The sequence below is a fragment of the Chionomys nivalis genome, chromosome 19 (genome assembly GCF_950005125.1).
Source record: "Chionomys nivalis chromosome 19, mChiNiv1.1, whole genome shotgun sequence".
NCBI lineage: Eukaryota > Metazoa > Chordata > Mammalia > Rodentia > Cricetidae > Chionomys > Chionomys nivalis.
Window position 1 is genome coordinate 21,428,156 of NC_080104.1, and position 72,089 is coordinate 21,500,244.

A 72,089-nucleotide genomic window follows, 5' to 3' on the forward strand; every position below is an offset into this window, starting at 1 on the left:
TGAAGATGTGAGGTTATCACAGTTTTCTAGATCAACAAGACAGCTTTCCCTCAGCGTGGCTGACCACCACAGGGTTCTTCTGAAATTCTAGTCTACCCCTAGGAGGCAGGTATTATCAAATGCTAGAAGACAGTCGGTGTCTTAGCGCAAGCACATTCCAGCTTTCCAGGTCAAGACTTCAGCTCTCATCTAGCCTGGCACACAAATGTCCCTTCTTCTTGTCGAAGCCTCCATTTCCTGAAAGACTGAGGCAGGGACAACCCCCTCCTTTTCCAGAGAACTATATTATCTACCTCTTGTAGTTCAAAAGAATCACACAAGAGTTGTGCCTATGCACTTAGCGGGGAAGGAAGGAAGGGGTGGGGTCCTTCCCTTCCTTTTTAGCCCTTTGGCATCTTAAATCAGTTTATGTTAAAGGCCTTCTCTTTACAGACACATATTAGCTAAAGGGCTCAGACTTTGAGAGAAAAAGTCACCAGCTTTTACATTTTAACCCCTTACTAGTTGAGTGAACTTAATTAAGAATTTATTTATCTCTGTTAGCCTCCAATCTTCATACTAAGGTCAGGGATGATAATAGACCCAATATCACAGTGTCTTTGTAGGGGTTAAGCGGAACAACATACATAATGTTCATCCCAGTGACTAATAGTGAATTCTCAGTGTACCTTACATACTACTGTTATTGTTACCACTGTCCTCCGCATCAAATATCAACACCTGAGTTCTTAATGAAAACAAAATGCGCTGCAGGTTTTCAAACCTTTTATACTATCAACTTAGAAATAAAACACTATTTCAAACTTCTGGGGATTATGTGTAAGCAATCATCATCATTGTAGAAATATATTCCTCTTTTATATGCTAAAAATCAAAATGAAACCCATGATTGCTGAAGCAAAGCGTCTTAAACCACTTAGCATCAACCACTTTGTTCCCTCACATGGGATTTCCAGGCGCCTCTCCTAGCACTGTGACAGCCTGACTGCGGTGGAGAGTTGCCCTTTCCACAACCGCCCCATGCCATCTCAAGAGAGAATCCCTCTATCGCGCATTCAGCAGAGCCCTCGTTGTTTGCAAATTGTTCTTCCCAACAGAGCAGTTCCGTTCGGTACCTAAGATTCATGAACTAATTTGTTACAGAGAGGTAGAGGATGAACCATGGAGCCCCGTCATTAGGGAACCAGACATCTCTAGCAAAACTGCGGTCTGTGTTCTATTCTCAACCAGAAACCTTTAGAGACTGCTGGGTGAAGAGGTTGTTGACACAAGTTCCTTCTTGTGTGTGCATGTGTGCACGCCTGTGTGGAGGCCACAAGGTGACATCGGGTATCATTCTTCTGTCACCCCTTCACTTAAGTTTAAAAACTATTTAACGTAGTATTATTATGCATGTACAAGCATGAGTACATGAGATCACTAACACATGGAAGTCAGAGGACAACTTTCAACAGACAGTTCCTGCCTTCCACCCTGGATTCCAGGCACAAAACACAGCTCGTCAAGCTTCTGTGACAAGCTGTTTGAACAACTGACTCATCAGTTGGCTTCTCCACCTGAGTTTTGGTGACAGTGTTTTTCACTGAACCTGGAACTCAGTGATTCAGCAATGGGCTACCTGGTGATGTATTTGGAGCCTCCTGTTTCTCCCTCCCAGCACTGGGATTACAGCTGCACACAGCTGCACACAGCTGTATTCAGCTTTCATGTGGGGGCTAAGGATGAAACTCAGGGCTTCATGCTTGTAGCAAGTTTGGTAGAATGAGCCATCTCCCCAGTGCGCATGAGCAAGCACACACCCACCAACACACACACACACACACAAACACACACTTTCTATTAGGTTAAATATATAAATAAAAATAACATCAAATAGTAGAGACCACTTGTGTAAAAATAGCCACTTCAGATAAGAAAGAGCCCAGTTGAGTGTTTAAGAAGGTCCTTGATATGTTTAGTCTTTCAAAAGCTCACTCGGCTTTATTCTTTTTTTTTTTTCTCCTTTAAAAGACAAAACAAAACAAAGGAGAAAAAAGAGGAAGCAAGTTATATAATCCACACACTGGATGTCTAATCATTTTTATTTCTTATTGCAGTTTGAATTAGAAAAGAACACTCAGTCCCAGAACATGGTAATTCATCTCCTGTTTCTTTGTCTGCACCAAGAGCTAGGAGATAGTTCGGAGCCTTTGCCAATCAGAGGATACAACAAAGCTGCACTCCGTTCTCGTTTGTTTACTGGCAGATCACAGGCCACTTCCCTCGGATCTCAGACATCCTGTTAGGTCTGAGAGGCTCCATCCAAGGATACCGCGAGAACTTCAGAAAAGAAAGGGCATCTTTTGTCCTGCCAACATGTCCAAGTTGAGTAAAGCTTTTCAAATACTCCCCACTCTTGTTGATTTCTTAACACAGCACCAAAATGCAGTTTGTGTGGAAGCCAGAAGCAGAGACATGCTGAATACGTGAATGCCGAGGAAGTGGTTTCCTTAGCAATAACAGGCATGTGAAAGTCAAAACTTCCTTTCCTGTTCATGTGACCTTTTTTTTTTCCAAAGCAATTCAGATAGAGGACAATGGAATTGCATTCCAGGCACCCACAGTGTTCATGAATTGCTAAGCAATGATTCACCAAGTACCCAAATTACTCCAGACTACTTGAGCATTTTATTAGTGAAATTGCTTTGTCTTAAATTTTCCTTCCTCGCTTCGTACATCAGTTTTCCTCATTTCTGTAGGCCACTTGTCTGTCACTCTGAGAAATCAGACATACAATGCAATCCCCAGTAGGGGAAGATACAGGGTGGAACACGGCAAATGATATTCATTTTCTCCCTTTAGCATAACTGAAACATATTCTTTACTTAGAGTAAACAAAATGAGTTAAACTGGCAGGAATTCTTTCACTTTCAATCCAGTGTAGACACTCGTAAAAATTTTATTTATCATAATCACAGATTTTTCTGGACCCATTCATTCTTCAAGGAAAAAAAAGGAGAGGCATAGGGGTTGCATGGGTCTTACTATAAATAGTATGCTCTGTTTGAGCAACCAACTCCCATGCCTTCTATTAAGTTGCAGTGTTCTTGAGATAGACAAGGCTGATTTACGAAATTTATCTTTGTAGTTGGCAAATTATAAACCAAAAAAATCACTAACATCACTCAACTGCTTACCATTGAAATCCGTTGTAAGTTTAATTTTAAAAATATGTGCATGGGTGTGTGTGTGTGTGTGTGTGTGTGTTGGGGGGGTTGTACGTGATTGTGAATGGCCTACAGAGCCTAGAGGCTTGGGTCACCTTGGAGCTGAAGTTACAGGTGTTTATGAGTTGCCCAGTGATGCTAGGAAGGAAGCTCAGCTGTTCTAGAAAAGCAATATCTGCTTTCAACTCCAAACCCCACCATTGAAATACTATGATGTGCTTGTAGCCTAAGTTGGCGGACAGCACGGGGACCTTGATAGGTTTGGTATGTGACCCTGTTGTCAGTATCTTTATGCTGTAGGATAATGTTCTTGTACATTGTAAAGGTTTGTCCCTCGTATTAGTTTAATAAAACACTGATTGGGCAGTAGCCAGGCATGAAGTATAGGCGGGGCAACCAGTCTAAGAATTCTGTGAAGAAAAAAGGTTAAGACACAGTTACCAGCCAGATGCAGAGGAAGCAAAATAAAAATGCCCCACTGAGAAAAAGTACCAAGCCACTTGGCTAAACATAGACAAGAATTATGGGTTAATTTAAGTTGTAAGAGCTAATTAGTAATAAACCTGAGCTAAGAGGCCAAACAGTTTATAATTAATAGAAGCCTCTTTGTGTTTCTTTGGGACTGATGACTCGGGGACAGGGAGGAATGAAACTTCTGTCAACATCTTTGGACTTTAGTAGTATTTTTTATAGTGGGATTTTTATAAGTCATAAAGGATATGAAGGCAAGGGTTAATACAGTCGCAACTCAATAAACTTTCTTCAGCCAGCCTCTTCTGATAACTTAGAATCAATATATTGTGTCTGCTCTAGTTTAATGGCTCTTCTGAACTCAGAAATGTTCCAACACACAGCTTTAATTTCTAAGTGGATTCCAACTATTATCTTTCCTGTTAGTAACTAAGGAGAAAATCCTGATTAAAAGGGGACCTCTGGTGAGTTGAGTCTCTGATCATTTTCTTCAGGGCTGGTGAGACTTTTCAACAGAGACATTCTGAGCTGCTCAAACAATCAGGGTAATTTTCCATACCCTCAGACAAAGGCATTGAAAATAGAACATTTGCAATGTTCTCATTTGCCCAGCACAGTCTGCACTCTGGCATAGAGGGGCTGGGTTCCAAGGAGGTGTTTCTCAGCAGGCACATGTGTCCCACCCTAAGTGTGCACTGTGTATCCTACATGAAAACCGGCTGCCATTTGGTGCCACCTGCCTCATGAGCATTCCGTCCTCTTTCTAACCAAGGCTGGTTCTAGGAAGTGGACACTGGCCTATGCTGCTGGGTTGGCTGGTTTTGCTACCACTAAAGTCCCTGAGAAAGTACTTGATTTTTCTTGGTGATGCAGTGGGAAAATGTTTCAGAGTGACAAGCAATTGCTTACCAGGATATTTTTAGCACTTGTTTCTGGTTGACTCAGCTGGTCAGACAAGTGTGACTCAGAGAGTTGGGAATGACCTTGGCTAAGTCACTTCCATAGCTCTAGGCACTGGAACCTTGGATGAAATCATGTGCCATTAAATTCTGTACTGTGTTCCATAGACCTCTAGAGCTCATTTATGCTCAAGGAGGATAGCGGGAGGCCAAAGAAGGAGCCTCTGTGCAGGTAGGACTAGAAGCTTCGCTTTTCTCTACTGATGTAAGTATCCTTTGACAGAGGTGGGGGGCTGGGTAAATACGTTGTCTCAATGTTTTTAATCTCCTTTGAATCTTGACATTCTAGAACTACACCTAAAAAGATTTGTAGATTGCAATTCCTATAAGAAGTAGTGAGAAATATAAAACAGCAGAAAACACAGACAGCAAACTGTTTCACTGCCTAAGACTGTTTTCTTCATCTTAGACTCTTTTTGGTGTTCATATATATATATTTTTCCTAGGAGGGCCTTGAGAAAGATGTAAAAGCTTCAGGTAAATGTGCTTATTGAGTGTAGGGAGAAGACAACAATGACAACCAGGCAGCAGAAGTGTGAGGCTAGGATGCTTGTCGGTCAGCCTAGTTCTCACTCTGGAATTAGAGGAGAGACCCACACCAGTAGCCATGTCCCCTGTCTCTCTGGTATTTGCTGACCTTTTCAGGCATCTTAAGCACTGCAGAGTTTCTGTGTACCTCATTAGGCAACCTCAGCGAGAACAAGAGCTGTGAAGGGGTGGAGGCAATTCTCTCTCCAGCCACATAGTGGTCCTAATGGTGACAGCTATAGATACACTCTGTGTAGTGCTTTTTGTGTTTTTTTTTTTCGAAGATTAATTATTTGATACCTGTTCCCCATTTTCCAGAGTTTTCAGAAAGGTTGGGAGTAAATCAAGCAAGCTTCCTGGCACCGCTTTCCCCGTATTAAAAGGGCTATTGTTGAACTGTTCAAACTGGGATGCTTTGATTGTTAGCATGTTCAGCAAGCTGTGATTACAGTAATTACAGACCTGTGAAGGTCAAATTGACAAAACTGAATATAAACTGGAACTGAATATAAGTGTGACAACCCACTGCATGAGTTTTTTTCCTGCATTCATTGTCCCCTCCCCTTGTGGTTGTAAGGGTGGCCAAATGGCAAATCGGTAATAAAAAGTAAAAGCAAAAGTTATCGATTTCACAACTTGGCTTTTACTACTTCAAATCTCTATTTAAGGAGCTGAATTGCATGGCTCATTGTACTTCCTCGGCTCTTAACTTCTTTCCTAGTCATTCTTGTAACTTTGTAGAATATGTCTAAGTATCTTCTTTAAATCTCTTTAAAGAATGTCATAAGAATTTAAGGTTTGGAGGGTTTTTTTCCCTGTTACTGTTTCTCTTCCAGATGTGTGACACTGAGTTCAAAACAGAAAAATACATTATTTTTGTCTGTAGCTTTCACATAAAAAATCCACAGAAGTAAATGAAAATAAATAAATGATATATCAATTATTGCCAAATACTAGGATATGATTGGTACTCAGATGTATTAAATACAAGTTGCTCTTTCTTTTCCTTTGTCCTTAATGATGGCTCTAAATAATAGCTTAAGTAAGTATTAAGTAAAAACAAAATTGCAATCATGTATATCATATAAATGAATGAAGAAAAGTCATAAATAAATAAATAAATATAAATCTGCTTTACATAGTACATAAAATTATTTCGTGCCAAGAAAGATTTTAGGGTCAGGGAAAGAGCTGCGTCTGAATGAAGCCTAAATAGTAGAGACAGATGGAAATTAATCAATTCTCAAAGTTCAGATGTTTTGTCTGCTGAGAGTCAACTGTCTGAGTTTTGTTTGCTTGGAGTTTTCATGTTTCATCCAGATGTGTCTTTCTGATAGATATGGTCATGATCTCACATATGTGGCTCCACGGTAGTTTATCATAATGTCCAAAGTGTCTTCTCAGTTACAACAAGAATAAGCACAAGGAATCTCAAGGTCTTTTACCTGTTTTAATAGAAATGAAATTGATGAAAGATACATTTCAAAGGGAAAATGATGACTCATACATTTATAATGAATCCACATCACATTTTATTTTACTCATTAATTAATGAGAAAAAGAGTAAAACATTGCAACTGATTGAAAGGATGAGTCAAGAATGAGTCCTCTATTATCTGATTATCCAATACACGGGGTCAGCTCTGAAATCATGTACACACAAGCAATAAAACTAGACTCAATAGGTTTTATGTATTTTATGTATATATTTACATATGTATAACAATCACCTTTGATAAAAAAAATGTTTGACAGGGAATGGGGCTATGTGGGGGTTAAAGGGAGAAAAGGGGAGGAGAAATAGCATAATTATATGTTAATTAGAAATTGTAAAAGAATAAACACAAAGTATGTCTATCCATAGAAAATGGTCAATAGCCTTTTTAACAAACACAGCTTTTATTTCTATGGAAAGAGTGATTTTCATTATCACTTTCCCGCAACTTCTGTCATTGTATAATGGCTCAAAGACAATGGAAGAAACACAACACAACCCAGGGAAGCACAAGAGGCAGGGCGCTCTCAGATCTCTCTTTATTCCTTGTCAGCTACAACAGCTAATTACAATATCTCAAAAAGAAAGGAATGGAGAGAGAGAGAGAGAGAGAGAGAGAGAGAGAGAGAGGGAGGGAGGGAGGGAGGGAGGGAGGGAGGGAGGGAGGGAGAGAGAAAGAGAGAGAAGGAAAGAAGGAAGGACGGAAAAAGAAAGAAAGGGAAAGAAAAGCAGATGGAGAGCAACTGAGAAAGACAGTGGACATCATATCAACCCCGGCTTCTACAAGTCAAACACATAAGTACTCTCAATCATATCTATATATGTACATACACAGTTTCCCCATACCATAAAAGCCTCTCTTTTTAACTATAGTTAAGTCTTATAGCAATATTCATTTCTCTGCTGATCAAAGCTGGGCCTCCAAGATGGAAAATGTGATAGGGGTAGAGGAAAAAAATAACATTTATGTCTAGTGGAGATGTACAGTCTTTCTCAATCCATTCACATTCTACAATCTCCTGTGACCATCTGCCATAAGAAAGGAATGTTTAAACTTTAATGTATTGATATATTCAACTAGAATTTTTCTATCTCATATATTCTTGTATTTTTCAAGCATACTTCAATCTGTATAGCATCTATAAATTTATACTGGATTGATTCAACTTTGTTCCTTTTGTGAACTTGTATAAAAGTTTTATACAGCTCATCAAATAGTACATTGCATGAGTTCTGAGATCAGAAACTTAATTATCATTTGTGCCATTTGACAAGCAGTATGACCATGTCTTTCTTGAGCAAATATAGATTTATCGCTGACATAGTTAACAGACTTAAAATTTTGGCCAGCTTCATTAAAGATTTGATGTTCAAGTCATTAACATTTACAAATACTGAACATCCATCTAAATGGAATTAATATTTGAACATGGAAGGTGAATGTGCTGGTACATGCCTGAGATTCCAGCAGTTGGGTTGCTTAGATAGGATGGAGTTCATTTTAGACAGACGTGCTAAGATCTCATCTCAAAAGAGAGAGGAGTGAGGGAGAAAAAGAGGAGGCAGGGAGAAGAGGTAGAGGTAGGAGAATGAGAAGGAGGGGAGAGAATGAAGGAAGGAATGAAAGAGAAGAAAAAGAAAAAAAAGCTTTGGTCTTTATTGTCGCTCCATCACCTAGTTTTATATGGCTTTGAAAATACTAAGGTAAAGTGGTAACTTCCAACAACACAAGAGCTAAGTCGAGAAAGGGTTCTCGCTGGGTGGTGGTGGTGCACACCTTTAATCCCAGCACTCAGGAGGCAGAGACAGGCAGATCTCTGTGAGTTCAAGGCCAGCCTGGTCTACAAGAGCTAGTTCCAGGACAGGAATCAAAAATAACTACGGAGAAACCCTGTCTCAAAAAATGCCCCCCCCCGCAAAAAAAAAGAAAGGGTTCTCATGGGTGTTTTGTCACAGCATCCATCCAGATACATCTTGAAAGGGCACTACCAATTCATCCCTAATGCCACTAATTTTATCTGCCTGGGTGTTATCAACATTCATGTGAAACATGACCTTCTTGTGGACAATTGTCTTCTTTCCTTAGCTCACTTCTGCCAGGATTCATTGTACCTTACATGCATTTTTATTACTGACACTTGGTACTATGAATCTGGGAGCACTCAAGGATGATGAGCCTACTTTCATCATCTACTTATCTGAAACATTCAGCCCAATGCTTGATACATTAGGACATACTGGAATGTTAGGACATATAGGAACATGGGAATGTTGCTGGTTACTCAGCCTTATACTCATCAAATTCAGCATGATACCACATGAGCACATTGCAATGATGACTTCTGGTTGTCTACTTGGAAAGCTCTGGGATCACCTAGCCTCCAGGCACACCTGTGAGGGAATCATCTCAATTAGGTTGAGATAGGGATAAATACTCTAAAATGGAACAGCACCATTCTTTGGGCTTGGGCCCTGAACTGCATAAAAAGAGAAAGACAGCTGAGCTCAAGCATTCATTGTCTTTGTCCTAGACTGCTGAGACATGACCACCTGTCTCATGTTCCTACTGCAGTGACCTCCCTGACACAAAGACCATGTACCCTTGAACTAAGTGTCAAAACAAACCCTTTGTCTCATGAGTTGCTTTCGTTGTGGTATTTTTGTTGTACAGGACATTCTCCTTTTTGTAAAGACAGCATTGTTATGTAACTGAGCCATTTCTACTGTAGCAGAATGGTATATGAAGAGAAGGGATCAACTGCCTTTTGCTAATGTATGCATGTGAGAGTATATATGCACCTGTGTGAGTTTGTGTGCAGAGAAAAATCTTACTGTCATACTCAGGGACACTACCCATTTCCTTTGAGAAAGGGTCTCCCATTAGTTTAAAGCTCACAAACTTGTCTAAACTGATAGACCAGTGAGCCCCAAAGATCTTTCTGTCTTTGCTTCCCCAGAATTGAAAGTGTACATGTATGTTACCAACCTAGGCATTGTCACATAAGTTCTGGATATCAAAATCAGATCTTCAATCTTACAGAGAAGCATTTTATTGACTGGGCCAACCCTCTAAGTTCCATGCAGCCCTTGATTAATGTTCTATTTCAGCATCATGTTGCAAAATATTTATTTAGCAGAGATCTTATCTCAGTATTTGTTTAACCACTGTCCTGTACTAACTCCTTCAACCAGTAGCCTTTAAGATACCAGTGCATGTGGCATGGCCTCTTATACTATAAATGTAATGTAAATGTATGAATGATCAAAAAGAAATTAAGCAAGCAATAGACAACAAAATGCCAAATGTTTTAATTATGGTAGAATAGGACATCTGAGAAGGGATTGTAGACAAGGCATTCCTAGAAATAATGTCTTCTCTGGGAATGAGAAAAATAGAAGATATCAACCTTCTGGATTATGTATAATGTGTGGCAAAGGCCAACATTGGATCAATGAATGTAGATCAACAAAAGACAGACAAGGCAACCCAATACCATAAGGAAACTCCCTGTGGGGGCCTCTTGCAGGCTTTCAAGTCAAACATGGTCCAATCATTTCCAGTAACTGTGGAGGACATGTTTTACCAGGAAAATTTAAAAAATCTATTGCCGGATGCAAAAAAAAATCATACTGATCTGGAAGATGGAATAAACATGGAGGAAAACTCAAAAATTCCAGTAGGAGATAGGAAGCACATATTTTGGCAAACTTCTATAAATGATCAAAGACCAAGGCTAAGAGTGCATATAAATAACATTGTAATTGAGGGATTACTAGACATGTGTGCAGAGGTGAGTATCATTACTCCAAAATCTTGGCATCCAAATTGGTCTCTTCAAGAGGCAGATGTTCAATACTTAGGAATTGGAACCCTATCTCAAGTGAAACAAAGTACAAGATGGGTTGAATGTATAGGGCTATAAGGTAAGAGAGAAAAGCAGAGGCCATATGTGGCTAATACTGCACAGAATTTATGGGGTCATGGACTGGTGCAGCAACAGAATACCCAGATTAACCTTCCTACAATCCCAGAAACTCATGTTCCTGGGAAGGATATTATAAGGTACTATAAACAAAGGTCACTAGTCATTCAGGCAGTACAAGAACATGAAGCAACTAGCAAACCTTTAGAGGTACCAATGGCCCTACCTTTAAAATGGTTGACTAAGAAACCAATTAAATATGGCCTTTAACAGAAGACAAACTGCAGACTTTAAAATAGCTGGTACAGGAGCAACTAGATGCTTACCATATTAAAGAATCAACCAACCCTTGGAATTCTCCTATATTTGTTGTTTAAAAGAAATCTGCAAAATGGAGAATGGTGATAGATCTAAGAACTGTTAACAAAGTAATTCAACTATGGTGACTCTATAATCTGGAATACCTCTGCCTTCTTTATTAACAAAAGGAGGGCCTCTTATTGTTTAAAAGATTGTTCTTCACTATACCTTTACAAGGAAAGGTCAAAAAGTGCCTTCACAGTGCCTACTCATAATAATTATCAGTCTACTAGGAGATACCAGTGGACCGTCCTCGCAAAGAGGATGCTCAATCACTCCCACCCTGTGCCAGTACTTTATAAGTCAGCCATTGGGAATAATATGTAAACAATTTCCTAAATCTATAAATCTATAATTTACATGGATAACATTTTATTGTCTCATTCAAACATAGAAACATTAGAAATAATGCTTGAAGAAGTCAGAAAGTTTTGTCTAAATGGGGATAATAAATTGCTCCTGAAAAAAGTAAAACAAGAAGATTCTGTCAATTACCTAGGTTGTAAAATAGGTTTACAGAAAATTAGAACACAAAAGACACAAAGCAGAAGAGACTGATTGCAGATTCTTAATGACTTTCAAAGACTGTTAGGAGACATTTCCAGTCTATGACTGGCTTTTAGGATAACACCTGATCTAATAATTTATTTAAACCAAAACTTTGGATGGTGACAAAATCACCAGGGAATTAAGAGCTGAAGCTTGGAAAGAAATGACTGTCATTGAAGAGAAATTACAGGAGGCACATGTGGATAGGATAGGGTAAATTCAAATTTTAATTGCATTCTAGTCATACTGACTTTCAGAATTTCCCCTACAGGAATTTTAATGCAAATGGAAGATATTATCTTAAAATAAATCTTTTTGACCACATAAACCAGGTAAAAAAATTAAAAAAAAAACTTATGTGGAAAAGTTCTCTGAATTAATTATAAAAGGAAAATTGTGACTTTGTCAACTAGCAGGAATAGACCCAGCAGAGATTATAGTGCATTTTACTACTGATAAAATTTTAAAAAAATATGGGAAGACAATGAACCCTGGCAAAGATTTTGTGCTAATATTTTAGGAGAGATTAATAGCAATTATTCCAAAAAGGATAAAATTAACCTTATAAAAAGAACTACTTGAATCTTTCCCTGCATTGTATATGATACACCAATCATTGGAGCCTGTATATTCTGTACTGATACAAATAAAATAAGAAAGGTAGATTACAAATCAGAAGATTTAAGTAAGATAGAACAAAGTCCTTATAATTCTGTCCAAAAGGCAGAATTACATTCTATTCTCATGGTACTAAGGAACTTTAAAGAACCTCTCAATATAGTTACTGATTTGCAATCTGGAGACAGGGTTATCTTGCATATTGAAACCAATAAATTTAAACCAGATGATACAGAATTGACTTCATTATTCATTCAAGTTCAAGATATAATCAGGAAAAAACTTTGTTCCATATCCATAACACACATCTGATCCTATATGGGTCTTCCAGGTCCTCTAGTAAAAGGTAATGCAAAAATTGACCAATTGTTGATTGGAAGTATGCAGAAGGCCTCAGAATTTCATAAGAAATATCATGTCAATAGCAAAGTTTTAAAGAAAGAATTTTCTATTACATGGTAACAAGTTAAGGAGATTATAAAGAGATGTCCTACTTGCTCTTTCTATAACCAAACACTGCTACCTGCAGGGAGTAACACAAAGGGTACTCAAAGGAATGAAATCTGGCATATGGATGTGTTCCACTTTGCAGGTTTTGGAAAATGAAAATATGTATACCACACCATTGACCTATATTCAGGCTTTCAATGGGAAACTGCTTTGAGCTCAGAAAAGGCTGATTCAGTAACTATGCATTTATTAAATGTTATGGCCTTCATGGGTATAACTGTACAAATAAAGACAGATAATGGTCCAGCATATGTCTCCAAGAAAATGAAATAGTTTTTGCTTATTATAATATAAAGCATATTACAGGTATACCAAACAATCAGACAGGTCAGGCAGTTATAGAAAGATCAAATCATATGTTAGAGGAACAGACAGGTATGGAAAATGCCCCCAGAAATAGATTGCATAATGCCTTGTTTACCTTGAATTTTCTTAACACTAATAAGAAAGGAACATCAGCAGCTGAGAGACATTGGATAATAGAAAACCTTGAATTGAATCAGCCAGTGTATTTTAAGGATGTGTTGACCTCACAAGGAAAACCAGGAGATGTGCTGCATTGGGGAAGTGGTTTTGCTCTTCTTTCCACAGGAGAAGAAAAGCTGTGGATACCATCAATATTAATAAAGATTCGGTTTGAAAAAGAGAAACCTCTTGAGAAAAAGAAATGACAGCTCATCCACAGAGATGATAACCATACAGGGAGTAAGGAAACTTTGTAAAGGCTGGGGAAGGGTTTTGTTTTTGTTTTTGCAGGAAAATGCTTGTCTTCAAAAAGTCAAGAGACCCTGGACATCTAAATGTCTAAAGAGGAAAAGATAATTATCCAGATAGAATCACCAATCAAAGAGAATTATGACTTATGAGGACAGGTCATCTGAGGGTAAAAATCACTGTACATCTAGACAAAGTTATCTTGTCATTGTATGCATGCATGCTTCTACCTTTGCTTAAGACATTTTGTATATTGATACAATTTTAGGATATATTTATCATATTGCACTATACATTTATGCCTCTGATCAAATACTTATACATTGTACATATATATGCTACTGGGCATATATATATATATATATATATATATATATATATATATATATATGCTGCCCAGTAGAATAAGAGTCCCAACTCACTTAAAAATCAAAGCTGGCTTTGGACTTGGATGATGGCGCTATCCTTCTCTAAATCCAAGCATGTTGTTAAAAGAACAATTTAGTTTCCATCTCATGACAGGAACCATCTGGTATGGGACAGAAAGAAAAAAGAACTTAGAAAAAATTTCACTTTTCTCCATACTTATTTTTGTCTTTATTATAGCTTTTGCTGAAAATATGTCTATAAAAATAATGTTTAAGTTTTTGTTTCCAGGAAGAAGGTTGGGCCGCACAACAATGACTCCACCTGGTTGATTTGATGACATGATGCTGATAGTGCTACTATATGACCAGTTTTGGGTACCATCTGCTCAAAATGGTTCCAACTTGGTTAGCTTAAATGGTACACCTTCTTCCAATGTTCTGGCCACAACTTGAAATAGGAACCTCAGGAAAAATCCTATAAAATACTCAGAGATTATTTACAATTATTCCAGGCAGTAATCTTGTAACTTAACCATCATTTTATTTTTACAGGATCCTATAGAAAGTACATTGTCTCCATGACAGTTAGAAGTAATTCTAGAAGTTGATTTCCCATCTCCCAACAAAGTTTGTCCTCAGGGTTAGGGATATCAATTAGGAGTTGATTATAACTGGTGTAGGGTTGGGGTGGAATTTATGCAAGCTCAGGGATCTCTTTGAAAAAAAGAAAAAAGAGGGGAATTGGATGGAATAATAGGTAGATTAGTGTGAGCTTATTCACACTAACAATAATAGTGAGTAATTGAGTGAATACTTGTGAGCTATTATTTATAGGCAATTTACATTGGTATAGATTCTTATATATTAATACAAATTCAAATTATACATGCTATATTAATATTCTCCTATTTTTGTTTACAATATTTGTACATCTAGACAAAGTTATCTTGCCATTGTATGCATGCATGCTTCTACCTTTGCTTAAGACATTTTGTATATTTTAGGATATATTTATCATATTGCACTATACATTTATGCCTCTGATCAAATACTTATACATTGTTTACATCGTGAGGTCATTGTCCTCATTTGTTGCACAATTGTTTGATTTTTTGATATTCTAATATGAAGTCTTAATCTGCAAGTTATATAGGTATTAAGAATTATACCGTGTTTTCTAATTTGTGCTTTTCTAGAAAAGCATTTTAGCCTTTGTTTTTCTCTCCCCCCAACAAATGAAACACAAAATTGCATTACAGATGCAAACCCAATGATAATTGTTTTAGCTTTTTATTTATAACGCCCAAGTTATTCCTAATATCGAGTTAAACACAATTGGTTTTGATGATAAGCTATTTGACATTGTTTTTAAATTCTTTCTTATATGGTAAATGTATATCCAGATTAATGTATCAAAATTTATTGCATAAACTATAAAATCATTTTCAAAATCTCAATTCCACAAATAAAGTTCTATTCTAATTTAAAAAAAAAGAATTATACCGTGTTTATCATACTTATAGTTAGACTTAGGTTCTTTAGATACATAGAGATTGTATTCTGTATAGATAGGTAATCTTCAACCACTTCAAAGAACTGCAGGGTATGCCATTTAAATAACTTGAGTTTCTGTTGACATGAGACACAATGCACCTGGTAGCACTGACCTATTCCCAAGAGAATGTTGAATACCAAAAACACTCCACTTGGAGCTTATTTTTTTCTTGGTACAACTGGCCCATGCCTCAACCACTGACAAAATGCATAGTGTCTAGACAGGACAAGCAGGATACAAAATAAAAGACTGCCAAATCTTGCCAAGACAGGGTAAGACAGTTTTGAAAATTTTCCTGCCTCTGTAAATGGTCTGTCAGTTTTTCTAGGCTCTAGCCAAAGTTGGTTTGCAAATGAGACTTTGGGTGATTGCCCAGGTAGCCAGTTGTCTCTGACATTTATTGAACATTTTCGAAGTTGCTTGATTACACTTCCTATTTGCTCAAGTAATATTATTTCCCTTTTCAGGTCTTCAATTGGATTGAAGACTAGATGGTCATAGTTACTTCCCTTTCATGACTTGGCTAAGCTATTTCTAATACAAGACTTAGACTCCTTAGGATGGGATAATTATTGAAACATTTAACATATGTTTCTTGCTTGATATTGTTTATGCTGATTGTAATTCTAATTTTTATATTTGATATCAATTCTTATTGTATATAGTTTTGTATTGGGTTTGGAACTCTCTTATTTAAACAAAAGGGGGAGGAACTGTAGGAACTCTTTCAGCCAGTAACCTTTAAGATACCAGTCTACTTGTCATTGCCTCTTATACTATACATGCCTAAGTAAAGTACATGTTCCTTCTATCTTCTGGCTGCTGGATTTGGTTCCTGTTTCATGCAGATGACTGTGATCTGTGATTCTACCCCTAAATAAATAACCCTTTGTTATACTCAATTCTGAGCTAGTATGTGGTGTGGGAAGGCTGTAGTTCCAAGCAGATAGAGGAGGAGAGAGGCCATGTATCCACTGCTAGGGACAAACATGTGTGCTGGAACCTGCTGAAATTTTGCCGGTAGGCCACGACCTCATTGTGATGCACGGGTTAATGAAGACTAGTTAGTTTAGGATATAAGAGTAAGACAGAAGCTTACTTAAGCTATTGGCCAAATACTATTGCAAAAATTATAGTTTCTGTGTGTTTATTGCTGTACTGGGCAGGACAGAAACCTTTGTCAAAAAGTGTGGGATTATTTTATAACTTCTATCATCACCGCTTTTTTCTTGGGAAAGTCCTGAGTGGTAAAACATCAATAGATCATACTTGTAAAAAGGATTTATATTTATTACACTGTTTGGTCATCTGTCTCTAATTAATCTTTTTTCTTTGAGAGTAAGTGAGATTTCTGAGACTATTATGTTATTCAGTAATGTTTTTTTCTTTTTCCTATAGGCCCAGACATGGGTGTTGAGGACTCTGTATTCTAGGAAGAGAACCTAAGGACGGAGCTATTGACAGGAATGCACACTCTACTCTGCACAGCTGGGAAGACACTGAAGAGGTGATGTCCAGTAAAGTTTGAAGTGCGTGTCCACTAAATACTACAAATGCCCTTTCACGTCCTATGAATCTATTAGTTGGTTACATATACCGGTTTTGTGTTTGGGAATTTAGAGTAATAGTAACAGTAAGGCCGGAAAAAACCTTTGAGCTAGTTTGTGGGTGGGTACACTGTTAGCATAACAGCCATGTGCCATCATTCTCATTAAGTCAGCACACTTTCCATGCTTTCAGAAAGTGTCTCTATGAAATCCAAGATGACCTGGAATTGCCAGTCCTATCTTGCCAGCCTCCTGAACAGCTGAAATGACAGAGTCGTGCTGCTGGGCCCAGATCGGAGTTGTTTTTCTGTGAAAGATGCTGAGTGCTGCCCCTCTATCCCCATTTGCACTGAAGTCTGCTGGAGACCTTCCACCATGTTTCTTTCACTGCCTTTATGTCAGGGCAGGAGCTGTGGCCTCCAGCCCCAGATGTCAGTGACTGTGATTGCCCACACAAATAGTAATGGGTGCAAGCTAGCCACAGGGCTTCCTCTGACTTAGTGTATTCATGAGGAGGCTTAACTTTGGTCCTTTCTTCTGGGTCCTATTGGTGGTCCCAGGAGTCAACCACCCTTCCCTTCTCATGGGGTGACCAGTCAGCAGTAAAAGGGATGTGTTTGTTGACTGACAGAACCAGAGACCTGCTGGTGCTAGGCAGTGTCCTAGTTCTCCATCCACTCTGCACTGGGAGGTTCCCCCCTCAGGATAGCCCTGATGCCCTAGACATCTTCCAGTACCTGGGGTGGGCTCAATACTGGAGACTTTTGGTGTATGTGTTAGTCCTGAACATTGGTAATGTTACCCCATAGTGTGTGAATAGAACACCATGCCAAATGTCTCTCCTTGAGCTGTAGATGCTGAGAAAGTGGGACAAGTAGAGGTAGGAAAATCTTTCAACTGGGACACTCTCATCAGAAAAGCTAGGAAACTGTGGTAGTCTGAATTATAATGGCCACTATTGGCCCATATATTTGAATATTCGGTGTGCAGTTGTGGAACTACTTGGGAAGGATTAGAAGGTATGATTTTATTGGAGGAGGTGTGTCACTGGGGGTAGATTTCTGAAGTTTCTAAAGCCCATGGCATTCCCAATTCTCTCTCTCTCTCTCTCTCTCTCTCTCTCTCTTTCTCTCTCTCTCTCTCCCTCCCTCCCTTTCCTTTCTATTTCCTCCCACCTCTCTTCCTTGTGGTTGTAGTCTCGTCATGTAAACTCTCAGCTATTTCTCCATTGCCATGACCACCTTTCTTCTGCCACACTCCCAGCATGGTCATCATAGTCTATCATTGTCTGAAACTGTAAGCCCACAGTAAACTGTTTCTTCTACAAGTAGCTGGTCATGGCATCTCTTTACAGCAATGGAAATGTAACAAGACAGAGATACTGAAGAAACCACCCACAAGAGTTTGAGGCAGGCCTAGAGGTCTCTTATGCTTGCAAATGCTTCAGGGAAATCAAAGATATAGTTAGAAAAGAGGAAAAATAAGAAAGTGTGACATGGAGACACAGAAGGAGGAACACACAACAGAAACACACTGCAACATTGGTACCCAGAAAGAGGAGTAAAGGTGACAGTTGTATTAAGGGACAGATGACATGCCATGGACTGCCCAGTCAAAACATCCAGCCTAATGATCAGAATGAACAGATGAAATGGTTTAGTGGGGCAACACAGAGCCCAGGAACTGAGCTACACTCCCCAAGCCTCATCAACTCACTCTCAATTCCTAACCCAAGGGACTGCTTAGAAGTGAAGATTGCATCCTGCCTGCCCCACACCACCCCTGCCTCTGGGAAGACTCTTTCTGAAGGTGGATGGATCTATGCCTCCTGGTTGTACTGCTATCATTTTGGTCAGTCTCCTTCCTTGCTTTGCCCTTTTTCTCTCCTTTTCTTTGCTTGGCTCAGTTATGAGATATTTTCCTCCATCTTCCCACTTAGTGTGTTGTGCAGCATTCACTCAGCTCTTTGGAATTCTGTGGGTGGCAGGGGTTTTTCTCCTCCAGTTCATAGGCTCAGTGGTGTAGAAAGAGAAGTACAAACCGTGGCACTTCTTTTTGTGAACACTCTGATGAAAGGATAAGTGATAGAAACAAATCTTAAAACAGGTGGCAAAGGGGCATGGATGACACCTTTTGCAGCAGCAGATCCTTTCTCAAGGCACCTCACCAAGCTGGCAAGTGCCCAACAGCTCAATTTGGAGAGAATCTTATTTTACTCAAACCCCAGATGGGATGGATGTGCAATGAATGGGTCATTGGATAAATGCCCATTTTTTCCCTCCACTAAGCCCTGGGTCTGCTTCTCTTACACCCTAGTCATTGTTGCTGCTTCTCTCTTTCATTAAATTCTTTTGAAGTTGGGGATTATTTTTTCTGTCTTTGAGGAATTCCTTCTGGCTCACGGATTTCAGAAGTGTGGGCACATTAAACTTTTCCCTCCTCTTTTGAATTAATACTGTACTCTACTTTTTTTTTCTTTCCATTTTTGGGGACCAACTACTGAGTTGTTTTATATTACATTTTCATCACAGAACTGTTTGAAAATGGAGCTCATGCCATGCACGTGATTATTTTGCCTCCTCTTGGCTGATTTAATCAGCATGGAGACCATTATTCATGCAATTGCATGAATAATTTATTTCACTGTTGTAAAAGTTTAATAAAAGTTTTCTTGTCTTTATCAAATTCCATGTTACTCTTTGTTCATTTCATAGCAGCAACATAATCAGAATATAAAGCAGGTTCTATCAAAAACAATGGATGACATGAGTTTCATTAGGAAACTTGTGGGGTATATCTTATTCTCCTCTTATTTATGATTGAATACAATTTTAAACACATGGATAAAAACATAATTCTCTATAGACTAAGCATGACCAGCATTAACTAAGCCATGCCATTTAAAGGTTTGAAAAAATTTTGATTTACATTGTAGCATAGATGCTCATTCTTATTTGGGTTATGCAAGGGAACACATAGTTCCTGTCCTTGCATAAGCATGGATAATGGTTTGACTCTGCTGTCTACTGTGTGATTGTAAATTAGCTAAATCCCTAGCCCATGATTATTTCTGATGCAAGTAGAATCACTTCAAAGAAATAGTATTTCTTTACAGTTAAATTTTCTGTTAAATTCCCAGATTAGGCATTTTTTAATCAGTGAAGTCACTCTGCAAATGAAAAGTATCGTATTAATATTTCTATGTCTCATTTGATGCTGGAGTGGCAAATTTTCTAAATAAGAGTCGTTATCACCTACAACTGAATCATAGAAGAGACCTGTTATAATCACACTGTGGATGCTGCAATTGAAAACATGCAATTCTTTTCTGGAAGGCAAGTGCTCAGCTCCTGAAAGATAGTTATGGAAGATCCATATAAATAAAATATGAAGGTACTTATGACATGAGCAGTGAGGGAAAAGTACTAGTCACATTCCACAAACAACTCATTAGTGACAGAGGCCAACAATGTCTCATCTTAAACAGTTGTAGCTAGATGACCATTAGAAATAAGAGTTTAGAGATGCAAAGCAATGTTATAACGTATAATCTACCATCACCCAGAAATTGTATATAAGTCCCTTCCACAAAACTTATTTTCCACCACAAAAAAAAATTGTGAAGGTCCATTTTACATGAGCTAATTCATTCCACATGTTATATATAAATAAATCTGATTATATCAAATTCTGTTGCCAAATGAGGTCATAAAAATGTCAAATTCTGCTGCAAATTAGTCACTTTGGTGTTGTAAGAGGCCACTTGTTTTGTTCCTGGCTGTTCAGCTTCAAAATAATCACACAGAAACTGATGTAGGAGGGTCATCTATCTATCTGTTGCTTTCATTGGTTAATTAATAAAGAAAACTGCTTGGCCTGATAGGTTAGAACATAGGTGGGTGGAGTAGACAGAACAAAATGCTGGGAAGAAGGGAAGTGAGGCAGATGCTATAACTCTCTTCTCCAAGATGGACGCAGGTTAAGATCCTTCCCAGTAAGCCACCACCTCGTGGTGCTACACAGATTATTAGAAATGGGTTAATCAAGATGTGAGAGTTAGCCAATAAGAGGCTACAGATAACAGGCCAGACAGTGATTAAAAGAATACAGTTTCCATGTAATTATTTTGGGTAAAGCTAGCCGGTGGCCAGGGGCTGGGAAGTGGCAAGCGACCTGCAGCTCATTCTACAAGAAACCATATCATTTGCAACACTGTTTGATCAATAGCTTAAGCATATTTATAGCTTGCTCTTATATCCCAAACTAACCCATCTCGACTAATCTGTGTATTGCTATGTGGCTGTGGCTAACTGACTAAAGTTCCATCCAGTATCTTTCTCCAGCCAGCTACACAGCTTCTCTTCACTCTGCCTTCTTTCTCCCAGTATTCAGTTTAGTCTTCCCTACCTACCTCTATTCTGCCCTGTGCAGGCCTAAGACAGTTCTTTATTAACCAATGGCATTCACAGCATACAGAGGGGAATCCCAAATTACTTTGGCTTCCTCAAATTACAGACCCACTTATACACAAGAATAAACATGTATGAGCTCAAGTTGTGGTCTCAATGCTGTGCTGACACTGTGCCTACAAACAAATATGAGTAGTAATTAAATAATATTTTTTTATATTTGGAAAAGAAAACAGAAGGATGAAGTGGAATAGGAGAAAAAGGTATATAAAGAAGTTCATCTAGATAAGTCTAGGGAGACAGAGGAATTAGTTTGTAGATAAGTTCCCACCTCCAGTCTTATAAGAAATATATTTTCATGAATAAATGTATAGAAATAAGATCTTTCCAGAAATGGTACTTCATGCTGACTTTGGCAGCTAAACAATGTACAGTTCCGAACACTTAAAATTCCTTATTACTAAAAGTAAAATTTAACTTAATTATGCCACAACAATTTAAAAATATTAGTTGCTTATAACAGGGCTTTATTTTCTGATTCGATTTTAATAGATATTTTTCCATGTGTCTTCTTTTCTATAAAAGGCTCATGGTTCTGCTGTTACCAAGGACTCAACTAATCTTATAATAGGGAAGAGGGCAGGAGAAGAGCCATACAATAACTTCCAAATCTTTTGTCCAGAATAGGGACAGACATATCATTGTTACTTTTCACTGATCTATGCTATTTGCATGAGGAAACCTGACATTAAGGAAGCATAATCTCCTACATCAATAGCTAGTGGTGGTGTTCAAGAGAAAGGCAAGCAGTACTGATTCAATGTCCTACACCTTGGTTTATCATTATAATTCACATCCTTGACTGAACAAATGCCTTGTCTCCTCTCCTCTGAGCCCAGATTGAATGAGTGATTAATCAACTACCTTCCATCAATGAGAAGACGGGTTCTATCAGGTGAAGAACATTTTATGTTCAGAAATAAGACTTGAAGGTATCTCCAGAATTATGCCAGTGCTCAGATAAACAAGTCTCAAACCATTTTATAAAACACTTGCAACCTACAATAAGCTTTATCTAACAAAAGCTGCAAGAAACCTCAGAGAGCCAACTCCATTTTATATAAGATTATTTCAGCTTCATTATACATAGCCTGTTAGAGGCATGGGCATGCTTTGCTCTTGGACAAGGAATTATTCATATTTCTTCTCTACACCATTTCTGACACACAATTCAGAATTATGTGGAATGAAATCAAGCATAACAATGACAGTAAATAGTCTGTAGACATAGATACAAACTTAGCCAATATATCAGAACTAGAAAAAAAACCCACAATATTTAAATATCCTAATTTTTTAAACTTGGCAATATGTGTGTCCTGCTTAAGACTGGGCACTCAACAGTCACTTCTTCTCAACATTTTACTTAGTTGAGGCTCTTCATTAGTTACTATTTCCTGAAAAGAGATGTTTCTCTGATCAAGGCTAAAGAAAGCACTAAGCTGTGGATATAAACATCAATATTTAGAAGGCAGGGTGAGAGCCTATCCCTTTAGCAAAAAGAGGCTGTTTGTTCTTCCCGAGGCAGATGACCTCCCTCGCCATAGACTCTTAGCTAGGTTTACAATACAATGCATGAATTCCTTTTATGGAGTAGGTAACCAGGTATGGCCTGGTTACCTTCATAATAATCATTCCATTGTGGTATCAGTGGGTACATATTGCTTGGCATGTTGGCACTGTAGCCCACAGGATTCACATCTACTCCCTTAACAACCTTGTGTTCTACCTGCTGGTACTACAAAAGCTGTACAGTAGGGAAAGAGATTCCAGCTCAGTTACAGCTTGAGTTCCCTATGACCTACAGCCAATATGTGTGGTGTAATAGAGTCTTACAAACTTCTTATAGGAAAGAGAAACAATACAAATAGCATGAATTCTTTAGTGGGCATCTGGGGATTCTCTGGCCAAGAACTCACAATGAGGTATTTCACTGGGATTTCATTTAGTAACCTATGGATTCTGGAAACAGCATTGTCCACCCATCTAGGGTACCTCTGTTGGCTCAGGAAATACCATGGGAAAGAGAGCAGAAAGGTGGTAAGAGCCAGAAAATGGGAATAAATACTGTGAAAGACTGTCTCCTGGACACAGCATTGCACTCATGAACACACAGCAGCTGTAGTTGCCTACACAAAACCTGAGCAAGATCAAATCTGTTAACATTGCAGCATGGATGGGGAGGACCTCATGTGGCCCCATCTTTCCCTGAAAGAGTTCTTGGCAGTTAACAGTTGCTGGGGTTTATTCATTGGTTAAGTTGCCCATGCTCTAGCAAATAATGTCCTCATCCCTACTCAGGCAAGCAACCATAACTAAACTCAGTGGTTCCCAAAATAAGAGATGAAAGTAGGAGGGATCTTCAGTAGAAATAGGAGGTAGTAAGAGAAGGTAATGATGACAAGTAAACAAGCAAAATACATTACATATATAAAATAGACAAAGAATAAAACTATTATTAAAAACTTATGGAAAACTTAGCTAACATGGAGAGATGGGTGAGAAATGTCATTTCAATAGAGCTCTAGAAACAGAAAAAAAGAAAAGCATCCTCTAAGACTTGATGGTAAGACCATATTGCTGAAGATACCACATACTTACATAACATGGAGAAATCAAACTGGTAACAACCTGGAAACTTAATTCTTACTACTACCTTTCATAAGTTAGATGGTGCTGTGCATTCTACCAGAGGAAAGAAGTAATTATCAATCTCACCAAGCGAAGAACCCTGTGAGTTAGAATAATGTCGAACCTGAGAAGATATGCCCACTGATGCAATAGTGCCATGAATACCATGGGAGTAACCAATCACTTCCTGTTTGGGCCAAAGGCCTACTCTATAACTGGCACTATTGATGGGGCCAATATTCCCTAGCAAGGTATATTATAGGCCTTAGTGGAAAACCTTAAATTCTTATTCTACTAAATGGATATAGTATTAAAAAATGACTCATAATCTCATAATGATCCATACCCATAGATCACTACAACCCTCCACCCTCTACAGAGAAAATTCTTCTTGAAGTAAATGACAGTTAACACAGAGACCTTCAACTGTTCAGTTCTCCAAGAGTAAGAAACCATGAGGTGCTCTTCTCTAAATAGAACATACATATCACACATCACACACAGCTCTGGAATGTTCAGGGAAGATGGGGCAGAAATATTGTAAGAGTCAGAGGTGATAGATACCTTAAAAAACTGTTTTGACAGACACATTAGGGCAGTTGAACATATGAACTTACATGGAAACTGGGTGTGTTGGGGGAGGTGGACATATATCCAATCACTAGCTGAGGAGTTATTGGCATTTAGTAGCTTCTAGGAGAAGAAAATAGGGTTTTCTCTAATAGTGTGACCCCCTGATAGGTTGACTACAATCCAGAGCATGACCTACTTCCAAAAGTAGTTGCAATACACACAGAATTCAATGGGAGGAAGGAAGGAAGGAAGGAAGGAAGGAAGGAAGGAAGGAAGGAAGGAAGGAAGGAAACACAAAAATGGTTGGTTATATAGGTGAGAGTGGAAAGAGTGGATATCTTGGAAGAACTGAAAGGGTTGGGTTTGATTAAAATACATTGTAACGCTATTTTGAAATATAAGAGAATAAACTGAAGAACTTGCTTTATTTGTTTTATAGCATATAAAAAGAGGAAGGATCAATGAATTTAAAGGCAAACGTATTGGAATTTTCCAAGCTGTCAAGGAATTGAAATTAGACTAGAAATAAAGAACACAGCATGTCCATCCTGTTGGTAGCTATGGTCAGATGTCCTTGTGTGAGAATCCTTGTGTACATGCAAAGGAAGGCAGTGAAGGAAACATCTAAAGAGTCATTTGTCAAGAAGTACCCCAAATTGCTTAACACATTCCTCCTACCCTACTACCCTTCTTCTTACTTCCCTTCCCCCTCCCACTAGTCCCCTTCATTCCACTAAACTGTTTCACTTCTACTTTCTCTACTCTCATGTTACATGCTATTTTTATGTATCTACATAAAATCTAGGAAGCTCAAATCAAAGAAAAATATGATACCCATATTTCTGAGACTGGTTTGATTTTCTGAGTAAGGTTTTCACAAGTTTCATCCATTTTCTTACAAAATAACAAATTTTCATTATTCCTTATAGTTGGAAAAAGTCACACTGTGTATTTATATACCACATCTTCTTCATTCATTCCTCTGTTCATAAACTCTCAGACTGGTTCTACAACTTAGCTTTTTATAAATATCCTGCAATAAACACATCTTAAAAACAGGGGACACACGTGCACACAGACATACTTATAGAACAGTTAGCATGTGGGGAGGGAGGACAATGGAAATGAAGGTAGGTTGCTCAAAGTAAATAGCGAGAACTGATTTGCAATGCTATAATGCTTTTAAGATATCAAAAGGCAAAAGAAAACTATCACTCATAAAAATTTTCTTTCAAAACTATAGTAAAATAGCGATGTTTTGAAAGAGATAAAAACTTGAGAAGGCTTGACTCTAGCAAAAAAATACTTTAAGATACATTGAAAGAAATTCTCTGAATACATCAAGCATTCTAGGGTTCAGATGATAAATTTCTACAAAGTATGTATAGCAAACTATAAGCTTCTTTCCAAAGGAGTAATATCTCATAAAGAAGTAATGGGTTTTCTATGGGTTCTCTGTTAAGATGCTATTCTGTTGAATGTAACCGCAGGCCTCATATCTCACTGTGATCTTTCATAAACAATTCAGTGTCATTGGATCAGCTGCTACAAGTTCAACAGTAGAGCTACTTTGAATGAAGACAAGACTAACTAAAGGTTCTTTCCTTGTACTAGAACATATATCTAGTGAAGACATTTTCAAACACAGCATAAAATTATAGCTGAAGCAAACAAAATATGTCTGATAAGTTCTTAAAGCATATTCTAAAATAATGTAACACCCTTTTCTATTAATTCATTGCTGAATGCCAATAGCATAAATATAGTAGTTTAAAACAATAATATTTTACTTTATTCACAAAAGTTTAACTTATAGGGCAGTTCATAAGTGTCCCTCATAGTGTATCAGCTCAGGGAGCTCAACAATGCATTTCCAAGATGATTCAGTCTCATAACTGACAAGTTTGTCATAGCTGTTGACTGGCTCTTACCCAAAGTAGGCGGTTGCCTCCTTGAGTTTCTCACACACATCTCTCACAGGTCTGTTTGGTCTTCCTTAGAGCATGCCAGATCAGATCTAAGAAAAAAATTCCTATATAAGATTCAGAAGCCACCTGAATCTCTGAAACTACAGTTCAATACATTCAGCACCACTACTGCCAGGTCTCTTACTCAAAATAGTATGGCCTTCCAAATTGAAGGGACAGAGTGAGGACTCCTGCATTTGATAGAAGTAACAACAAACCATTTATCCTTTATTCACCGTGCCTCTTTTACCTTTTTACGATTTCATAGTGTTTATAGCTCACCAAACACCTTATCATTTGGCTCTTATTTGATCTGACATTCGATTAAAAAATGAGACATGTTTATTCTCAGTTAACATAAAAAGCTGAGGTTTAGCAATATTTACTAATCCAGTTTATTACACAAAGAAATAGATAATCTAACCATTAAGTTTTCCAAAACCAAATGTAGACTGGCTCCTCTCCTCATTATAATGCACAAAAGATTATTCTGACTCAATGAGAAATTGCAAATAAATATTTATTATTTTCACGGATCATGAATTTGTCATCCAGCTCCAGCATTGTGTTTCTCCAAACTGTGATGAGAATGTCTTAACCTCTGGCATTGGGAATCTGGAAAACCTTGCTACAGATGATCTTGCTGAGTTTGAAGCATTAGTGTCTAGCTGCTCAATCTCTTTCAGGTATATGCGCTCTTCCTTTTTCTCTATAAGATTCACCCACAATTTCTCCTCTAAGGTTAACTTCCCTCTGATTACCTCAGATAAAGCTTCTGCATCATTCCTTTGCTTCAGTTCCCTACTGCTCTGGAATGTTTGTTCAACTATGTAAAGATGTGCTGCTGTTTAACCTTGCCTGCCTGCCTAAGGCTTCTGATTGGTCCAATAAAAAGCTGAACAGCCAATAGTGAAGGAGAAGGTATAGGTGGAACTTCTGGGCAGAAAAAAAAAAAGACACCAGGGCCCAGCAAGTCAGACACAGAAGAAGCAGGAAAGTAAAACATAGAGAATGAAAAAAAAAAAAAAAGGTTAAAAATCCCCAAGGCAAAATGTAGATGAATAAAAACAGGTTAGATTAAGTTAAAAGAAGTAGTGGAACCAGTCTAAGGTAAGTTTAAGCATTCATAATTAATAATAAGTCTCCATGTCTTCATTTGGGAGCTGGTTGGTGGCCCAAAGAAAATACCAACTACACCCAACCTGATTTATTGCTCTACAACACCTGGTATGTGTCATGCACTGTTTCTTATAATGTACTTAAGTATATCTTGTCTCAGAATTTAAGGTTTTAGAGGGCACAAGCTGTGAGACAATGACTCTTTTTTCTTTGTCTTTGCCTACAGGGACTATCATGGTAGTTTGTACATGGCAAGTGCTCAATAAATATCTGTTAGAAGAAAGGAATAAGCAATTTCAAGAAATTCTAGTGCAAATTGTTTACATAATTATTGAAATCCCTTTATGTTACTACTTCTACAATAATTCTTCTCAAGAACTCTATCTTGGTTGCTTAAGATTTGGTACGCTATATCATATATTCATTTAAATGAAAATTTTGAGACTCTCATAAGCTTTATTCAAATCTCATTTCAGCTTTTGAGGCCAAGTTTAAGTAATTAAATGAGCAGCCATTGACCAGAAACAAATCACCAAGAAAATATTTAAATAGTATTCTATTTTACTTTAATGGAAAATAAAATTAGAATTCCATTACCAAAGTACAGCTTGTTCTCAGTTTCAAAAACATAGGAGTTGATTGTGTGGAAACACATTGCATGAATATAACAAAATTTCTGCTTTCTTCTGACATGTACTAATTAGAGTTATAGAAAATCATAGGTCTATGCTTAAAGAGAAAACCCCTTCTCTTTTTACTTGCTATAAGTGTAATAAGTGTAAGATGACAGTGTAGCATGAAGCTTTGCATCTGTCACAATAACACTAATTAATGACAATACCACAAACAACCAGGTCTTACTGGAGCAACACAAGTCACATCTCACTCTTAGCAGTCCAATGTGGATGTGTCTAGCCAGGCAGGGGTTCATGATTCAGAATCCTCCACTCTATAGATCTTCACAGATACTAGCAGATTTATCCAGAAATCAAATAGAGCAAAGATTTATAAAAGGAAATCATAATCAATTTCCCAACAGTGAATGATTACTTAGTGTCCTTACACATTAAACAATAGTCTAACAGCTAGACATTAAGCTGAAGAGTTATGACATGAGCTGTTTAGATTACATGCAAAACTATTTTTGAAAGATTTACTTTATATTTAGCTGTGCATACATGTGTGTCTATGTATAGGTTTATGTTTATGTGTGCAGGTACCTGTGCATGAGGAAGACAGAATAGGTTGTCAGATGTCCTGGAACTGGAGTTAACAGTATTTGTGAGTACTGGAACCTGAACGTGGGTCTTCTACAACGCCATTATGTGGTCTTAACCACCGAGCAATTTCTCCAGCCCAATAAGAGCCTCTTAATGAATACTGTTAGCTGTATAAATCAAAATGAACATATACATTCTCCATGTAATTCCCTATGCCTCTTTACCTTGACAAAATCGACTTTGTATTTTTTGGCATGTATTAATATAGAGCTAAGATTCTCTACTGAAACCAGTTTCATATAATTTACTATGAAATTGTTTTGATGTTATGTTGAATTAGAAACTTGATTTATTTGACTAATTCAATTTAAATGCTATAATTACTGGAGTAATTCTATTTAAATACTATAATTTTCAAAATACGATGCATTTACAAGAAAAGTTGCTTTGGAAGTAACTTTTTTTTACCGCTGAGTAGTACTCTAATCTGAGGAGAGGGAACCTGAAATGACCCTATCCTATACTGATGAATATTTTACATATCACCTTAGAACCTTCATCTGGCGATGGATCGAGATAGAGACAGAGACTCAATTTGGAGCAACGGTCTGAGCTCTTAAGGTCCAAATGAGGAGCAGAAGGAGGGAGAACATGAGCAAGGAAGTCAGGACCACGAGGGGTGCACCCACCCACTGTGACAGTGGAACTGATCTATTGGGAGCCCACCAAGGCCAGCTGGTCTGGGACTGAATAAGCATGGGTTGAAACTGGACTCTGAGCATGGCGGACAATGAAGGCTGATGAGAAGCCAAGGACAATGGCACTAGGTTTCGATTCTAATACATGAACTGGCTTTGTGGGAGCTTAGCCTATTTGGATGCTCACCTTCCTGGACCTAGATAGAAGTGGGAGGACCTTGGTCTTCCCGCAGGGCAGGGAATTTGTACTGCTCTTCAGTATCGAGAGGGAGGGGGAATGGAGTGGGGGGAGGAGAAGAGGAGTGGGGATAGGGGAAGGGGAGTGGGGGGAGGGGGCAATATGTGGGAGGAGGGGAGGGAAATGGGAAACGGGGAGCAGGTCAAAATTTTAATTTAAAAAGAATATAAATAAATAAATAAATAAATAAATAAATAAATAGACTCGGATTTTAAAGCACAGCAAACAATTCTGTAGTTCAAAAACAACCAAAGTGAAAAAGATGAGCAGGTGTAAATTGTAGGCCCTGCCAAATTTTAGTTCAGAAGTAAACATGAAATAGGCACAGACTTACTCATGGTGTCAAAAAATCTGAACCGATATGAATGGAATCTAGTAGCTACTGTGGATCTGCCTTCTGTACTAAAGAGTCTAGGAACATACTGCTCACCGTACCAGTGGCTAAGACACAAGGCAAGCTGAGAATCTGGATATACTGAAAGAAGGTGGTCTTGTAACCAGACACAGTACCCCATGTTTGATGAAGAGATCCACAAGTGTCCCATGATCAAGAAAGAAAGTCTCATTGATCAAAATTACAAAAGGCTGCTGTAACACCAATCTCTGTGCCATAGCTCTGGGGCTTGAAGGCAGTACCCACAAGATGACTTGGTAAAGGGAAACAATGGTAGAAAGAAAAAACGGAAAAGCACTTGTTTTAAAATCAACATATTTCTCTTTAAAATGAGCTGCAACCCAAGGTTCTAAGGTACACACACAAAAATGCAATTCATAAACAGGCAGCCTTCCAGAAGAAATCACGCTGTACAAATAATTTTAAGTATATATTAAATTGTCAGAAATCAAAAGTGAAGGACTACAACTTGTCTAAATAAGTATAAATCTTTTTCTGTGAAGTGCCAAGTAATAACTATTTTTTAGCTTGCCTGGCTATACAGTCTCTTGCACAACTACTCAGTTGTGCTGCGGTTGCAAGAAAAGAGCTATAGACAGCATGCCACTGAGTGGGCATGGCTGCGTGCCAGGAAACCTTTCCACAGAAGCTAGCAGAGGGAGAGACAGATATGGAGCACTGGCCATAGTATGCAGACTCCTGAGGTCACGACCCATGATGTCATGTAGTGGAGATGACTGGAGATGCGAAAAGGAAACCAAGTGGAAACAAACAAACAAACAAACAAAGAAAAGCCACAGGCATTTAATACACAAAGTTCAAACGAAAATCGATGCCTTTTAAAGGAAGAAGGGAAGAGTAGCAGTGGGGAGAGGGGAGAAGGAAAGAAGGGAAGCTTTGCAGAATTCTTTTATTGTTTGAAAATTTCATGTTTGTAGTGTATTTCTTATCATACCCACCACACCAAAATACCTTCTTTCAGGAACCAAAAGCTATGGAGAAACCCTGTCTCGAAAATCAAAAAAAAAAAAAAAATACCTTCTTTGCTTTCTTCCAACTCGATGGGGAACCTCCAAACCCGTCTCTGCAAGGTCCAGGGAAGCTGTGAGTGTGACCTAAGTGAAAGTGTGAGGTGAGCCAGTCAGGTCAAAGACCCTGACAGACCCATAGGCAAATGACACAGCCCCCCCACCCAGGGAAGATGGGGTAATACTCAGAGCAATGATCAAAGCTCCTCAGGTCCATGTGTGGACACTGATAGTGTGTGAAGGAAATGCCCACCATAGCTTCCTCCCCCCAGATATGTATGGCCTGGAGACTGCTCCCTACGGAGAGTGTTCCTAACGACATTAACTATTCCTGCCTCCTTGTTCGACAGTGTACAATAACTCTGACTCCTTATTCAGCATTCAGCAACAACCCACTCCACCCATTTCCAGCTTCTCTGTATGTACATGTGTCCAGCTGTCACCCCAGTTAGGGCTGTCCCTGGTGCCATGCAGGATGTCATATCTCCTGTGGACTTCATGCCTTCTTTTAAAACTGTTATTACTATCAATAACTCCCGGAGTCTAATTAGTGCTGAGAATATGCAGGTGGGTGTAGACAAACCTACTAGAAGTCACTTCCTTTAAGAAAAATGACTGTCCCTCCTTCAGCAATCATCAATTGCCAACAGCTATTCCTAACCCAAAGGCCATAAAAAAATTGTTGAATTCAGTAGACAATAAAAATAAACATAAAAGTAAGAAATGGATTTGTAGGGAAATAATCATAAATGGGTATTTGAGGGACCAGAGGTGGCAGAGGGAGAGACAGGTTAGTATGCATTACACACATGTCAACAGTTATCAATGAAAACTTCTAAAAATTAAAAACAGTCTGGCGTGGTGGTGCACATTTTAACCCCAGAACTTGGGAGGCAGAGACAGGCAGATAGATCTCTGTGAATTTGAGGCCAGTCTGGTCTACAGAGCAAATTCCAGGACAGCTAGGACAATACAGAAAAATCCTCGTTTATAAAAACAAAGAAAAAAAACACCACACACATTTGCATAAGTATAATAAAGGAACTGTACCTAAAATATATTAAGCAATAGCATTTAAAAGAATGTGAATATATTTTATAGCTTCCAATCAAGGAGATAAAGTCATAAGGTCAGTGGACAGACACAGACATCTGTTCTTGCCCTTCCAGCTTCTGGTTCCTCCTTACTGATCCCATTTTACATCCATTCTCATTCTTGACTGCTGGCATGCCTCTTTCAGACAAGGTACTATAAATGGTATCATACAGACAGGCAAGCGTGTGTGTGTGTTATCAATGTGAGGCCACCATGTCATAAGGGCTATAACTGCATACACATGGCCTCGTAATAATCATTTCTTCACCATTATTCATACTGTTTCTGATTTTCTGATGAAACTCTAGTTGAAATGATAGAGAAAAATTATCAGCGGTAATGGAACAACCATAAAGAATCACAGGAACTCTCCTGGTCCCTACCATATTACAAAACATTAACACACTTTTATTAAAAATAGAGAGAACAGGACAAAAAGATAGCAAATATATTAAAAAAACATAGTTAGGAAACATGTACATATACAACATCCTTGAACAGATATGCAGATAAAATAATCGGTATATATTCAAAATTAGATAATGTTCAGAATATCATCTACAATACCAAATTCGTAATCAATATGTTGCAAAGAAATTATATAGAACATGTTCTTGATATTAATTGTAAATTACAATAAAATTATGATGAAGTGCATGTGTATCATCAGCAAAAATATTTCCAAGTTACTTTTGGATCAAATAAGGAATTATACTAGAAAGCACAAAATATTTAAAAATAATGTGCACAAACTACAGTGATATTGTGCAGGGATCAGCTTTAGAACCAAAGCAGAACACAAAAGTCACAGCTATGCAAACCTTTTATATTAACTGGCATTGTTTGCATGTATAATAGCATCACAATTTCATATATCAAAATCACCTTAATTAGGATAATGTAAATGATGTTTAAATTTTTAGTATACTTCATTACTTGCAGAATAAGAACAAAAAGGTCACTACAGGTTAAATGACATATTCTACTGATGCTCAGAATATTTTTGATCCATGCTTTATTGAATCTGCAGACATGAGACCTGAAAAACACAGAGGATGAAATATAGACATAAAATGTGTGTGATGAATCTACAAAACATTTGTGGATAAGTAGGTAAACCTAAAGGCATGCTTTGAAGCAAAAAAAGCTTAACATACAAAATGTGTTCAACTTAAAATAACAACAACAAAAGAACAATATTATAAAGCTAAATGGAAGAAAGAGAAAAATGAAAATAGGAGAAAACACTAGAAAACTAAGCAGAGACATCAAAATGAATACAAGAAAACTAGATAGAGCCTTCAGAGTTACTCAGGAAACAAGCTGATATGATAAACAATATAAAATGAAAGAGAGGTGGCCATATAAATAATGAGTAGATTCTAAAAGGTCATCATACAATAGTGAAGTAACTGGGGTAAGTCGATTTTACAACTTCAGTGGAACGAGTGCTTAAATCACTCTGGAAAACTCGAGATCTAATTAAAAAGTTATGTGGAAAAGGTCTCTGAGAAATTCTACGAAAAATTGTGACTTTGTCAATTAGCAGGAATAGACCAAGTAGAAATTATAGCACCTTTTAATAATGATGAAATTGACAAATTATGGGAAGAAAGTGAACCCTGGCAAAGATCTTGAGAGATTAATGACAACTATCCCAAAATCGAGAGAATTTAATTTCTAAAAGTAACTAACTGCATTCTTCTTTGCATTGTATGGGATACACCAAAAGCTGGAGCCACTACATTCTATACTGATGAAAATGTATCAGAAAAAAAAAAAAGGTTACAAATCGGAAAATTTAAGTAAAGTGGGTTAAAGCTCTTACAATTCTGTCCAAAAGTCAGAATTACATGCTATTTTCATAGTCCTAAGGAATTTTAAAGAATCTCTCAACATAGTTATCAATTTACAATATGCAGAAAGAATTGATTTACATATGGAAACCACTGAATTTATACCAGATGATACAGAATTGAATTCATTGTTTATTCGGTTACAAGATACAGTCAGAAATAGGCATCATTCCATATACATAACACACATCTGATCCCATACAGGTTTGCCAGGTTCTTTAGCACAAGGTTATATAGAAATCAACTAATTATTGATTGGAAGCATGCTGAAGGCCTCAGAATTTCATAAAAAAAAACACGTCAATAGCAAAGGTTTAAAAAAGACTTTTCTCTCACAAGACAACAAGTCAAGGAAATTGTAAGGAAATGTCCTACTTGTCCTTTATACAACCAAACACTGCCTGCAGGAAGTAACCCAAAGGATACACAAAGGAATAAATCTGGCAGGTGGATGTGTTCCATTTTGTAGAATTTGAAAAACTAAAATATGTACAACATACCATTGATACCTATTCAGGTTTTTAATGGGCAACTACTCTGAGTTAGAAAAAGATTGGTTTGGTAATCACACATTTGCTAGAAATTATGGTCATCATGGTATGCCTGTACAAATAAAGACAGACAATGCTCTAGCTTATGTGCCTAAGAAAATGAAACTGCTTTTTACTTATTATAATATAAAGCATATTACAGGTATTCCATACAATCATCCAGAGCAGGCAGTTATAGAAAGATCAAATCACACTCTAAAGGATATGTTAAATAAACAGACAGGGATGATAAATACCCCCAGAAATACATTGCATAATGCTTTGCTAACTTTAAATTTTCTGAATTCTAATGAGCAAGGTGCAACAGCTTCAGAGAGACAATGGATAGTAGAAAAACTATGGAATTAATCAGCTGATATACTTTAAAGATATACTGACCTCAGAATGGAAATCAGAAAATGTGTTATATTAGGGAAATGAATTTGCTTTTCTTTCTGTGGAGAAGAAAAGCAATGGACACCATCAAAATTGATAAAGATTCAATTTGAACAAGAAACACCTCTTACTTAGAAGAGATATAGTTCATCAAACATGATGGCCATTTAATCTAAACTAACTTTGAAAACTAACAAATGTTTTTTATTTGATCAGATACAACTTGTCAAAGGGAATCTTCCCAAAAAAGAGTTGGAAAAGGATTTCATTTCTGTCTCTTCAAAATAAAGTTATCCAGTTAAGTATCTGAAGACAACTGGACAAATGATACATCTAAAGAAAATGAATAAATCATCCAGAAAAAAATGTCTCAAGAAAAAGAGTAAATTGGCCTGTTGGTATATCATATTTCCAACAGGATAAAATTTCATAAATCTTCCCTTATGTTTATTTCTGCTGTTCTCTACAGACATATAATGCAAATGGTCTTTTTGTAGTCCCAGTCTAATTAAAACTTAAAGCTGACTTTGGAGTTGGAGTGTGAGTCTCTTTTTCTCTAAATCCAAGCATGCTTATTAAAGTGAAATCCAAAATCTTTGCCTCATATCAGAAGAATCGCCTATACAACTCATTTAACAATGTAATGCAAATTTCTAGTTCTTGAAAATTATTATTACCAACTGTGTAGGATAATAAGGAAAAGCAGATTAGTAGTTAATTACCTATTATAATCACTCTTGTAGTCATATTAGGTATGTTTTCAAGGTCAAACACAGATATATATTAGATAGACAGGTCATCTTCAAACACTTCAGAGATCTTTAGAATATGGTATTTAAGATGTCTTAAGAACATAGTTTTTTTTTATTATGACAATGAAATAAGTCTGCTCCTCACAGCAACAATCTAATTCAGAGAAGATGATGGGTATCAATGGAACTCCACATGGAGCTTACTTTCTTTGTGGCAAATGTAAATCACTGAACAAGTCATTGCCTCAACTACTGATATTATGCTGTCCTAATTGGACAAGCAGGAAACAAAAGAGACTGCCAAACCTTGCCCAGACAAGGCTGAACAGTCCTTCAAAAACCCTGCTTTATAGAAAAGTCTGTCAGATATTCTATGCCAGTAGGCTGAAGAGAAATGACCCAACATTGTAGAGGAACTTTGGGTGACTGTCCAGGCAGTCAACTGTTTCTATTATCTCTCATGGTTTTTGAAAGTCATTTGCTCACACTTCCCGCTGACTCAGTTAATATTATTTCCTTCTTGGGTCTTTGAGGAAATTGAAGACCAGATAGCTATTGTTATAGTTCTCCTTGTTTACTAGACGCAGAAAGCAAGTTATGACAGAAAGTAAATTAGGTACAAGACTTTGGACTCATCAAGATAAGATAGATAATGGAGAATTTTCTCCGAATTTGTCAATACAAATGGACTAGACATTGTTGACATATTTATTGCCTGTAAATAGTGTATATACTTTTCGTACTTATTGCATATAGTTTTCTTATATTAGTTATAGCCCTCCTTTTTATTTTAGACAAAAAGGCTAACTATAGTGGTATACTATTTGTGTTTTAATAAATAAAGCTTGCTTGAAGGTGAATGCAAAGCAGCCACATTAGTCAGCCATACAGCTCAGACAGTGGTTGCACACACCTTTAATCCTAGAAGTCACACTAGTTAACCATAGAGGTGGTGGTAGTGCATGCCTTTAATCCCAGCACTAGAGAGAAATATAAGACAGGAAGAGACAGGTCTTACATTCAGTCTCATTCTGAGGATTCGTGGAAGTAGGATCACCATTTTGGTTTGAGGTAGAGGTAAGAGCCAGTGGCTGCCTGCTTTTCTTTTCTTATCTCCAGGTTGAACTCTGGGCTTTTATTATTCATTCTACAGCCAGCATGTGAGTTCTACAGCTCCAAATGAAGCTTCAAGATTCATATATTAGTTATTTTTTGTAAGTGTTATAAAACACATGATTAAGACATCATATGGAATAAAGTTTAGCTTACCTTATGGTTCCAAAAAGGTAAGAGTCCAGCATGGTAGGGAAGCATAGCAATCCATAGGTATGGGAACAGAAGCCAGAAGCTTAATACTTATATCCTCATTTCAAACATGGAGATGAGAGAGTGGACTAGAAGTCAGGTAAAGCTCTGGACTCTTATGTCCTACAGCAAATCTACACCTCCTCAACCTCCCCAAACAGTGCCACCAACAGGAACTGGGGACAGGTATTCAAACACCCAAGCCCAAGGGGGACATTTTCATCCCAACCATCACAATGTAGTAATGTGCACTCTGTGAACTCTGGTCTTCTGTGTGTGGTGTTCTTAGGGTTGGGGCCAGTTGCACAGGAGGACAATTTTCAGTCCCATTGGTCTCTACTAATCCTATTCTTTTTTTTTTCAAAGACAATATTTTTCCAGCCCAATAGAAAAGATTTCTTTAAAATAGCTGGGGAATGGTAGCACTGGGAACACAGGGAGTCTAAATTAACAGCATCGCTGCATTCCCACCCCTAGTAGCATATGGTTAGAATAAGCTGAGGGGAAAAGCAGCATAAGGTTTATTTCTTTCCCTAGAAATTTCAATTTAGTAGTGACATACTTGGAAGTCATTTGAAGTTGAGAGACTATGTTTGAAGAAGCCAGAGAGTTGTTCTGTTAAGTTCCATTGACAATAAAAGTGCAAAGAAGATCTCATCAAGAGCCCCCCCACTGTCATCGCAGGAATGACATGGTGTCAAAGGAATTGGGGTGTATAAACAAGGGAATCCTTCTTACCAACCAGCGAATTTACAAAGAAAGAGGTAAATGAAATGAACCACCCAAAATTTCTCAACTCCCACTGTGGCTCAATTACGATCTGAATCACAATGGAATGACTGCAGTTAAATGATTATAAAAATAAGCCATGTTCTATTACTCAACCCGGTTCGGAATATGCTTTGTCTAGCATCATTTTTTTTTGCTTGCTACATAATAAATAACCCGTTTGTTTTCATGCTAATTTGGGGTTCTATATTAGGATACAGATATCTATGTGTAATCTTTCATCTAACTGTATCTACAGATAGTGTTGTATCATAGAAACTAAACAGGTTTTGAACAACATAGACATGCATTTAATCTTACTTCTTGCATTAATGCGCTATGTTCTGGGCAAGTTACTTAATGAATCTTGATTTTTCTCTTTAGTAAAAAGTAATTTGTAAAATCTAACAGAGAGGAGAATTAAGAATTGTTTAAATATGTAAAATATATCACAGAATGTAGAATCGTCTGCTCTACCAGTTAGGAGATGCTAATGGGGGGTGTCAACTTTTCAGTGTTCACATGAGTCTTTTATATCTTTTTCCAAATACTTGTTATCTAGAAGAGCTGAAATGTGTCTACAACCACAAATCGAATCACTTTAAAGGAAATTCCTCACAATATAACTAGTCATTTTGTTCACATTATGCTTGAAGCGTATGTTCATCATAATGAATTTATCAGAGCAATAAGCTTGCTCCAGACATGTCCAACCCTTGGCCCATGACCCATGTGTAGCCAAGGATGGCTATGGATACAGCGCAATACAAAACCAAAAACTTATCTAAAACATCAAGAGGTTTTTTTAGTGATATTTGATTTTTTAAAATTTTTATTTATAACTTGATTATTATTTAAATGGAATTCTACTATCTGTATTATTTTCTGTATTATTGTTTTTTCACTCTCTGTGTTTTCCAGACTCACCCATAGTTTTACAAGTAAAGTGCGATACTGTATTTGCATTGACACTTAGCATGCCATTGCATGTGTCTAGAAAGCAATGGCCTTAACATTCTACTGTTAGGACACCTCTAGTTTCTAGTTTAGGGTCACCATACCACGTTACTATAATTATCCTGCCTCAAACATTATAGGGACACATTCAGTGACCGTATTTTAACATTTTAGTTAGGTCGATGTGTAAAGGAGTGACTTTTCAACTACACAGTATACATCTATTACATTAATATTGAAGTTGCTGCAAAATAGAATTACAGTGGATTACATATAGTGCCACATAAGTAAGATTATATGGGAAACTGAATTCACATTTCTTTTTATTACATGCTTGCATGCTGTTTTCTGTGCCTTAGCCTGTATTCTTAGCACTCTATGAGTGATTAGTGTTTGATTTTACAGTCCCTTTGTTTTGTACATCCTGCTAAGCAGGTAGCATGCATTGTGAGTGGGAGAACCAGAATTTGAATCCAAGAAGTCCGGCACAAAAATACAAGGTTGGCTTTTAAAATAATTTTAGAAGGTATGAATAAATATTAAATAAACGTAACATGCCTTCATTTATTTTTGTGGTTGTTGTTGTTTTGTTTTGTTTTTGAGACACAATCTTATGCACTGTTGTTCTCAAACTTACTACACAGCTGTAGGTGGCCTTAGATTCCTGCCATCATCTCCCAAGAGTTGTTATTATCTGCCAATGCCTCCACTCACTTTTTTTTATTCTTGACTCTTCAGTATGCTAGGGTTTCTTTTCTCCTGAGGCTGAAGCAATAATGTACACATTGACCTTGTGTAGAAACCCCTAGACAGTTTTCACTCACCAAGTCCCAATGTCTGTTTTTCCTTATACCCTGGCCCATTTGCTCCACTTTCTCTAGAATCTAGCTGAGATTCCGAGCTTCTCTCTTCTCGCTGTCATTAGGGCACAGAATCACCTTGAAGTTTCTCTGTTTTATCACAGTCTCCAGAAATCCTTTATAAAGAATTGGCGACATTTACAATCTTCATGCTCCAGGTGTCTTCCCCTCTTTCATCCTCCGAGACTCACCCACAACTGATTTACCTTTTCAAGGAAGCACAAGAAACAGAGAAGAATATTTTCCCAGCATTTGTGACTCTTTAGTCCACACTACAAATGTATTTAGTGCCCCCAGAAATGCTACAGTGCTATCTATGCATTGTGGGAAGTGGGAAGCGGAATATGAAAGAACCTATGATTTTGAAGACATATACAATCTAGCAGCAGCCATGAAGAGTGGTTCATCTAAAAGCAGAGGATATGAAGCATGCGTGAGTGACACCAAAGAGCTCTCACCTTGATCAAAGCACAAACACTGGGAGTATGTGAGGGCAGTGATGGGGCAGCGGAAGTGTGCAGCCGCTGAGTGACAGCTCGGTATGTCTGAGGGATGAAACTAGACAGGCGGGATTGATCCGACCACGGAATGCTTCAAATGCCAAGTAACAGGCTTTGACTTTATTCCCTAGACACTCCAGCGTCCCAGAGCAATTCTGAGCTCGGGTTCGTTCAATACAATGCGGCTGTGTGTGGGGCTTGTTCTGTAGCCTTTAGCCCACTGCCTCCCCAAAGCCACAGAAAAGGAGATAGTTCTTTCTCAGTCTTGCGACTTTATTGCTCAACAGCCTCTGACTCAGGCACTGTCCGATTTTTTCTCAATTGCTACCGCTTGTTGAAATCCAACTCCAGTTAGCTATTGAGTATTTGGGATGTTACAGTTTTCCCGATATCCCACATGCATCCCAGTGCACATAAGCAGCCGAGTTTTGGATTTGTGCATCCCAAAGAGCAAGTGAAGTAAAAAGCTATGAGGGGAGGGGACGGTGATATGGCTGGACTCTCCCCCTGCCAGCTGGCCGCCGTGGCACCGCGACACTAATGCCCCTTTCCACACTTCCCACTTTGAGCTTCTAAGTCAGACAAAGGAGCAAAGGTTAAACTGGAGGCTGGGTAGATCCCAATGGACAGAAACAAATAGAAGAATCGGGAAAGATGACGCAAAGGCACACATCTTTTGCATTAACCACCCCCTCGAGCACGTCCATTTAACACTATTACTTTTCTGTAGACCTTCCCCTCTAGGGCAAGAGTCTCTTAATTTCTCCCTTATGATCGGCACAGTTGTTTCACCCACCAAGGATTAGTTGTCTAAATTTAACAGCTTCACTTACAAAACAGGGTTGAAAGAGCTCTTGGCCGGCTGGATGGCTGGGTGGAAGTACCTTGGCATCAGTATGAAACAGACTGCTTGGGGACTTCTGGCTCCACCAAAGCTGCCGTGAGGTCCTCAGAAAGTTCCCTGTCATGACCGTTCTCTCATTTACAAAACGAAGCTAATGCTGTTACCTGCAGCTGGGAGTACCCCAAAATCCCAGCTACAGCTAACGCTGAGTTCACAAGGTCGTGAATTTAAGGCCAAAGAGGCCCCATCTCAAAATAACAACAAGAATAGCAACAAAAATAATAATGTTAATTAACAATATCGAGGAGTCGGTGTCCTATGGGCAGATTAGAATCTGAAAATAATAAAGATGCAAAAACACTGAACTGTTCTTGTTTTTATTACTATTTGCATCACTCTTATGTCTCTCTCTCTTCTTTACAGGAAGAGAGCCATGACCCATTGGCGACGCAGCCTGTGAATAAATCACAAGATACTACAGCCATATGTAGCTCTCCTCATCCTGTCGCTAAAACCGCTGAAGCACTGATAGAAGCCAGATATCCATGTGCATTTTCCCTCTAAGATAACATATCTTCATTAAACCTATTTCCTAATTTTCTGGACAAGCAAGCTGCTCTAATGGAGCAACTGAAAATTCTGCAATTATAAAAATAAGTGTTCCAAGATCATTAAAATGCTTCCCAGCTTCCTGAATGGAAATATTTAACCAGTGTTACCGATTCTGCAGACAACAGTGAGTTTAGGGGTGTCCTAGTTAGTGGAGCAGCAGCTCTTCCCTTTGCCCCCTCCTCTGGATGGACCTACAGTGGTATGCCTGCATGGACTCACTTCAGAAGGAGCAGCTGGTGTGGGAGGCACTCCACAAACAGCAAAGTGCCCTTTCCCAAATGAAGTATGCTAGGGGGTAAAGAAGGGGGAAACGGCCTACTCAAAAACAATCTGAATTATATTACACTGTTGATTTTTCTGAGTGACTTCCTGTCATCACAGTCAGTCCTTTTTGCCTGGTTCTGGTTTTCTGTAAGATGAGAATGCTTTGAAATGTTCATACATTGTACCTGAAATATTGGGGGAGGGGACTTAATGACATAAAATTGTGACATGCTTTGTGTTCCACAGAACGAGTGGAGTCGAGCCTGGAGAACACACCCCACACAGAGGGCACGCTTTCTTAGTTTCAGGAACATCTGCATGAGCAAGAAAGTGTGTTGCTTCCTAAGGAAGTGGGTCAGCAGGAATCGCCAAGCTTGAGAAAAACATAAATGACTGGCGTGCATGTGATCAATTCTTTCACTTATTCATTCTCATTATGGATGACATAAGTTGTAATGTGGAGATAAAATTCCAAAGTGTCCTCCAGAATTAAGGCACTAGGACTTCAGGGAACCTGGCGAGAGGCCACTCAGAAGCTTTTCCCAACTTCTCACCCAAATTTGATTGAAGCTAAAGAAAATGATAAAAGCAGGCATGAAGACAGAAAACCAGAACTCCCGACAGTCACCTGTCTGCCAGGAAGAAGACACATAATCAGAGCAGCTGAGAACACGAACGATGTCCCAAAAAGGGAGAAAAGTGAAACACTTTCTGTGAATAGAATCAATAAAAGACTTTGGGCCGGGTGGTGGTGGCGCACGCCTTTAATCCCAGCACTCGGGAGGCAGAGGCAGGCGGATCTCTGGGAGTTCGAGGCCAGCCTGGTCTACAAGAGCTAGTTCCGGGACAGGCACCAAAGCTACAGAGAAACCCTGTCTCGAAAAACCAAAATAAATAAATAAATAAATAAATAAATAAATAAAATAAAAGACTTTGTGCAGTAAGAACAGAAGTGCTTACAACTGAGTATTATGTAGCCATAAAGAAGGGCCAAATCACAATGTTTTCAGAAAATGGACAGACCTGGAGATACTGTGCTGAGTAAAACATGCATATCACTTGTTTTCTCAGATATGTGAAATCCAAAGCTGCCAGGAATGTCAAAGGGAAGAGACTGTTAAGGGTATGGAAGGGAAGAGGCAGAGAAAAGACGGGGGGCAAAAGGGGCAACAGACAAGTAAATACAATTGAAAATCCTCATACACATAGATATCAGTGAAACCCATTTCATGTACGTACTTGAAAATCAAACATGTCTGCAATACTCAGGGTGAAAATCTATGAGATAAAAAACATGAATGAAACTACATCAAGCTATGTTCTGGGGGAGAATAATTCAATAGTAAAGACAGTTCAAGCATCTAAAAAGGAAAAGGGTTAATGATTTCGAATAAAAAACCAAAGTACTTGGTGTCTCCAAAATTATAGAAAGCAATGCAGGATGTCTCTTAAAGGGAAGAATCAGAGGCAGAAGTTAAGAATGTTATCCTAGATGATGTGACTTTCAGGTATGAAAGGCACTAAAGATATATTCTTGAAGTTTTCAAGCACTCAGAAGATAAACCCCCGACATACGGCTTTTGAAAACATTAAGCCTGTACTTTATTGACCGAAAGATGGATCCTATTGAGGACCACAAGTAGAAGCAGCCGTCAGCATCGGGTGAATAAAAATGCAAATCCCGATGACTCTTGCTAAGGCAAGTGTATTGCTACTTTTTCCCCCTGTGATAAAATACCATGTCTAAAGCAACCTATGAAGGAAGAGTTCAGTTTAGTTTTTGGTCCCAGAGGGAGAATCTAAGGGCAGGGAAGGTATGGAAGCTGGTGTACTGAGCAGGAGACAGAGAGATCCTATCCTTGTCCAAATACAGAAAGCAGAGACAGAAAGCTAGACCCAGAGTGAGGCTTTAAACCCACAAAGGCCACCCCCAGTGAGGTACTTCCTTCTGCAATGCTCCACCTCGTAAAGGTTCCATAATTCCCTAAATAGTCCCACATACTGGGGACAAAGTGTCCACATACACGAGTCTATGGGGGATGTTTATTATTCAAACCACCACAGCAACTATATGAAGTAAACTATAATCAACAATTATCTGGGTCTAAAAGTGTAGATTATATTGAAGAAAACAGGAAGGCAGGAAAAATAAGACACAGATGTTTGAAACTAAGATAGCTTTTTTATTTTGTATAAAGGGAGACCAAATATTTCTTTTATAATTACGATCATAAGGAAATACAAATGAAAATGCAATTTTGGTCTTAAATACACAAAGGCGGAACAATTGTCTTCTAAAATATGAGGCAGCATGAGCAAAACAGTACTAACAAGGGCATGTGAAAAATCACAATCCAATATAAAATAAACAAGCATATTGATTACAAAAGGTTCATAGAATATTTGGCAAGGTCCAGCCATAAGGCAAGAGCAATTCACATCCATGATGTTTGTAAATAGGCTTTAAAGCAAATAAAGAGTACACTGAGGGGGAAAGATTTATCAGCCATTCACAAAATAAAAACAGAAAACACTAAGTTCAGAAGGTGCATAAGGGCGGCAATCCTTCTCAAGAGAGCCAGTACGCGTAATGAGGAGACATCTACAAGGAAAGCAAAGCATTGTTCGCCTTTGTCAGTAGAACAGCACAGTTTTAGTAGTTAAACTGGAATAGAAGCCATTAATATGTTGTATTAGTCCCTGCTAAATAATCAATATTAAATCTACAGATACACTGATTTGTCTATTCTAATAGCAGAAAAAAATAAATGCATGATTTTCCAGAATTATGCCATCACGTTTGTATGAATGCTTACCTACCACTACTACGAAGCCAATGTTCAGGTGCCTAAATTGGAGCCCAAACAGGCTGTCCTCCGACCACAGTGCCCGCACAGGCTGTCCTCCGACCACAGTGCCCGCACAGGCTGTCCTCCGACCACAGTGCCCGCACAGGCTGTCCTCCCTCCACAGTGCCCGCACAGGCTGTCCTCCCTCCACAGTGCCCGCACAGGCTGTCCTCCCTCCATAGTGCCCGCACAGGCTGTCCTCCGACCACAGCGCCCGCACAGGCTGTCCTCCGACCACAGCGCTCGCACAGGCTGTCCTCCGACCACAGTGCCCGCACAGGCTGTCCTCCCTCCACAGTGCCCGCACAGGCTGTCCTCCCTCCACAGCGCCCGCACAGGCTGTCCTCCGACCACAGCGCTCGCACAGGCTGTCCTCCCTCCACAGTGCCCGCACAGGCTGTCCTCCCTCCACAGTGCCCGCACAGGCTGTCCTCCGACCACAGCGCCCGCACAGGCGGTCCTCCGACCACAGTGCTCGCACAGGCTGTCCTCCGACCACAGTGCCCGCACAGGCTGTCCTCCGACCACAGTGCCCGCACAGGCTGTCCTCCGACCACAGCGCTCGCACAGGCTGTCCTCCGACCACAGCGCTCGCACAGGCTGTCCTCCCTCCACAGCGCTCACACAGGCTGTCCTCCCTCCACAGCGCTCGCACAGGCTGTCCTCCGACCACAGCGCCCGCACAGGCTGTCCTCCGACCACAGCGCCCGCACAGGCTGTCCTCCGACCACAGTGCCCGCACAGGCTGTCCTCCCTCCATAGTGCCCGCACAGGCTGTCCTCCCTCCACAGTGCCCGCACAGGCTGTCCTCCCTCCACAGTGCCCGCACAGGCTGTCCTCCGACTTTGGCAGTATTAATGTTGCAACAATCAGCCAGGTGGTAGTGGCGCACGCCTGTAATCCCAGCACTCAGGAGGCAGAGGCAGGTGGATCTCTGTGAGCTCAAGACAAAGCCTGGTCTACAAAGTGAGTTCCAGGACAGCCAGAGCTGTTATACACAGAAGCACTGTCTTGAAAAAACAAACAACAAATTGCAACAGCCAAAGACTTACACATTTTGCAAATTCTGAGTGCTTTCTGAAATATCTGCTTAAAGGCAGAATTATAAACTTGTTTTAACGTATTGAAAATCAGACCCATGTTATCAAGGTTTAAAAGAAATGTATCTAAATACAAATACCCAGCCTGAAACATTATTGTTCAAAATTTAAAAGTTAATTGAATTTAACATTAATGAAAAAGTTAGAACATAGGGATGTCAATAGAATCATAATTAGAGCATATAAAATTTAAATATAGAAATTAATTCAAAACAAAGTGTAAAAGAGTAAAATTGGCAAATAGGATGATAATTCAGTTGGTGAAGGTTATCACATAAAAGGATGACCCTCTCCAGAACTCTGGTAAAACAGCTGGATGTGGTGGTACATCTGGTAATCCCAGTACTGAGAAGATAGAGACAAATCCGAGAAACAACACCTGAGATTGTCCTTTGACCTCTGTGTGTGCATGCACGCATGATAATGCATGTGCACGCATGATAATGCATGCACACACATGCACGCACGCGCACACACACACACAATTGGTAAATAAAGTATAGGGTGGAACTTCTAAAAGCAAGAACAAAAAATACAAAAATGTTAGTAAATACAATCATGAAGAAAAAAGGAGGCAAACAAAATTAGAAATAAGGTTGGGCCGTGGTGGTGCATGCCTTTAATCCCAGCACTCAGGAGGGAGAATCAAATGAATCTTAGTGAGTTCAAGGCCAGCCTGGGCTTCAAAGCATGTTCCAGGACAACCAGAACTGTTACACAGTGAGATTCTGTCTCAAAAAAATAAATAGAAATAAGAAGGAACATAAAATTTTGAAAGGACTTGATAATGGATTTGTATTTTATTTTAAAGTATGATTTTAAAGTATTAAAATAAATTACCTGAATACATTTTAAATTCTTCATGATGAGAATCAAATGAATGAGACAATAACGAAAAAGTGGTAGGGCAAATGTGAAAAGCAAAAGCTAAAAATGATTAGTAAAAATTCAAAACTTAGATATAAGAACAATGAAGGTAATCCAATCATTATAGGCTAAGTAATGGAATCATTGAAATAATAATTTATGGTGAATAGTTAAAGATTACCATAAGAATTCTAATTCTATGCATATTCTAAAGAAGTTAGCTTGGGCTACATAGTAAGATGTTGTCTCAATAAGTAAATACATAAAAAGAAAAAAGAAATAAAAAGAAAATTTATCTATTGTTAACATATTGTCAACATCTCATTTTGTAGTGCTCTGTATACATTATGAAGAAGCCAATATTTTGACTGCAGCATGCTCAGCCCCAAATGGTAGATGTTTAGCACAATTTCTACACTTAAGGCTCATGGAAAAGAGACACTGGTGGAAAGATAATAAGAGCCAGAGGTCCGGGATGTCTGCTATAGGACGGTGTCTTCTGTATACGACAGGAAAGCTGGACCCATGGCATTTCAATAATATGGCTGCCTAAAGAGTTTTGAAAAATGACAATAGCAATTTACAAGCCACGGGGAAATAAACTTAACATGGGGGAAATTTCCCAAGGTCCTTGATGAAGAGCTATAAGCAGTTAACAGCTGCTAAGAGAGAGGGATTCAGTCTTCTCCAGAGATGAGCCCCTGATAAATTATCCCATTCTAAGAATAACACCTAAACACATATCCACATGAACAACACTAATGAACTCTGCTGGTTGTATTTGGAAGTGTGGTGTGTGTGTGTGTGTGTGTGTGTGTGTGTGTGTGTGTAACAATAACAAGAATTAAAGGCCATGAATTTGAGAAGGAGGATACGGGGGAAGGAAGAAATAATGTAAATGCAGTATTCGCATGTAAAATTCTCAGAAATTAAATTAAAAATGTAAAAGAAACCAGTGTTTATCATTATTGATTACCACTATTTCTAAATATTCTAGACATGGCAAGCAAGACACACATATACACAAATATACCCAGAAGCAAAAGGCACATTTATTAATTTAAAAAAAAAACAGGAGGATGGATTAAATAATTTCCAAATAATATATTACTTAAGTAATCTAAAGAAATTAAAATGACCTTGGGAATCCCTAGGACTAGTGGCTCTACTGTTAAGTGATCAAATTCAAAATATATGTACAAAAATCAATATTGCTAAAATAACACTCAACCAAAATGCAGCAAAACTCACTCACAATTTAAAAAAAATACCAGACACACAATTAGAAAATTGATCTTTAAAATAATTGTGTTTTGCTAACAGTGAAAATTATAAAATACCGCAAGGGAAATTAAAAGACTTTCACGTCAAGAAGCTCTCTGCTGCTGAACGGGGAGGAAATGAAATTAATGCAATCCATCAAAGGTTCCAAATAAATTCTAGGACAATGAGTGTGATAGAATGTATTTTGAAAGTAATCCAAAAATTTATCAGAGGGATAAACCAGCAAAAAACAAAAATCTTAATAAAGGGAGCCTTCTCAGTGGGATATAAAAATAAATTTAGCAGTATAAAGAAAAGATGTGCAAAAAAGCCAATTTTACTAGACTAAAAAACAAAATAACAAAAATATGAAGCTCATTCTGAAATAAAGGTGAAATTACTGAAATCAAGATATAAAAGGCAATTCATTAGAAATGGTCTGAGACAGTTATTTAACAGATTGAAATAAGGACTAGAGAGATGGCTCAGCAGTAAAGAGCACAGGCTCTTCTTCCAGAGGACTAGGGTTCAATTCCCAGCACCCACATGGTAGCTCACAACTGCCTGTCACTCCAATTCAAGGGGATACAACACCCTCACATATACATGCATGCAGGCTAAACACCAATGCACGCAAAACAAAAATAAATAAAATTTTTAAAAAACCACCCAAACAAACTGAAATAGCACCACCCATTTTCACAATAGAAAACAAAACAAAAGATAAAATGATTAAATATTTTTCACTCAGGACTAGAACAAGTTTATCTCAGGGATGGAGAACATTTCTTTAAAAGAGAGCACATTGGAAGAGATTCTGAAAGGAAAATACTGCCAGGCCAGCAAGATGGCTCAGTTGGGTAAAAGAGCATGCTGCCAGGCCTTAGAATCTTAGCTTAATTTCCAGGACCCTTGTAGTGGAAGAAAAGATTCCATTCCCACAAGCCATCCTCTGACCTCCATGAAGATGCTCATATACATACAGATATGCACATAAGAAAATGAAAATGTATAATTTTCAAAAAGTATAAATTTGACCATCGAGAGTAAAATTTAAGTATCCTTATAAGAAAAAACAACAAAAATCAAACTGAAACCCCCATTTTCATTAGGGAAGATGTGATCTATAATCACACAGGAAAGTATTTGATGGAGATTTATGATTAACAGTATAATTAATATCTAAAGAGCCTGTGTGAGTCTCAAAACTGAAATAGAAAAAGTGGCGAGGGATATGGGTAGGCAGAAAGAAAAAGAAAGATAGGGAGGGAGACAGTGAAGTAGAGAGAAAGGAAAACTAAAAATAAGCGTCTTGAAATACTTTTCTTAGATTGTATTTTTTACACTTAACTCAGTCAAATTTGAAATTGGGGCTTTTCTGTAAAACAAGTTTGGAAGTCTGTACCGTGACCTTCAAGTCAGTAAATTTTTTACAGGCAGATCCAAATATATAAGTAAGTAAGAAAATAAATAGATAAATAAAATGAAATAGGTTACATAAACTTATGGTGGAGCAAAAAAAAAAAAAAAAGAAAAAAAGAATTTCAAGACACAGATCTACATCCACTGCTGGGCTATGACTGTATTAATTCATCTCAGTGTTAATAACCCAAGATGTCAAAACTCTGCAGCATAAGCTGTCAGGTGTATTGTGTAACTTGTCACTACCAGTAGTAAAATAGCAAACCAGACATCACATGATACGTTAGGGTCTAGTGACGGTTGTTATCTCCTTTCTCCGGCTACTATAGACTTCACAGGTGAAAAAGATAGGGAAGGAGCTGCGCCTAGTAACCAAAGCAGAGTTTCCCTTCCCTGTGTGCCGTGAGAGAAGAAGCCAGAACCACACAAGATGCACGGCACAGCCTTGCTAAACCTAGGTTTGGAGGAAATTTGATGGTGGGATTAGGTAAATGGTTTGTATGGTGTGATGGGCCCTGAAGTCAGCATTAGACACAGACTGACCCTTCTTTTAAGGAAGAACTTAAAGTGAGTGACCTATGTTGGAAATGGTGTCCTCTGAGGGAAAAGATTCATTTTGTATTTTCTTGAATTTTTTTTGTTTTTTCTTTCTTTTTTCTTTTGTATCTTTCAAGTGATAAGTAGTGAACAACTATCAACTGTATGATTAGAAGGAAAGTATTACTAATGGAAAATACTGTAAAAGTATAAAGAAGGAAACATGGGAATTCACAAACCAGCTCTGCAATCCTTTTTCTCTTTTGATTCCAACACCAGTTGAAGCATAATATTTACCAGAGTGTCTGCATGTTGTCTTAGTTAGGGTTTCTGTCACTGTGATAGACCATGACCAAAGGCAATTTGGGGAAGAAAGGGCTTATTTCACCTTACTCTTGGAGGTCACACTCGATCAGTGAGGAAAGGCAAGGCAGGATTCCAAGGCAGGAACCTGGAAATAGGAACTGAAGTTGAAGTCGTGAAGAAGTGCTTCCTACTGGATGGCTCCATGAGCTGATCATCCTTCTTTTTTCTAGACCCCAGAACCGCCTGCCCAGGGGTGGCACCACCCACAGTAGGCTGGGCCCTCCCATACCTATCATCAGTCAAGAAAATGCCTCATGGGTTTACCCACAAGCAAGTTTTCAATTGAGGTTTCTGTTCTCAGATAACACTAGCTAGTGACAAGCTGACAGGAAGACTAAGCAGGACACACACCTTTCTGATTAACCTCATAAAGTCAATTCTATCACATACTGCAAAGAAAATATTATTAAGTTCTTTTTTTTTTTTGTTTTATATTATTCTTTTTTTTTTTTTATTCTTTTTTAATTAAAATTTCCACCTGCTCCCCGTTTCCCATTTCCCTCCCCTCCTCCCAAATATTGCCCCCTCCCCCCACTTCCCTCCCCCTATCCCCACTCCTCTTCTCCTCCCCCCACACCATCCCCCCTCCCTCTTGATACTGAAGAGCAGTCCAAATTCTCTGCCCTGCGGGAAGACGAAGGTCTTCTATCTACTTCCAGGAAGGTGAGCGTCTAAACAGGCTAAGCTCCCACAAAGCCAGTTCATGTATTAGGATCGAAACCTAGTGCCATTGTCCTTGGCTTCTCATCTGCCTTCATTGTCCGCCATGCTCAGAGAGTCCGGAATCAACCCATGCTTATTCAGTCCCAGACCGGCTGGCCTTGGTGGGCTCCCAATAAATCAGTTCCACTGTCACAGTGGGTGGGTGCATCCCTCGTGGTCCTGATTTTTTGCTCATGTTCTCCCTCCTTCTGCTCCTCATTTGGACCTTAAGAGCTCAGACCGTTGCTCCAAATTGAGTCTCTGTCTCTACCTCGATCCATCGCCAGATGAAGGTTCTAAGGTGATAGGTAAGACATTCATCAGTATAGGACAGGGTCATTTCAGGTTCCCTCTCCTCAGTTGCCCAAGGTACCAGCTGGGGACATCTCCCTGGACACCTGTGAACCCCTCTAGAGTCAAGTCTCTTGCCAACCCTAAGATGGCTCCCTTAGATAGGATATACACTTCGCTGCTCCCGTATCCTCCCTTCCTATATCCCAACCATCCCAATCCCCCGAGCTCCTCCCATCCTCCCCTTCTCATGTTTCTCATCCCATTTCCCCTTTGCCCCATGCCACCTCACCCGCAAGTTCCCAGTTTTTGCCCTGCAATCTTGTCTACTTCCCCCTCTCCATGCAGATGACTATATGATTTTCTTTGGGTTCACTTTCTTATTTAACTTCTATAGGATCACAAATTATATGCTTAATGTCTTTTATTTATGGCTAGAAACCGATTATGAGTGAGTACATCCCATGTTCCTCTTTTTGGGTCTGGGATACCTCACTCAGGATAGTGTTTTCTATTTCCATCCATTTGCACGCAAAATTCGAGAAGTCATTGTTTTTTACTGCTGAGTAGTACTCTAATATGTATATATTCCACACTTTCTTCATCCATTCCTCCATTGAAGGGCATCTAGGTTGTTTCCAGGTTTTGGCTATTACAAACAATGCTGCTATGAACATAGTTGAACAGATACTTTTATCATTTGATGGGGCATCTCTTGGGTATATTCCCAATAGTGGTATTACTGGATCTTGGGGTAGGTTGATCCCAAATTTCCTGAGAAATCGCCACACTGATTTCCAGAGTGGTTGCACAAGTTTGCATTCCCACCAGCAATGAATGAGTGTGCCTCTTTCTCCACAACCTCGCCAGCAAAGGCTATCATTGGTGTTTTTGATTTTAGCCATTCTGACAGGTGTAAGATGGTATCTCAAAGTTGTTTTAATTTGCATTTCCCTTATCGCTAAGGAGGTTGAGCATGACCTTAAGTGTCTTTTGGCCATTAGAATTTCTTCTGTTGAGAATTCTCTGTTCAGATCAGTGCCCCATTTTTTTATTGGGTTCATTAGCATTTTAAAGTTTAGTTTCTTGAGTTCTTTATATATTTTGGTGATCAGACCTTTGTCTGTTGCAGGGTTGGTGAAGATCTTCTCCCAGTCAGTGGGTTGCCTTTTTGTCTTAGTGACAGTGTCCTTTGCTTTACAGAAGCTACTCAGTTTCAGGAGGTCCCATTTATTCAATGTTGTCCTTAATGTCTGTGCTGCTGGGGATAAACGTAGGAAGTGATCTCCTGTACCCATATGTTGTAGAGTACTTCCAACTTTTTCTTCTATCAGGTTCAGTGTGTTCAGACTAATATTGAGGTCTTTAATCCATTTGGACTTGAGTTTTGTGCATGGTGATAGATATGGATCTATTTTCATTCTTCTACACGTTGACAACCAGTTCTGCCAGCACCATTTGTTGAAGATGCTCTCTTTTTTCCATTGAATACTTTTAGCTCCTTTATCAAAAATTAGGTGTTCATAAGTTTGTGGGTTAAAATCAGGGTCTTCTACTCGGTTCCATTGGTCGACTTCTCTGTTTTTATGCCAATACCAAGCTGTTTTCAATACTGAGGCTCTGTAATAGAGTTTGAGGTCAGGGATGGTAATGCCTCCAGACGATCCTTTATTATATAAGATTGTTTTGGCTATCCTGGGTTTTTTGTTTCTCCATATAAAGTTGATTATTGTCCTCTCAAGATCTGTGAAGAATTTTGATGGGATTTTAATGGGGATTGCATTGAATCTATAAATTGCCCTTGGTAGAATTGCCATTTTTACTATGTTGATCCTCCCTATCCAAGAGCAAGGGAGATCCTTCCATTTTCTGGTATCCTCCTCAATTTCTTTCTTCATTGACTTAAAGTTCTTGTCAAATAGATCCTTTACTTCCTTGGTTAGGGTTACCCCAAGATATTTTATGCTATTTGTGGCTATCGTGAATGGTGATGCTTCTCTGATTTCCATCTCTGCTTCCTTATCCTTTGTGTATAGGAGGGCAACTGATTTTTTGGAATTGATCTTGTATCCTGCAACGCTACTAAAGGTGTTTATCAGCTGAAGGAGTTCTTTGCTGGAGTTTTTGGGGTCGCTTATGTACACTATCATATCGTCTGCAAATAATGAAAGTTTAACTTCTTCCTTTCCGATTTGAATCCCTTTGATTCCCTTATGTTGTCTTATTGCTATTGCTAGAATTTCAAGCACTATATTAAAGAGGTATGGAGAGAGTGGACAACCTTGTCGTGTTCCTGATTTTAGTGGAATAGCTTTGAGTTTCTCTCCATTTAATTTGATGTTAGCTGACGGCTTGCTATAAATAGCTTTTATTATAGTCAGGAACGACCCTTGTATTCCTAATCTCTCTAAGACCTTTATCATAAAGGGATGTTGAATTTTGTCAAATGCCTTTTCAGCATCTAATGAAATGATCATATGGTTTTTTACTTTCAGTTTATTTATATGATGGATTACATTGATAGATTTTCGTATGTTGAACCAGCCCTGCATCTCTGGGATGAAGCCTACTTGATCATAATGGATAATTTTTCTAATGTGTTCTTGGATTCGGTTTGCCAGTATTTTATTGAGTATTTTTGCGTCGATGTTCATGAGTGAGATTGGCCTGTAGTTCTCTTTCTTGGTTGAGTCTTTGTGTGGTTTTGGTATCAGAGTAACTTCAGCTTCATAAAAGGAATTTGGCAATGACTTCTCTGTTTCAATATTGTGAAATACATTAAGGAGTATAGGTATTAGGTCTTCTTGGAAGTTCTGGTAGAATTCTGCATTGAAGCCGTCTGGACCTGGGCTTTTTTTGGTGGGGAGGTTTTTTATAACAACTTCTAATTCTTCGCGACTAACAGGTCTATTTAGATTGTTCACCTGGTCCTGGTTTAACTTTGGTAAATGGTACTTATCTAAAAAAGTGTCCATTTCTATAACATTTTCCAATTTTGTGGCATACAGGTTTTTGTAGTAAGATCTAATGATTCTCTGAATTTCCTCTGAGTCTGTGGTTATGTCTCCCTTTTCATTTCTAATTTTGTTAATTTGCGTATTCTCTCTCCGCCGTTTGATTAGTTTGGATAGGGGTTTATCAATCTTATTGATTTTCTCCATGAACCAGCTTTTTGTTTCATTGATTCTTTGGATTGTTTTCTGTGTTTCTATTTTGTTGATTTCAGCCCTCAATTTGATTATTTCCAGTCTTCTACTTCTCCTAGGTGAGTCTGCTTCTTTTTTTTCTAAAGCTTTCAGGTGGGCTATTAAGTCTCCAATGTGTGCTTTCTCCGTTTTCTTTAAGTGGGCACTTAATGCTATGAATTTTCCTCTTAGCACTGCTTTCATAGTGTCCCATAGGTTTGAGTATGTTGAGTCTTCGTTTTCATTGAATTCAAGAAAGACTTTAATTTCTTTCTTTATTTCTTCCTTGATCCAGGTGTGGTTCAGTAGTTGACTGTCCAGTTTCCATGAGTTCATAGGCTTTCTGGGGATAGCATTGTTGTTGAATTCTAACTTTAATCCATGGTGATCTGATAAGACACAGGTGGTTACCGATATTTTTTTGTAACTGTGTAAGTTTGCTTTGTTACCGAGTATGTGGTCTATTTTCGAGAAGGTTCCATGAGCTGCAGAGAAGAAGGTATATTCTTTCCTATTTGGGTGGAATGTTCTATAGATGTCTGTTAAGTCCATTTGATTCATTGCCTCCCTTAATCCTCTTATTTCTCTGTTAGGTTTCTGTCTGATTGACCTGTCCATTGGCGAGAGAGGAGTGTTGAAATCTCCTACTATTAGTGTGTGTGGTTTGATGACTGCCTTGAGTTTTAGTAACGTTTCTTTTACATAAGTGGGTGCTTTTATATTAGGGGCATATATATTCAGGATTGAGATTTCATCCTGGTGAATTGTTCCTGTTATGAGTAAAAAATGTCCATCTCCATCTCTTTTGATTGATTTTAGTTTGAAGTCAACTTTCTTAGAAATTAGTATGGCCACACCTGCTTGTTTCTTAGGTCCGTTTGCTTGATAAACCTTTTCCCAGCCCTTTACTCTGAGTAGATGTCTGTCTTTGTGGTTGAGGTGTGTTTCTTGTAAGCAGCAGAATGTTGGATCCTGTTTTCGTATCCAATCTCTTAGCCTGTGCCTCTTTATAGGTGAGTTGAGTCCATTGATGTTAAGTGATATTAATGACCAGTGGTTGTTAACTCCGGTCATTTTTCCTTTCTTTCTTTCTTTCCTTTGGTAGTAGAGTTTGTGTGTTTCCCTTCTTCAAGTTGTGCTGGTGAAGGGTCATTAGATGTCTGAGTTATTGTGGGCATTGTTGGACTCCTTGGTTTGTGATTTTCCTTCAATTACTTTCTGAAGGGCTGGATTTGTAGCTACGTATTGTTTAAATTTGTTTTTATCCTGGAAAACTTTGTTTTCTCCATTTATAGTGAACGAAAGCTTGGCTGGGTATAGTAGTCTGGGCTTGCATCCATGGTCTCGTAGTTTCTGCAGTATATCTATCCAGGACCTTCTGGCTTTCATGGTTTCCATAGAGAAATCAGGTGTAAGTCTGATAGGTTTACCTTTATAGGTAACTTGACTTTTTTCCTTTGCGGCTCTTAATATTCTTTCTTTATTCTGTATGTTTTGTGTTTTGATTATTATATGACGAGGAGATGTTTTTTTTTGATCCAGTCGATTTGGTGTTCTGTATGCTTCTTGGACCTTCAAAGGAACATCTTTCTTAAGGTTGGGAAAGTTTTCTTCTATAATTTTATTAAATATATTTTCTGGACCATTGAGTTGTACTTCTTCTCCTTCTTCTATCCCTATTATTCTTAGGTTTGGTCTTTTTATTGTGTCCCAGATTTCCTGAATGTTTTGTGATGAGAATTTGTTGGTTATGCTGTTTTCTTTGATGAGAGTGTTTATTTTCTCTATGGTATCTTCAGTGTCTGAGATTCTTTCTTCTATCTCTTCTAATCTGTTGGTGGTACTTGTCTCTGTAGTTCCTGTTCGTTTATCCAAATTTTCCATCTCCATCCTTCCCTCGGTTTGTGTTTTCTTTATTACTTCCACTTCATTCTTCAAGTCTTGAACCGTTTCCCTTACCTGTTTGATTACTTTTTCTTGTTTCTCTTGGTTTTCTTGGGTATCTTTGAGATATTTATTCATTTCCTCTACCTTTTTGTTTGTAATCTCTAATTGGTTGTGGCAGTTTTTCACCTCCTGTTTAAGGTCCTCTATTATTTTCATAAAATTCACTTTTGAGTCGAATTCTTCTAATTCTTCTGAATTAGGGTGTAGACTTCTCATTTCGGGATTCCTGGATCCTGGTGGTGTCACGTTGCCTTTCAAGTTGTTGGGGGAATTCTTGCATTGGCGCCTGCCCATCTTTTCCTTCAAATGGAGCCAGGAGAGGCCTGATGTCTTGGACCAGTCTTTGCAGTGACTAACTCTCTAGGTGTATCTCCTCAGTGTAGTGGCAGGAACCGTTCCCTTCCAGATGAACTCCTCAACACCAAAACATGGATGCGTGGTATTCCAATGACCCGCATAAAGAAGGCCGGATGCAAGGGGTCGGGCGGGGTCCAGTAGAACACAGGCGACACTGCAGTACAAGCTGGAGGTGCCTGTGCTCCCTTTCGGGGGTTGCTGAGGCCTGTCCGCTAGGCAGGCACTCACTGCTCTGGTTGGGTAGCCTTAGTGTAGGGGCGTTTGTGCTCTCTACCGGGACAGTCCGCCCCAGGGTAGCACACACTCACCCTTCCCGATGAAACTTCTCGGCACCTACACAGGAACTCCTGGATGCCCCAATGAGCCAGGGACTAAGGGAAGTAGGGCGCAGGCAGAGCAGGTCCAGCAGATCACAGCAGAGACTGCAGCCCCAGCAGCGGGGGGCCGCTTTCCCTGGCGGGGACCTTGAGGCCTGCCCTCTAGTCAGGGACTCACTGCTCTGGGTTGGTAGCCTTAGTGAACTGGTAGGAAACTGTTCCACAGCTAAGGACCTTGCAGACAAGGCAGGCTTGGGGGTGGGGGTGGGTGCGGGTGTGTAGGAGAGAAAGCCCTACAGCAGGTGCTGGGGGAGGGGCGTTTGTGCTCTCTACCGGGACAGTCCGCCCCAGGATAGCACACACTCACCCGTCCCGATGAAACTTCTCGGCACCTACACAGGAACTCCTGGATGCCCCAATGAGCCAGGGACTAAGGGAAGTAGGGCGCAGGCAGAGCAGGTCCAGCAGATCACAGCAGAGACTGCAGCCCCAGCAGCGGGGGGCCGCTTTCCCTGGCGGGGACCTTGAGGCCTGCCCTCTAGTCAGGGACTCACTGCTCTGGGTTGGTAGCCTTAGTGAACTGGTAGGAAACTGTTCCACAGCTAAGGACCTTGCAGACAAGGCAGGCTTGGGGGTGGGGATGGGTGCGGGTGTGTAGGAGAGAAAGCCCTACAGCAGGTCTATTATTAAGTTCTTATTCAGCATGTCCTTATCTAACCTTCTCAAAACATCTTCGTGACTCTTTTAAGACTTACTTATTTATTAGACATAAATGATAAAACAATTAAATATCAGTCCATTTTAATCTTGTTTTTGAGAAAAAAGGTAATAATTATAAAGAGGTATACTTTAGCTAAGTCATAATTTACCTATTTGTAATTATTACCTAGTGATGAATCCTGATTGCTGTCACCCTGATCTACCAGGGAAAATGTATCTACTGATGCAATCGAGGCACAAAGATGGAGTTGGCATTTTCTTTGGTCTGCCAACCATCTTCCCAAATAAAAACACAGAGACTTACTATGAATTATGAATGCTTAGCCTTATCTTAGGCCTTTCACACTAGAACTTTGAACTTAATTTAACCAGTCTCTATTCATCTATGTTTTGCCTTGAGACTGTTTAACCTTCTTTCATTTTATATGTCTTACTATCCTACTTCGTCTGTATCTGGCTGTTTAGACCCTGGTATCTCCCTGACCTCTTCTTTTCTTTCTCCCTTAAGCCTGAATTCCTCCTCCTACTTACCCTGTCTGCCTGGAAGCTCTGCCTATGCTTCCTCCCTTGCTATTGGTCATTCAGCTTTTTATTAGACCAATCAGGTACCTTAAGCAGGCAAGGTAACATAGCAACACATCATTACATAATTAAACAAATGCAATACATCCTTACATAGTTAAACAAATATTAGTTAAACAAATATTTCACAACATAAGCAAATGCACCACATCTTTTCATAGTTAAAGACATGTTCAGCAACACAAAGGTTATGGGAGTAAGCAATCACTTTCTGATTGAATTTGATGCCTGCTCTACAAGAAGAAACCAATGCCTGAAACTCTAAACCTCACCAAAAGTTCATGACTGGGGAGGTCATGGACCCTACAGGGAACCTACTATTGTCCTACAAAATGGTCACACTACCAAACTATTTTCTGAATAACTATGTTTATATTCATTTGGTTAGTGCTACTCCCAAACTTTATTAAATAAGCTTCTGTTTGCAATAGGAAGCAGTGAGTACAGAGATGGCACTACTGGTATAATTTTATACATATATGAAATTGTCAAAGAATAAATAAAAGATATTTCAAGTATTTCATTCTGTATATCTCTACCTTATTAAATTCTTGTTTTATTTGCTCATGAAAGTCATCTAAATTATTTTAGCAAAACAGACAGCTAAGCTTTTGTTTTTAAAGTTCAGGCAAGGAGATTTTAGTATGATATAATATCATGTGAATATTCTTTTATTTGTAAGTTTAATTACTATGTAGCAAAGGAGGAGTAGGATTTTCCACACCTTAAAACATCTTTGTGATTATTTTAATTGTAACAGATTTACTTGAAACATGTCAGAAAGTTTAGAAAAATGTGTAATTACATGTTTCCAGATTTTATTAGATTCATATAAATATATCCTATACTATATCCTTGCCAAATAACAACTTATACTCTATACCACAAGAACAAAACATAACATTTGATGAATGATACAAACAGATCAAATTTTTCAATGATAAATATACTTACCTTTCTTAAGCAACTGTACAGCAACAAAGCACATAACAAATTATTCTGTGTCATAACCCTCTGTACACTGCACTTTTCTGTTTCTCTGTCATTAATAATAGCAAGATAAGAGTATCAAAAATGTAACTAAACCTTGATTTTAATCCATTAACTATTATTCTCTCACTATGCTGGGGATCATAGGTTATCATAGGTCAGGCAGTGCTCTTCCAATGAACTATGGCCCCAGTCCTGCTTTTTGTTTTAATTTTATCCTATATGTCATCTAGAGACAGAGGCTCAAAGATTTGCTCATTTTCCTTAGGATTTTAAAGGAAGAAAGGAAAGTGTTTACATTTTCACAGTCTCCTCTTACTTTCCTGTGCTGCAAATGAACCCGATGAAATGAAACAAAATAAACAAAAATCTAAAGAGAAATCTCCAGGATTTCCCAATCCTGCGAAATTATATTTTCTACCCCTTTTCATATGCTAAACATAATATTTGCTGAACGACATATTAAATCAAAATTTGAGGTGATAAATATCCTTAATTTTCTCAAGCTATTCTTTTTTCACATCTTGGGAGATTTCATTAAAAGCTTGCTCTTGAACCTTAGTTTTTTTCCTCATGATCCTTCCACCTCCACATTTAGGAAATATTCATTGATTGTTTCATGGTTTGGAGCTCCTAACTTTAAATCATCGCCTTGATCCTCTTGCCCTTCTTCTTTCTGACCTTCTTTGGCAAGGGAAGTTTCTCTGTTTTCTACACAGAGCTATCAAATCATTGTCTGGTTTGCCTGCAGACACTGTAGAGCAATGAGGACCTCTAGGGAAATGGAGATTCAAGCATGTAATTATTGTAAGGTTTACAGCCAGGAGATTCTGGTAATCAACTAACCTAGGTGTTTGGTTCAAAAGAGAAACTGAAGTAATCACAATCAAGTCCAACTTCTATATTTATGGACCATCACTCAAAGTATAGCTCAAAGCAATTTGTTGAACATTCAGCTCATAATTAGGATATATAAGGACCTGAGGCAACAGACTGAGGCTTATCTAACTTGGTTAATTGGTTTTACATACCATCTCCTTTCCATTAACCCACACAAAATGACAAATAAAGCTTGTTAGCTAAGATCATTGGCGATCCACATAGCATCTACAAAGTGTGTTCCCACAAACAAGAGCTTCTATCCTTAATGCAGCAAGAAAGAGACACAGCATCCATAACTGTTATCATCCTTATTTAATGTCCTGGATGAACTGATGGCCTGTTTGCTTGTCATTGAAATAGGAGCACTCAACCATTATTTGACTCTAAACATCACACCAAACTGCCTCTTCATCATAGGAGAAAGTGCTGACTAGTCAATATCTTTATGCATAGGAAGGTACTTTCCAAATTAAAAAATAATTGAAGGGAAACTGTTGGTGAATATTATTTTAAGCCGTGTTACTTTTGGTTAGGTTGCATTTGTTTACCTCTGTAAAGCTGTATTACTGTGCCTAACTAAAACACCTGAGAGTCCTAATAAAGAACTGAATGGCCAATAGCGAGGCAGGACCAAGGATAGGCGGGGCTGGTAATCATAGAGTAGAAATAGGAGAACAGAGAAAGGAGAGGTAGATAGAACAAGGGGAGGAGGACATCAGGGGCCAGCCACCCAGCCACCCAGCCACCCAATTACACAGTCAGACACCAAATAAGAAGGAAAGAGAAGGTATACAGAAACAAAGAAAGATAAAAGCCATGAGGCCTAAGATAGATGGAATAATTTAAGAAAAGCAGGCAAGAAACAAGCCAAGTTAAATCCAAGCATTTATAAGTAGTAATAAGCCTCTGTATGATTTATTTGGAGCTCGGTGGTGGACCCCAAAAAAAGCCAAAAGAGAAAACATCTTCCCACAACATTTTGGTGTCCAACATGGAGCATGAACCCACAACTCTGGTATTAAGAGTCCAATGCTCTACCAATTGAGCTAGCAGGCATTTGTAAGTAAAGATAAGCTTCCATGAGTGTTTACTTGGGAGCTGGGTGGCGCCCCCCCCCCGCAAAAAAAAAAAACGTAAAAGAATAAAACACCACACAACAGGAAACATTATTGCTGTCTTAATTTTTAGACTACTTTGAGGATATTCAATCAAATGTGAATGCTTTGAGTCAGATTAATTTAGTTTCCACATACTGTCTCCACATGATGTATGTTACATAGCAGAACTTTACACGCCACATCACAGTTGACAGCACTCTTGCAGTTCTACCATGCTTCTTTGCTTTATTTCCCCTCCTGTTTCTTGTCAACTGACAGTGATTCAAAGCGTCTTCAGCTCAGTCTCATGGACACATAGACGTGCACACACCTATATATTACATGATTTGCCTTTGACTATTCACAACACAGCATGCCCGCCAACAGACTGATCTACCTCCATCAAAGACACGCATATTATGACATGCCCCCTAGTACCTTCAAACATTTTACAGGGGTACAACAGTCTCCTTTGCTTGCATAGAGATTTACCAATGAATTTTATCTGATAATCTGGAGGCTCAGAAGCTCAAAAAGTACAATTTCTCATACCATTTGTGTTCCAGATTTCGAATTCTTTTTGTAACTTTCCACAGAATCTTCTCCATAATTTTCATTCATTTCTCAAGCCATAAAGCTCACACTTTGCAAAATTTCAATTGAGTTTTCCTGTATGCTGAGTCAAACAGTTTTAAATGATACAATCGCTTCATCAAAAAAAAAAACAAATAGGCATTTAGCAAACACTTTTCCCATCCTCATTTTGCCCTGAAGTCTGAGAGACCCAAGGACACAGTTGTTCTCTAGTACAAATACACGCAAGCGCGCGCGCGCGCGCGCGCGCACACACACACACACACACACACACATCTTTATTATGAATTGTTTGTAAAGTGCATAAAATAATTTTATTAAATATCTATTATGTTGGTGTTTTAAACCATTGTCTATATTCTTTATGTTCATATTTTCATACTGCAGTCCTCCAGTTGCAGTTTCACAGCATATATTATATTCTACATTTAGTTTTTAATAAATTCATGTAGATATCCTTTCCTTAAGATAACACAAAAATCTAACAAGATCACAACCCTCCTCTTATGCAAATACAAAAAAACTTTCTCAAGTAAAAAATCTTTCAACTACCTATGCTTTTAGTTTCTGTATGTAAAGAGCTAAAGAAGACTTGCTATTTGAAAAGAAGTGAAATTTAAATGATGAGATTACCCTATGTTTCTATCTTTATTTCTATATCGTCTATCATCTTGATCATCAGCTGTATAAAGGAGGTATGGATGGTTCTTTCACTTTAGAAAATCTGTAATTGGTGTAATTTTATTAAACACATTTTTATTTTCAGTTTGATGGTTGCAATATAGAACTAATTTGGTATATTTCTGGTTCATGTCCAGGAAATTTCAGTTGCTTTCTTGACAGCCCTTCTTGATAGTGGGCTAATCTTGCCTCTACCCATCGTCTCTCTTTTGTTCCTTTCTTTTGTCACTGACAGTCTGCCTTAAATTGGTGATGTGATAAGCTAGTCTTAATATTTAAATGATATTAAGTTTTCCATCCCTTCTGATAGAAACCTACCCCCTCTACATTTTCCTGCATATTGATCTGCTGACCTGAAGAGCAGATGACATCCTTGAAAAAACTCTTCCCAAGGAGCTCTTGGCATTTTCCTTGTTCAACTTCTAGATGAGGAAGACATGACTGCCAAAAAACAAACAAAAAGTTGTAAGCTGAAGTTCTGTAACATTTTAAGTCACTATCATACTTAATTGAAGTGCTTTAAGGTCACTTTAGAAACCTTTTAAACTCATTTTCATGCCCTTCTTCTAGTCTAGCACTTCTGGTTTTTGTTTGTTTGTTTGTTTTGTTTTCGGACCACTGTTGTAGTACTTTCTCTGGAGAGGCACGATCAAACATCTACTCATCCCAGAAAGGCCATTCACTACAGAGCAAGGAAACTATTCCACCTCGGTCTGACTTGATGAACTAGTAAGAAGCATGAATGACTTGGGTTCCTGTGTCACATAAAAGCCCACCCCACTACACAGCCACTAGGACAGTAAGGAGACACACCATTCCTCAGCACAGCAAGGAAGACTGCCCTTTAGGGACTCTCTCTCCACTCTTGCATGCCAGCCTTAGATAGATTAGTCTCTATTGGATGTCTTTTCACCCATAGTACGGGGCATAGAATCGCTCTGTCAGTCTGGGCATCAGTTGTATTGTGTGATATTTTTCTCCCTGGGGAAATAAGAATAAACGTCTATTGGGAAAATAAAGGAGCAACAGCAGACCAAAGAAATGATTTTTCTCATCTAGCTTGGTTTACCAATGGCAAGCATAGATAATTTTAGGTTGTTCATCATCAAATAGCCCACCCAGACATAATGCCTCATGGAAGCTGGGTCAATTGAGCTCCCCGCCCAGAGAATGTGCTGGCAACTGTTCCATAGAACTGTTGTTACCTAATAGCAAAGGTTCGCTGCTTATATAATCTCTGAGGGGCTTATGAGTCTTGTATGTTTCAGTGACTCCCGAATCTTTCGAGTTTTTCTCTTCTTTCCAGGAGGCAATGCTACAATTCAGACAAAGTAACACGATCCTCTGAGAAGGTTTTTGAGGGGTGATACCTTACCTATCAGACATCTATTCCTCTGTGAAGAAGAGCCACAGAAAAAGCCTTAATATTGCCTTCACTGCACATAAACTGTGTTTAGCTCACCATACCCAGGTGTTATATGCAGCTCAAAATCTGTTATTTGTCCATTTACCTGATAAACACAGCATACAGTGGAGAAAACAGCATGAATAAACTGAAGAATTCAGGGAAAAATGTAAGTTTCATAAAGGGAGAGTTGAAGGATCTGGTGCTAAGCCTCACAAAAGCAATTGTCCTTCATCCATGTCAGAAATAGAAACAAAAATGGCGCTAATTATTTTTCTATTCTCTCTATAGATATTATTTCATTCTTACTAACAACATCATTTTCATATGAATGAATTGGATTCAGTGAATTGAAGACAAGTCATGTGGAAGTCTGCTTTGTCCAAAACACAAAAACTCAGAGGCATTTCAATAATCAGGATCCAGAAGTCCAAATCCAGTTGTTTGTTATGCTCACTGACGATGCAGTCCCAAGAAAATTTTACCTTAAATTCAAAATAATTACACAAAATATTGTGGCTAGTAATACTACTACCAACATGGGACTCAACTTAGAAAAGATCTTTATTTATGTATTAAAATCATTTTTACCAATGCTGATCTGAAAGTCACAGTTTTTATAATAAACATTTAAATGTATGTTAAAGCCATTAGCTCTCTCTCACTTGACAACTCTCCTGTTCCATAGTGGAGAGCTAATGGAAGTCACTGAACTACAAAATCTCACTTTGTAAATGATATAACACCTGAGTACAACCACAAGAATTACCCAGAGAACTTATGAAAGGGTCACTGCCTATAAAAAACATGTGTGTACTTATAGATTAGTAAGACATTACCAGACACTGCCCTTGATATATATATAAGTCATGTATAGTGTACTTATACTGACCAATTCTCCCATCCTTTTCACTAAGAAAATTATGTGTACGTATACATATATATTACATATACATTACACACACACACATATATATATATACATATATATAATTAGCTGAAATTAACTGGGGAGTCAACTAAATTTAGTATATTTCACATTCTAGAGTTATCATATGTATGTCTGAGGAAACAATTAAGCTTCTTACTAGATTGCATGTTTTGAAATAAAGTTAACCAATTCCAACACATGGACATATATCTAAATATTGGTTTCTTCTTTGAAAATGAAGCACAAAAGCCTCAAGTGAATCCCTAATAAATACCTACAAAAATAACTCAGTACTTGATTATACAGGCATAAATTTGGCACAACCACTATAATTTCTATGGAAAGCTATGCACATTAGCAAGCATAAGATATATTAATTTGTATGGATATGCTGAAAAATTCATGAATTTTTAAATATTATGAATAGAACAGTATTGCATTGGACATTATGATGCATCTTGGCTTTGAGATGTATGTTAAGAGCAATCAGTAAAGAATATTTCTTAAGGTTTCCATTCATAATTCTTCCAGACTTAATTCTTGTCTTTTAACGCATTTCTATTTCAAAATAGTGGGGATGGAGGGGGAAATAAAGAAGAAAAACCTGTTAGAAATAATGCTCTGATTGTTTCTCGAGAGAGAGTAAGGAAGGAGGGAGGAGAGAACAGAGATAGGGAGAGACTGAGGTGAGTCAACAGTGTCCAAATCATCCTCGAACCACAGAGCTCCAGGATGCTCCCTTCCTCTGCGGAGCAGCTGGGGCAACAGGCTCACGCTGCAGTACCTAGCACAGAAGTACTGCTTTTTTTTTTTTCTAGAACGTGTAGGCAGAAGCTTAATTCATATCTATTTTAAGAAAAAAAAAACCTGATGCGTTCAAAAATATTTAGATTGAAAAACCACGAAGACTGAGCAAATCTTCAACGGCTGCTGGTGGGCACCCATTTTGACAGGGAAGTCGAGAATAATAACACACTTTAGGCTGCTTCGCTCTTTTGGCACAGGATCTTACAGAAAACAAAGTGCTTGACAACTATCTTGGCTGGATCTCACCCAGCGAGGCAGGCAGAGCCTGGCATATTGTTCTCATGTTACAGAGTTAGTCATTAACCGGCGTGCCCCAAATCAGGACAGAACTTGGATCTTTTGACAAAACTAAGTCCGGAACATCATGGACACCATTCTTTCTCGTCAAGCCAGTCATGGTGGGTTTCAGCTGTGAAACAAGGGTTGCTAGAGAATATATTTTTTCTTGTTTGGCATTTATTCTCTCACTCTTTCTCTCTCTTCTCTCTCTTCCCTCTCTCCCTCCCTCCCTTTTGTCTCCATTTTGTTCACTCTAGAAATCGTGCTTTCAAGAAGGACACCAGTCATCAAAACAATTTATGTAAAGGAACAGGTCGCATGTAAAAATATCCCTAAATGCAGTTCATTGCCAAAAGAAATAAAATGAGCATGCCAGCTATTTGAAGAATACAAATGGATAGTTATATTCTAAAATGTGTAAATATGTGTTACCAAATACTTTTTCCATCACCATGTAGTCCATTTTCTGAAAGGAACTTAAAAATACAATCAACTTCACAGAAACAATGGAAAACGAGTTATCCTGATTGTAGTGGTTTGAACAAGGTGTTCCCCATAGTCTCCAGGATTTGAAACTCTGTTCCCTAGCTAGTGATGCTGTTGGGGAGGCTTAGGAAGTGTGGCCCCACTGGAGGATCTATTTCTTTGAGTTCCCTCTCTCTGTTTCCTACTTATGGCTCAATGTGTGCCTGCGGCCTCAGCTTCTGCCCCTGCAGTCAGACCTGCCACCTGCTGCCTCCGCTCTGCCGTCAGAAATTTTTATCCCCCTGGAACTCCAAGTTCAAAGTAATCCTTGCATCTGTGAGGTGCCTTGGTCATGGTGTTTTATTACCGCAAGCACACGGCTCATGTAAAATATGCAAATAACTGTGCAGCCTCTATTTATTGCAAGGGAGACGGACATCATTAACTCACGGTTTACTCAAGCCTCTTCCAGGTAGCTAGAAATATCTTGGGATCATGTCTACTCTATCTATATCCTTCAGTTCGGGTATTTCGCTCAAGGTGCCCTGAAGGTAGTTTGTACAACTTTACTGTAGAAACAAGGTTCACAACTGGATACTGTGATGTGCCTGGGATACCAGCACTCCAGGTGAAGGGAGAATAATGGTTTAAACCAGATAGGATTACACAGCAAGACCCTAACTCAAAACAACAACATAACGATAACAATGAGGTTCATAATAAAATGATTTAAGTTCTTTAGTCACTTTTCAATCTTAAATGCAATTTTACTTTAGGGGGAAAAAAAATCATTGCTATGCCATTGATGGTTGGGATTTGGTCTCCGGACAGAAACTAACCTGTCTGAGATACCTGGTGTTCTGGGTCATTCTTTAAGACCACAGATGCTCAGGACTGCAGAAACACCGATTTGAGTGCCATCTGGTTATGCAGTCTTGGAAAGGGGAAAGGCCTGACTTAACTTTAAAAATTAATAAGGTTTCCACCTATGCGTGCAGTTGTCTGGCAGGGGCGGAGTTTCGGCTGAGGGTGGGGATTCTGTTGAACCTCAGACCCCGCCCGCGTCACCTGCCTTCGAGGAGGACAGTCAGGCTCTGCAGCTGTCCAGGCCGACTCCCTCCGCGACGCCGCTCTGGCCGGACTGCACTCGCTCAGGGCGGCCCGATCAGGTTCCACCTCTGGCCTCTGAGCGGCTCGCTCCTGGGAGGATCAGGGCGGGTGTGTATCCGGAGTCGCTTCCTATTGGCCGCCTTGCCGGGCGTCCCGACACCTGATAGGACGACCCCGCCTCCCCGCAGCCTGAGCTCATTGGAGGGGCCCAGCCGAGGGGGCGGAGCGCGTTCCCCCGGGTTCTTGAGCGAGCGCGCCGGGCCGCTGAGTGGAGCTGAGGCGCGGGAGCGGGGCTGCGCGGCGGGCTGCGGAGGTAGGGAGAGCGGCGGGCGGTGCGGGCGGTGCGGGCGGGCGAACGGCGAGGGCGGCGGGCCCGCGGCTGGCAGCTCAGGGCCGGCGGACGCCCCGGGAGAGCCCCTCTCGCCGCAGTCCCCGGCCGGCGGGCACCGAGTCGGCGCGCCGAGCCCTCCTCCACCGTCCTGTCAGCCGCGGCCGCCACACACACAAAGAGCGCGGCGGCGGTGGCGGCGGTGCGGGGCGGCTCGCCCGGGGCCCGCAGCGCCCAGGCCGCGGAGACAATGCGGCGGGCGGGACTCCGGCGAGCGGCGGAGCCGGGAAAAGTTTGCGGCTTCTCCGCGGGCTGGGCCGGAGCCGGGGCCGGGCCGCGGCCGGGGGAGCCGGCTTCGGGACGGGGCCCGCGAGCTCGGGCGCCTGCGCGGCCGGAGGCGTGAGGAGAGAGCCTTTAATACTTTTTTTGGAGCGGGCGGGGAGAACAAATACAAGTGCGGTCGGGCGAGAGGCGCTGGCGTGCCGCTGTCGCGGGGACGGTAGCCGTGGGAACCCTCCGGGGGCGCAGGCTGCCCCTGGGCCCGGCGGGGGCGGGGTGGAGAGGTTAGAAGGTCGCCGAGCTGCGCTGCCCGCGACCGGCTCGGCTTGACCTTGGACCAATGATTTCAGCGCTCGGCTCGCCACCGCGGGGTGGCCGGGGAGGCGACAGCCGCTCCGAGAGTCTCCGGTGGAGGAGATTCTCCTGCAGCCTCGTCGGGCTGCGGGAGTTGTGAAGTGGGTAGGCCGGGACGTGGTTCCCGGCGCCCGGGCTTCGTCCTCCAGCCTGACTCCCGAAGTAACTTTTAAGTCGGGTGGCTTACAAGCACCGGCCCTTAAGGTTGTCTCGAGTGAAAACGAGGTGTCCATTACTTGATCTGCCATCCGTGAGACCGCTCTCCCTCGCTGCGACGTTTGAAGTCCTGGGGCGGGGGACAGAAGCCAGCCTAAGGGTGAAGTGGCAGGTGCCCCCTGCAAGCCCTTCTGCGCTCGGTGCAGAAGAAGCACGAAGTATTTATTATGCAAAGGGAAGAGCCAACGGGGCAGGTGTTGTGTTTGTGGCCTTGGTCTCTGTGTTACTGGTTCCTGCTGAAAAGTTTTGCTGAAGGGTGAGGTGTGTGTGTGTGTGTGTGTGTATGGGGGGGGGCTCTCTTGTGACAAAGAAGGAAAAGAAAACTTTGTAATCCAAGTAAATCTTAAAAGTAATGTAAATCTCCCTTGCGGGCGGGCACAGTAGCGGTGCTAGTACATCTTGATCTAATTTTAATGAAGGATTGAAAATAGCCACTGTGTTCGTATCACTGACGCCAAGTCAGCTCACTTACATAATCTTCTTTGTTGAGATGTGTGAGTGCCGCGAAGAATTCTGAAGAATGATTAAAACGTTTGTTCTGACATTGTCATTGAACTGTTGTCATTTCAGATTGACGTGGAAAATGACGAAATTCTTAACTTTTGGCTATCGCGATAACCTACACTTTACCATCAAATTAAAACCCAACCTTTCCACGAACAGAACTGTTGTACATACTGCATATGTACTTTGTCAGCAGTGTATAATGGAACTGTTTGCTCTGTCAATGTCAAGTACCACCGTGCTCTCACTTGGTGAGAGTGCTTCTTAGATGTCAGGTGCTCCACTGCCATGTTTTCTGCACCATGGAGCTTACAAACAATGCAAACAGGGACGTTAGCTATTCAGCAAATATTTGCTCACAAAATACCCAGCGTCCAGATAAAAATAATTAAAAATTCACTTTGCCTATTAAAGAGAATTATCACCATGCTATTCCGGAAAGAAGGGAGATATCAAAGAATTTACAGAAAAAGTAAGTTTAATTCTAGTATCTAGCCTGAAAGTTCATAGCTTAAAATAGGGATATGTATTTAGAGACAAAGACAACTGGTAGTGTTTCTAGGAGAATGATAACAATGTTGAATTAACATAGTACATTTCGTGACCTAGTTTTATTTGAGCTTGAGCCTTTGAAGAGGTGTGTTTCTTAAATAATCAGAATCTGTTTGCATTGATTGGGTGTGTAATTAAATGTTCCAATCATAACTGTAATATTTCATTGAGTGCTGCCTCATTTTTAAACTCATTTAAGAAAATAACATGAAAGCTTTCAATTTATTTGTACGGAGGAATATTTTTAAAATCAAGTAAATCCTCAGTGAGAAAAATTATTTCCATCCTAATATCAAATGTAAATGAAATGCCAGAAGTGGCATCATTTCAAAGGTCTTTGCCTCAGACAGCACTGGGTGTAGGAAAGATCAGTGTGGACTGCAGTGCCACCTGCTCTGTGTAGCAATGGTAGTGTCAGGAGAATTGTAAGGCCTTACGATTTGGAAGGTGGGGCGCCTAGGAAAAGTCGAGTGGCTTTATTTCAAGGTGACCACTCAACCTGGACCTAACATTGGTAACAAGGAGCTTTCTTTGTAGAATTTGTGTTCTTGTCTCAGATTTCCTATTTGTGTAACAGTGCCAGAGGTGGGAACAATATATTTCAAGGTGTGCTCTTTATGGACAGGTATCAAAATTCCCTTGTAGAGCTAGCAAAGCTTCACTCTCCTGAGCATCTGCATATGTAGAAATCAGAGTGTTTGGGAATGGAATGTGAATCTGTACTCGGAAGCTCCTTTCAGTTTGAGAGTTAGTCACACAACATTGTAAGCATTAGTGTTTTCTTTTAAGTAATTTCTCAGAGGCTCAGTGCCTAACCATGTCCGTGATGAGACCAAACATAGTCTCATCTCTCATCTGTTGTCTTTGCATATCAACCAAGTTAAGACATGTTAGTGTATAGCTAGAGTTCACAGACGCTTCCTTTCTGTTCTCTTTGTTGGAGTAATGTAGTGAACTTACCATGTTAACTAAATTTTAGGCTTAAGGTTGAAAACGGAACCTTGGATGGCAGCCTGTGAGACTAGAACAAAAATACTCGATAGAGAGCTGTCCATTTATTACCCTTTAACATTCACTTTGAAGATTTAGGTGCAGTATGTGCGTATACCCATATAACCTGCCTTTTATTGTATCACATTTTGTCCACTGATTTATGTAAGGGCTTCTGTAAGCTCTGTATTCAAATGTCTTCCAACTTGTGAAGAGTTTCGTGTTTATTGAAACATTATAGAAGGAATGTAAAAGAGAGTTCATAGAATAGGCTGAGTAGTCTACCAGACCCAATTCCAATCCTAGCTGACATTTACTGCCCAGGTGGCTTCAGATAAACCCCTGACCACCTATGCTCTAGCTCCTTTACTACAAATACAAGGATAATAGTGCCTGTCTCGCAGGAGTTGTTTTGAAAATTATGCAAGATTATACATTAAAATACCATCTACTAATATGAGCATACTGTATAAAGTAGATGTAATTTTTAATTGTAACTTTTTCATTTTTCCTTTTTAGCCCTGGAGAGTCACTGAAGAAGGAAAAGAGGAAGTACACACTGAATGAGCTAAGTAATCTGAACACTATGGAAGGTCACATCACTAAGTAGTAATTGTTGAGCAGAGGGAAAGAGGGCAGGGGAAAGATAGATTCTAGTATCTTGGGTTTTGTGATCCAGCCTTCTGGCTCAGGTACTTTGTTTACCCTCACTCATCTCCTTTGGTGCCATCATAGTTAGCACTTAGTCATATATTTTCTACACTCACTTTGAGAAGCACTGGTTATGTGGTTTGCATGAAATTTTGAACCTTGGCTTTAGATTTTAGTATCACTGATTCTTAAATTTCTGGGCTAAGGGTAACAGCTCTTTTTCTTATGAGGAGGTAGATGGGGGTCTAGCTCTTGGAATTATTAAAAGGAATATATTTCTACCCATAATGCTAGGAATGGATCCAGAATTCAGCTTAGGAGTTACTTTTTCATACAGTCATTTGCCACTAAAGAATGGGTTCTGGTCAAAGAGGCTCCTACCCGAAGACTTAACACTCCTTGTCCATGAGTTAGTATTTAGATATGTCAGAGTACTTTCTCTAGTGTTAGTTGGTTTGCTCCTTATAGCAGCTCATTAAAATGCTGTCATAGTAAGTGAACAGATGCCAGTCAAGCCCCTCAAATCCTTTCTCTTCATTTTTCTTCTCATTGCTGCTCCACAAAAGGAGTCCTGTTCTGCTCTAAAATAC